At 37.5% G+C, this 72,089-nt stretch overlaps 5 protein-coding genes across 7 annotated transcripts in view; 1 reads left to right on the top strand and 4 right to left on the bottom strand.

Annotated features, from left to right (window-relative positions):
• LOC121370364 (replication stress response regulator SDE2-like) overlaps positions 1–3,391 on the bottom strand; it is a 20,848-nt gene extending 17,457 nt beyond the window's left edge. Inside the window, exon 1 of the mRNA XM_041495528.1 lies at positions 3,237–3,391. Within this exon, the coding sequence (XP_041351462.1) occupies positions 3,237–3,335 (99 nt within the window). The 5' untranslated portion in view covers positions 3,336–3,391. The remainder of the gene's footprint in view (positions 1–3,236) is intronic.
• A 36-nt stretch (positions 3,392–3,427) lies between these two features.
• Positions 3,428–6,024, top strand: LOC121370363 (disintegrin and metalloproteinase domain-containing protein 10-like). The gene has a single exon (XM_041495527.1). It carries the CDS (start codon positions 3,502–3,504, stop codon positions 5,977–5,979), a length of 2,478 nt encoding a protein of 825 aa, XP_041351461.1. The 5' UTR covers positions 3,428–3,501; the 3' UTR covers positions 5,980–6,024.
• A 10,975-nt stretch (positions 6,025–16,999) lies between these two features.
• On the bottom strand, positions 17,000–19,663 carry LOC121372012 (disintegrin and metalloproteinase domain-containing protein 10-like). The gene has a single exon (XM_041498251.1). The coding sequence runs from the start codon at positions 19,593–19,595 to the stop codon at positions 17,076–17,078; it is 2,520 nt and encodes an 839-aa protein (XP_041354185.1). The 5' UTR covers positions 19,596–19,663; the 3' UTR covers positions 17,000–17,075.
• Positions 19,664–27,692: 8,029 nt separating this feature from the next.
• LOC121372011 (disintegrin and metalloproteinase domain-containing protein 10-like) lies at positions 27,693–30,241 on the bottom strand. Its single transcript, XM_041498250.1, has one exon. It carries the CDS (start codon positions 30,182–30,184, stop codon positions 27,728–27,730), a length of 2,457 nt encoding a protein of 818 aa, XP_041354184.1. The 5' UTR covers positions 30,185–30,241; the 3' UTR covers positions 27,693–27,727.
• Positions 30,242–43,513: 13,272 nt separating this feature from the next.
• Positions 43,514–65,817, bottom strand: LOC121372323. Of its 3 annotated transcripts, none has more exons than XM_041498617.1 (13): positions 65,708–65,817; positions 63,892–63,974; positions 63,324–63,446; positions 61,953–62,060; positions 58,794–59,048; positions 58,176–58,364; positions 54,932–54,998; positions 53,970–54,097; positions 51,370–51,458; positions 50,800–50,874; positions 48,781–48,921; positions 44,901–45,288; positions 43,514–43,770 (listed from the first exon to the last, which is right to left on the bottom strand). In XM_041498617.1, the coding sequence occupies exons 2-13, from the start codon at positions 63,962–63,964 to the stop codon at positions 43,736–43,738; spliced, it is 1,671 nt and encodes a 556-aa protein (XP_041354551.1). In that variant the 5' UTR covers positions 63,965–63,974; positions 65,708–65,817; the 3' UTR covers positions 43,514–43,735. The 3 variants fall into 3 exon arrangements, with proteins under 3 accessions (XP_041354551.1, XP_041354552.1, XP_041354553.1); XM_041498618.1 differs by having other exon boundaries at positions 45,024–45,288; XM_041498619.1 differs by lacking the exons at positions 43,514–43,770; positions 44,901–45,288 and adding an exon at positions 46,996–47,032.
• Between the last annotated feature and the right edge of the window lie 6,272 nt (positions 65,818–72,089).

The following is a 72,089-nucleotide window of genomic DNA, read 5'->3' as shown; positions in this document are numbered from 1 at the left end:
GTACTGATAAGATCAGTCACATAACGTCCACCTGAATTTACATAGTCGATTGGCATCAATTAAGGGGGTAATGTATTAAACAATTAATGGTATGATCTCACTTCCCTGCTATTGTTCGCTTGTTTAAGTCTCCATTGCTTCATTGACATTTTGCCGGTATCCCACAAGAAGACTGACACATGCACCTCACTTCCATCTTATCAGTTAGTAGCATTAGGGAATGCATCCAAAACGACTGCTCTGATAAGTCCAATCAGATAATGTCCGCTTGTCGTTATGTAGTAGATTGGTAACAATTAAAGGATTACTGCAGTGAGCAATTAACCGTCTGTTCTCACTTCACTACTATTGCGTGCTTGTTTAAGTGCCGGTATCCAACAATACAACTGACACATGAAACTCATTAGACAGTCATTGCAATTAGCGTTAAATACCTGGATATTTTGTAACACAAATGTTATCAAATGTTGAACAGTATTCTTGTAAACCTGATGTAGCTACGCCTGCGTTTCATTTGATTGCCTACATCACTATAGCCCTGCAGCTTATGAGACCAACACTCACTAAGCAGACAAAAAAAGCAACTTTGTTTCAAAACGAGACTGACTGAATACTCACTTTATTCAACATGTCATGCTGTATTTATTTGCATATTTGCTTCTATTGGTGATAATAAATGAAATATTTTTAAAAATCCATCCCACTATTGTGTTTAATATGGTGTTTAAATTTTTTAAATCCAAAATGGCCGACTTCCTGAATGAAAAACGGCTCACTGCTGTGAATGTTTACAACGAACTACTGCTATAACAAACCAATGTTCCTGGTCCCTTGCAGTTCCTTGTAAGAGTATTTTACTGTATATCCAATTCTTTGTTACATTTTATCTTAAAAAATAGTTTTTCCAGGGCTTCTAGAAATTTTCTACAATTCACTAGCCCATAGCCCATGATCAGTGATCAGATTTTAAAAATTTACAAGCCACGATTAAAAATTCACTAGCCCTACTCTACTATAAGTTAATACAATTTTACTAAATAATAGTAATAATCAGATATGTCACCTAAAGGGTGGGGGCAGGATATTCATATTTACAAAGTAGATTTAACTGCAACATTTTAACCAAAAACAAAATCACTAGCCGTCAGGCATGGCAATAGTAGTTATTTACTAGCCAAACATTGAATATCACTAGCTATGGGAGTGGAGCTACCATCTAGAAGCCCTGTTTTCTACACATGAACCAAAATAGGTCAAAAACACATTAAACATATGCCAATTAAAACTATTGTAGTTTTTTTAATTTATGGCGATCATGCCCCAAATATATACAAGTGTCGTCTGTCAGCCAAACTAGCCAATTGCTAATTTTTTAGATAAAGTGGCTACAACATTTTGTCTTTGGCTAATAAAATATGCCTTAAATTAACCACATTTTAATAATTTTCAAGCAAATACTCTACATATCTGAAAATTTGCTAAACCAAAACGATTTCCAGTTTGAGCGCTAATTAGTGAGTGTCTTCAGTAAAAATGTGAGGTCACATGTCAATCGTTTTTCCATTCAAGCAAATAAGGGCGCTAAAATTTGAAAACGTTAACTAGGATGTAGATCAATTTTAAAATAAAAATATGGCTATTATTACAATATGTATAGTGAGTATTATATTAAATAATTTGAATAAATATTTTTATAATATTTCGATAAAAAATACAATTCAAAATAACCAAAGCTATTTAAAAAACAAAAAAGAAGTTTGTTTTACCTTATCTTGCAAGCAATATTTTAAACACCATGCAGCAATCTGCTGATTGCTAAATCAATAATTGTTAAAAATAAAAAGTTCCTTTTTTTATTTATTTCAAGACATAAATTCAATCAAGTTGCAGCTACATAATTTGTTCTTATGACGTTTTGTGCTTCTGTACTTGAAAATAGTAAATAACATGACTCAATAGCGTTACGTCGTTTCATTCAGTGAGCGGGGTTAGGCCGATTGTAAGCACATACATGGCATTTTTGGTTCAAGTAACAATTAAAAAGTTTTTTCAACTAATAATTATAATACAATTACAAAGCACTTTTAAAATATACTAATACACTTATTAAGTACCAGGGTCATACATGCTACATTTCCCTATGTTACGTATAAAAATATTTTTAATGTCTATACTTGTCTTTTTCTTATTTATGCACTTTGTTTTTCAGAAGGTTTACTTAATTCAACCAAAGTATGTTGATGTTAGAGTTCAACTGTATTCAAATTGCTTAAAAACAAGTCAAATATAAACAGACGAATCCGGGTTGTTTCACACAAAAACCATTTCGAACTCTGCATCGTTTTGCTCTTAGTCCTGGACCTATTCACCCAGGGTTGGTTCGCCCTAAATCTCATTCGTAACGAGTCATTTTGCCCCCTCCCCTCCCCCCCCCCCCCATTTTTTAACATTTATTATGCTTTTGAAGTATTCTTTTCTTCTGTTTATTCATTATTCATTACCAAATAGTAGGTAGTTTTCTATCTTTGGATATTAATGCCGTTATCAGCTGTTTACTTTCTGTCAACTGAAGCTAGGCGAAATCAACATACCATACAACAAACGCTGAGTTTGAACCTCAGCTGGGTATGTAGTATATTTAATAAGAAACCACAGCACATCAGTAGTATGCATTGTGACTGTTCATAAATTAATTATTAATGTGAATACATTGTCTGTACATTATCTAAGGCCTGTATTTCATGTATATGGCTTGAGTAAATGGAATTGGAAATAAACAAAATTATATTATTTTTATCTGTGAATATAACCAAGCAATATAGATCGCAATGTGTGACATCTAAAAATCAATGAATAAATGTACTTTATTAACAAAATAAAATAAGGCGAATCGAAACAACTTGGTTGGAGGTACAAATTGACCCTGCTCAAAACGACTCGGGTGAACTAGTAATAAGGGCGAAACGACCTGTTACCAAACAGACTGGTTAAAGGAGTAGCAGTAGGCCCAATTCACTGGGGTTTTTTTATTTTTTTATCATAAAGTATACTGGGGTCTCACGGTATCGGGGTACTTAATGATAGTGCAGAAATAAAATAATAATATACCTACATACATCAAGGTAAATATACTTTTGTTGGATTTTACGAAACAATTCAAATACCGCGATACTGTGTAACCCGCGATACCGTGAGAAATGAGATTAAAGAAATAAAGAATGATTGATTAACTTTACCACAGCATTCCAAAGGAGTTCACGAAGGTTAAAAGAATGCTCATCAAAACATAATATTTTTGACCTTGAATCAGAGTAAATTAGAACAAAACCACTCATATTTGATAAAAGAAAGTTCTAAACGATATGTCAATCTGATTCTACGAACATCTATAAACCGGAAATGAAAAGCGGAAACAGATGGCATTTCCGGATCCGTATCAACAAAAGTAAATAGAGACGTTATTTTTAAAACATTTAAATTGATTGGAAACATCAAAGAACAATGGCAAAAATTGTTATTATGATTATTAACTTTATCATGCTACATTCACTGCACCGTTGTAAACTTGTAGCAATTACCGATACCAACTGGTTCAGTAACAAGAAGTACAACAATGAACAACAGATGAACAAAGATAACTTGGTGCCGAGTGGAACCTATGAGACCGATATTCAGTTTCAAAACATTATAACAACATTCAATAATACAAGCTATGAAAAAAATATAAAGTTCAGGGCATTTGATTCTCATTTTAATATTTATCTAAAGAAACAGCCTCTATTCCATCATAAAATGACAATAACTCATCAAGTTGGAAGCAATACTAACGTAGATATTCCCATATTTTATATTGGATTCAATTACGATGTATCCTTGTCTGCTGTACGTGGCAGATTTCATAGTAATAACTTCAAAGGCAGACTAAGCTGGAATAATATTACAATTGAAATTGATTGTCCAAATGCAAAGGCTGTTGATAGAGACATTAATCTTAAATACGTATTATCATGTAAAATAAATTCCTTCAAATCCGATGACCCTATTGTAACAGACGATTACATTTTTCTGGAACAAAAACACAGGGATTGGGATCACGTTAAAAATAACACGTATAGACCGCATCACAGACATAGACGTTCACCTAAGCAACGTCGGTCATGCGGCGTTCACTTGGTTGCAGACCATTTATATTTTAAACACGTTGGTAGTTTGAGTCTTGGTAGCACAGTTGAAGCAATGGCAAGTAGTCTTGCTACAGCAGATGCCATTTTTCGCAGCACAGACTTCGATGGCGATGGATTTGGTGACAACGTTGGATTTGTTGTTGAAAATATTACAATTTACAATAACCCTTATGCACCTGGTTATAAATTAAAGGAAACACGTTCGTTATCGGTTGATTATCTTCGTCGTTTTGCAGAATACGATTTTAGTAACTACTGTCTAGGTGTGGCTTTCACTTACACAGATTTTGAACGTGGAATTATTGGTTTAGCCTGGGCGGCAACAGCAAACCGTTACAAAAAAAGCGGGGGAATATGTGAGTCAGCACAATCAGTCAGAAGGTCAATAGAACAAGTCACAAGTTACAATTCCTTGTTAATAAGTCAGCTTAATGATGGTAAATTCTGTTCCAGGGAGAAGGCTGCATTGGCTCTAACACATGAATTTGGTCATAGTTTTGGCGCGATCCATGACAAACTAGGTGGAAAAGGCTGTGCACCAAATAATGAATATGGGAACTACATTATGTATGAATATGTCGTTTCAGGAGACAAACCAAATAACAAACAATTTTCCAGCTGCAGTATTGAATATATACATCCTGTTATTGTAAGGAAGGGGTTTTGTTTAAAAACAGACACAGGACCTGTCTGTGGCAATGCTATTATCGAAGATGGTGAGGAATGTGATTGTGGAACATCTGGAACATGCCGTTACATTGATCCTTGTTGTGTGCCAAGTGATGTTAGTAACAGTGTAGACATACCTTGTACTTTTGGCCACAACAAAACTAAAACGTGTTCACCAAAACGTTCTGATTCGGCATGTTGTTCAGAAGACTGTGTACCAATAAGCTCAAGCAGAAAACAAACTTGTAAACACAGATCTGACTGCACACGTGCATCTTACTGTGATGGGGTCAGTTCATCGTGTCCTGCTCCTGTTAACCTTCCAGATGGAAAATCTTGTAATGGCGGAAGACAAATATGCGTATCAGGGAAATGTTCGAAGAGTATTTGTGAATGGTTAAAACTCAAAGACTGCCAGTGTACTAGTAAACCATTATATTGTCATGTTTGCTGCAAGGAGTACAATGCAAGTAAAGACGAATGTGCTCCGGTCGGGGGTTTTGCGGGTGCACCTAAATACTCGGTAAACCTAAGAACTGAAAAGGGTTACGGATGTAATGCTAACACAGGTTTTTGTGATGATAAACATGTATGCGTTATGGAAAGTTTGGACAATGTTCTGGACATAGTGGACACATTCTTAAGTAGTCGTTTCCAACGAGATATTGATGATTGGATAAAAAATCATTTGTTTTATGTATTTCTGGGAATTGTATTTATTGTGGCTATCATAATGGTATTTGTTATACGTTGGAAAATGCATCATGATACCCACGTAGAAGCTCTGAGAGTGGGAAGGTTAACTATTGCTCTCGAGGAAGCACTTGGTCAAACAGGTATCTATTTTAACAAGTTGAAAACTTTCGAAAAGAAAATGAACTGCAGAATTCGTCAAATAATGTTCGGAATAGAAATGGATTCTGTAGATGCTGTCGTACGTCTTTCTTTATTTTTCCCTACAGCATCCGTACCTTTACTTTTAGAAACTGCAAAGTGTAGTGCAAATGAAGAAGCAGCCGTGCGAATACTATTAATCAGAGGGTTTCCCATGCGGGGATTCTGTGTTTCAGTTGTTGATGATCCAAGTCACTGTTTGTTGCAAACGGATCCAACACGAACTCCATGATGATTTTTTTAAATAAAATATATTGTATATATAAAAAAAAACCTATTGGCAAGTGTTGTTTCTTTTTGTTTTGTTTTGCATGTTTGTTTGTTTGTCTGTTTTCTTCTTGCGGGGGTAGTTGTACCTTTTGCGAACAAAAAATCTGAAACCCATCTATATTTAATGGAACCAACCTATTAACATTCGATTACACGATCGGTTTATGTTTTTCGTTAAAAAAAAAAAAAAAAAATTTAAACACCTTATGCACAAATATGTTCTCGAATGAAATATACATGTTGATGGACCGCGAATTCAATTACGCGCTAAGTATTTAGCTGTGCAATTCTATTCATAGAGACAAACACAGGCCTACATCATACTTTAGTAAAGTTTGTTTTATTTAACGACGCCGCTAGAGCACATTGATTTTTTATCTTATCATCGGCTATTGGACGTCAAACATATGGTCATTCTGACACTGTTTTTTTTAGAGGAAACCCGCTGTCGCCACATAGGCTACTCTTTTTACGACAGGCAGCAAGGGATCTTTTATTTGCGCTTCCCACAGGCAGGATAGCACAAACCATGGCCTTTGTTGAACCAGTTATGGATCACTGGTCGGTGCAAGTGGTTTACACCTACCCATTGAGCCTTGCGGAGCACTCTCAGGGTTTGGAGTCGGTATCTGGATTAAAAATCCCATGCCTCGACTGGGATCCGAACCCAGTACCTACCAGCCTGTAGACCGATGGCCTGCCACGACGCCACCGAGGCCGGTTACAACTTTAGTATAATATACAGAACCCTGAATTATGTTGATTAAGACGGGCGCTTATATTTCTGCGCTTCCGTCGTACGAGAGGAGGGACGTAGCCAAGTGGTAATGCATCTGCTCGGTGCGCGGTCGGTCTGGGATCGATTCCTGTCATTGGGCCCATTGGGCTAGTTCCAGCTAGTGCACCACAACTGGTATATCAAAGGCCATGGTATGTGCTATCCTGTCTGGGATGGTGCATATAGAAGATCCTTTGCTACTAATGGGGAAAATGTAGCGGGTTTACTTTCTAAGACTCAAAATTATTAAATGTTTGACATCCATTATTAGCCTATGATTAATAAATCAATGTGCTCCAGTGGTGTCGTTAAACAAAACAAACTATACGTAGTACGACAAATGTCGGGTGTTGGCATAAGCGTATGAGACTGGGAAAGGGGAGAGGCAAATGCCTCCTACAGCGGGAGCAAATCTTCAAATTCGGGCAAAATGTGCTAACCTGAGACCTTTTTGCAATGTATTTCCATCATTCTACCCGCAAAATTAGTTATTATTCATGTAAAATGTGTCGTTGTTCGTTTGCAACCCTATATAGCTGTTTTATTAATGCTGATATGAAAACCCCCCCACCAGTATTTAGATTCGGGCTTCTTTTCTTTAAATTCGGGCAAAATTAATAATTTACAAAATATATTTCGATTAGTTTGCGGAGGGTGCCCCAGACGATCATTGTACCAAGTTTCAGAACAATTCAATCAAAACTGTAGGGGAAAATAGACTTCAAAGGAAAAGTTGACGGACGGACGCCGGATACATTGGTATCAGAAAAGCTCCGCTGACAAACGACATATCGGAGCTAAAGAGCAGCTATATTACTCACAGATGGGAAGGAAGGAAATGTTTTATTTAACGACACACTCAGCACATTTTATTTACGGTTATATGGCGTCGGGCATATGGTTAAGGACACAGATACTCACAGATGGGGTGCAAGGTAAAAACAAAGAATGGCATGGATTTTCAGAGCATTTTAAAATGGGTGGGGAGGTGCGTATTCCTGACATTCTTTTCCTGGATCCGCGGTTCATTATTATATGTCAAGCCTGTAGCCAGCATTTCGAGGGGTGGGGTGGGGGGTCGACTAGCTATTTGCTGGGGCTTTTCTGATATGAAGTTACATGAGGACGCTAAGCGCCCGAGTTCTGTATGAGGGTCCAGGGGCATGTTTCCAGGAATTTATGAAAGCTTAAAACGCGTTTTCCTGACATCTGTGACTTTTAAAACAATGATTTTCGACTGTTTTGTAGATTGTATTTTTGTTATTAAAGGGACATTCCTGAGTTTGCTGCATTGTAAGATGTTTCCGACTAATAAAATATTTCTACGATTAAACTCGCATATTAAATATATTTTCTTGTTTAGAATATCAGTGTCCGTACATTCAGTGTTTCTGGTCGTCTTAATATTTGTCAGGAGCCTAAACTGGATTCTGTTTTCAAATAATTTCGTACGTACGAAAAAATTATATTTTAGGAAATAAAATGAAATTTAACCTAGTAAAAATATTAGAACCATCAGAAGCACATTTAATATACAGCCACTAATGTTTTATACAGAAAAATATATTTGATATGTAATTACAATTGTAAAAAGGGCTCTGTTTTTTAGTCGATAACACCTTAAAAGTTGCAGCAAACTCAGAAATGTCTTTTTAAGTTGTTTTTTTTTAATTATATATATAAGTTATATTAAGATAATGAAATTCTAGCACACAACAGGAGTTAAGGGTATTGATCCGAGATATGTATTAAATGTTTTCGCCAATTGCTTATTACATAGTGTATGAAGGGAACTGTATAGTTTGTGGAAATTGCGACGACCAGTCGCTTGCGTAAATAAGACGTTTCACCGGTTAACTGTTATTATTATTTAAAATTATATTTATTTTATGGGCTAAAGCTATATACATGGTTTGTTATTGTAACGATATACAATTTAGGGCTTGAAAATAATAGTTTCACACTTGATTAAGTCAGTTTTGTATATAGATCAGTACGGAAAATGGAAAGACAATAAATTCACCCGCGATAAAATTATTATTACAGTCAATATTTCACTAAATATGTGCTAATAACGTTTATATTGATTAATATATATATAACTTATTATTGTTTGACGTCCAAATATAACGAATAACCAAGAATTAGATGTACATAAGATGTTTCATCTTCACTGTATACAGTCAATATTTCACTAAATATGTGCTAATAACGTTTATATTGATTAATATATATATAACTTATTATTGTTTGACGTCCAAATATAACGAATAACCAAGAATTAGATGTACATACGATTTTTCATCTTCACTGTATAGTTGATTGTAAGACGAGTGCATATAGTCATTTGTTATCTGTAAAAAAAATACCTGTCGCTTGGTAGATTTTGCTTATGCTTTGTTAAGTATATATAATATTTTAGCTTTTTAATTTAATTAAACAATTGATGTAAAACAATTTTTAATTTAGTTTTAAAATATTAAAATTTAGGAATGTAAATAAGAATTATTGTGCTATTATTGTAATATTCGATAACAGAATTTTACCGATACCATTGATCATAAGACGTTTTAATTCTGAACTAAAATTAATGTCTGTGTAGTAGGCTCGAAACTTGTCAAATGACGCTTTGTCAGGTTTTCTGCCAGAAAATCATTTGAGGGTACTTAATAAAAACAAAAACAAATCATAAGTGCACTCAACAGCGTCTTCTTGGTAATCATGGGTTTTAAATCTTTTGAAAATGGACACTGCATTTTATGTACTTTCAAAAATTATAAGCAGCACTTCTGTTACTATTATCTTTCTAAAACATTAACAATGTATCCATTAATTTTCAAGATTTTATGGCACGTATCCTCTGAAAGAAACCCTATTTGTGTTTATAAATATTATATTTACTGGGTTGATGTTTCTGCTGGTGGACTATTAGTCGCCGAGTGCGTCATTAGCCCCGTTACAAGTTATACAATTGCTGTAGCCTATATCAAAACAAAATTGTTACACTAGTTTCGAACCTAATATTTGACAGTACACTGTCCTAAATATATTAAATTAAAACTTGTTTTAATGCCTTTTATACAGGTACGATTTTGTTACAATTTAATAAATATAATTTGGCGAGAAGGGAACTATTTCCACAAAAGAATGTTCCTGGTTAATGCGTAAGGGGACATGGGGGTTGTGAGGTTAAAAAACACCTAAGGCGCATTAATCCCACTGGCACCATTCTGTGGAAAAGCCAAGCTACACGAGGTACGTTGTTATTTATCAAACCATTCTTATTTTTGACAGTGATGGTCATTTATGCATTGTTTTATAGCTATCGGTTAGTGTTTCTATGTTTGAAGAAGTCACACTGGCATAGTTGATAAGACGCTGGACTCAAATTTCATGCGAATCGGTGCACTTAGGTTTGAAAACTGCCAGTTAACACTTTGTATTTTTAAATTTTACCATACAATATGTTGATTAGTACAAACTCCATAGCTTAAGGTTTGGTCAGTTCTGTGTACCAAAAGCATGCAAATCAGCAAAAAACCGCGAAAAAACAGACCAACTGAGAGTAGCGGAAATATGTTACAACCCTGGCATGGTGGGGGCTGGTATTGTCCTGCAAAACCTCCCACCAAGGCCAATTTGGTGACGTGACGGAAGGACTAAAGGCTAAACAAATCCGTGGTATGTGCTATTCTGTCTTTGGGACGGTGCATATAAAAGATCCCTTGCTACTAATTGAACAATGTAGCGTGTTTCCTCTCTAAGACTATGTCGAAATTACCAATTGTTTGACATCCAATGATTAATAAATCAATGAGCTTTAGTGGTGTCGTTAAACAACAGACCTCTACACCAGTTTTGACATCCTGTTCAAAAGCTGGAAAAAGAGGGCCTAAATGCTTGCCAGACCAAATGTTGGCTCCAAGACAATTCCGGCTTGTTTGGTCAGAGACCTCTGTACCTGTTGCAACTTCAGTTGGTCCCTAAAACAGTAACAGTGCGTTGACGTATTGTCATGTGTACAAGATACCGGTCTTCACGACGTGAGGCTCACTTTTGGCATATCAGAGGGCGATGCTGGATGAAATTGGTCACTTGGAAGCGTTGCCACAGTTTGCCAATAACAATTTGAATACAGGCAATTCTCTGTGCCACGTTTCTCTGGGAAAAAACTTTTTTTTTTAAAGATGTCTTTAAAAAACCCCACCCCAGAATGTTACATCAGTCTCTTTGAAATACTATTCATATCGTTAAACAACTCATATGATATATGGTATCAACCGGCCATTCATATTTTATCTATGCATCCTATTGCCAAACATATGTAACAGATATCCATATTCAAAGCAAAAAATGTAAATAAATTGTAATTGTAATCATTTTTAAAAAGATTCTATTTGCCGAAAACATGTTAAAATGGATATAAACTCATATTTGTCCCTTTAAGGTAGACAGCGATACCTATATATACCACCTTCCAAGTTCGTTTAGATTACCAAAACCTAAGGCTTAATAACGTTGCAAAGTCATAACTTGGGCTGATGTTAGGAGACTCAAAACACTGCCACTGACGGAACGTTACTGGTTCTGATAAGATCATGTTGATAGCTGTACTGGATCTTCTCCCGTCTGTCGAAGGGATCCTGGTCCAGATCAGTTTGCAGCGGGTCACCAATAAACCGGAGTTTTTGTGTTGGTAGCAACTGAGACCTGTCTTGATTAATGACCGAACCAATAGACTGAAGAAACCGAAGAATGAAGTTGACACGAACAGTCAACTTCACTTTTTCCTGGCACTTCCTGAGACAAATCGTCGAGATAATGGTAAAAGCAAATACCCTTCTGATGCAGGAAATGAGAAAATAAAGTCGTTATCCTGATGAAAAGCCAAGGTGGTAATGATATGCCAAACAGCAGAACCATCCACTCGTAATGGACACTCGGGAAGATGGACCGCAAGCACTTGTGGTGATCTGGATGAATTGGAACATGGACATAAGCATTCTTGAGATCTAAAGACACAAGCCAATCTCCGGTTTGCACAACAGTTATTATTTGCTGAATTTTGGCCGAGGACGTAGATAATTCCGGTTGAAAAACGCAAGATTGTGTATCGTGCAAATTTCGACCGAATCCTTGGGAACCAGAAATATCTTCAAATAATAACAGTGAATCAGTGTAACGGAACCTGTCTGACAGCACCTTCTTGCACTAACATGTCCACGGCTTTTTACAAAAGTATGACCTATTCCAATGAATGTTGTACCTCTCTTGGACATAAAGACAATGGTAGGGAGACATATAACTGCAGGCTGAAACCGCATCTTAAGGTACGAGTGACCCACGGATCGGAGTAAAGTCGTGATACTCTTTACCACTGGGCTACGTCCCGCTCCACACGAAATAAAGCAAATAAAGCTACAATAAGCAAGAATAAATATGCTAGAAGCAGGCATTAGCCAGGGAGGGTATGGGGGCACCGCATCTCTAAAAAGAAATCCCCCCTCCCCCTCCTACAATCAGCTGGATTTTTTTTTTGGGGGGGTAGGGGGAGTGGTGGGGGGGGGGGGGTGTCTAACAGCAGTCACTCAACTATTCAACTATTTTTTAGGCTACCCTATGATTCATACCCAGACGTTTGCAACAGTATTATAACATTATAGCTCCATTGTCCGCCTAGTGTTTTAGTTCCATAACCTAATTGCATGTATCATAAAATTTTAAAATGAGTGTCGCTCCATATTGACGCCATTGGGTTGCACCAATATAATGGGAGTGGCCTAGGGGAATGACCGGGACTTGCTGACCCAAAGCACCACATTTGGCAGTTTGACGAGGTCAAATATAAAATTTAAACAATATTTAAACAATATTCAGAAAGCATTACACTGAGCACATATTTACCTTAAGGATGTAGAAAACTTTTAAGAGGAGAATCCCCAATTTGTACGTCAAGGTCAAAGGTCAAACTAAAATGGTATTCAATAAATGCAGAAAAACACAATTCACACAATTCAAGTAATAGTCTGCCAAACCTTCGGTTTTTGCATCTTTGTTAGGCTGTAACTTAGAATCAGATAGGTGCAAACATGTGTCAAATATTCAAAATGGCGTCCAAGATGGCTGCCAAAACACAGAACTTTCTATATCTAAGACACTTCATCAACTATAACAAACCGTTGATGGGTTTTAGGAGACGGGGAAATAATTTTGAGTTACCTCAGCTAATCAATATCATTAAATTCAAGATGGTCACCACAATACTGCAAGAACAAGAAATTGCAATTTATCGCATTTTATATCAAATAGGGGCGGGACAAGCACAGTAGTAAAGCGTTCGCTTGATGCGCGTTCGGTCTAGAATCGATCCCCGTCGGTGGACCCATTGGGCTATTTTTCGTTCCAGCCAGTGCTCCACAACTGGTGTAACAAAGGCCGTGGTATGTACTATCCTGTCTGTGGTATGGTGCATATAAAAGATCCCTTGATGCTAATCGAAAAGAGTAGCCCATGAAGTGGCGACAGCGGGTTTCCTCGCTCAATATTTGTGTGATCCGTAACCATATGTTTGACGCAATATAACCGTAAATACAATGTGTTGAGTGCGTCGTTAAATAAAACATTTCCTTTTATATCAAATAGAGCAAGGTTTTAATGTTAGTGATTACGTCAAGGAATCATTTATAAAAAACATTTTGTACCTAATATATTGCATTATCATTTCATAAGACTAAGCAGGCAGGCAAGCGATGTGTGAATCATGTTTTTGACTACAATTGACCCACAGCGAAGGAGAATGGCAATGGCCCGTCCGGCATATTTTGCATTATCAATTATTGTCACACGACATATAAAGGTGTTTAAAGCAACACGTATATCCCCCACCCTTCCACTTAAAAACCCCGCTCCGACGGGCCTGGAGAGGGAGGCAAGTTTTGTGTATACCCACCCGAGTTATAAAACAGTATGTGGAGGCGAATCCAAGGGTGTGGCAGAGGAAAACCCGTTCCCCTCATATTTATTTGTTTTTTGTTTTTTTCATCTTTACAATATTTGTGATGAGGTTTTTCAATTTTGTAAGGGTGGGTGCGCGTAAGAGAGAGAGAGAGAGAGAGAGAGAGAGAGAGAGAGAGAGAGACAGACAGACAGACAGACAGACAGAAATAAAGTTTGTTTTGTTTAACGACACCACTGGAGCACATCGGCTATTGGATGTCAAACATTTGGTAATTCTAACTCGTAGTCATCGGAGGAAACCCGCTACATATTTTCTAACGCATCAAGAGATCTTTTATATGCACTTTCCCACAGACAGGAAAACATACCACGGCCTTTGTCCAGTTGTGCACTGGTTGGAACGAGAAAAACCCCAATCAGCTGAATGGATCCACCGAGGTGGTTCGATCCTGCGATGCAAGCACACCAAGCGAGCACTTAACCGACTGAGCTAAATCCCGCCACTTAAAAGACAGATAGAGACAGAGATATAAACAGTTTTCTCGATCCGCCTTACCAGGACAGAACAAGACGACAGATAGTAGGCTACGGTTCCTTTTGCATGCCTTCCCCATGTGCTAACCGGCCTCGGTGGCGTCGTGGCAGGCCATCGGTCTACAGTCTGGTAGGTACTGGGTTCGGATCCCAGTCGAGGCATGGGATTTTTAATCCAGATACCGACTCCAAACCCTGAGTGAGTGCTCCGCAAGGCTCAGTGGGTAGGTGTAAACCACTTGCACCGACCAGTGATCCATAAATGGTTCAACAAAGGCCATGGTTTGTGCTATCCTGCCTGTGGGAAGCGCAAATAAAAGATCCCTTGCTGCCAATCGGAAGAGTAGCCCATGTAGTGGCGACAGCGGGTTTCCTCTCAAAATCTGTGTGGTCCTGAACCATATGTCTGACGCCATATAACCGTAAATAAAATGTGTTGAGTGCGTCGTTAAATAAAACACTTCTTTCTTTTTTCCCCATGTGCAATATATATATACTACTCAAAAGAATTTAAGGGTCAAAAATTTATAACCAAATAAGTTTCAGAGTGTATTAGATTGATGATGTAAACTACACCAAAAATTTAATTTATTGTTCCATATTAACAAAAAAACACAAATAAACGTCACTGTATACAAGAAAGTCACATGACATGCTGTCAAAGTTGAAAGTTGGCAAACATGGATTTTACACATTAGAACATTCGTTTAATAGTGTGTGAATCTACCCCTGGCGCGAATACACTCGACACATCGTTGCCTCATGCTGTTGATCAAACGTCTGAAGAACTCTTGGGGAATGGCCTGCCACTCTGCCATAAGAAGTTGACCCAGATCATGAAGGTTGGCCGGAGGGGCATGGTTATCCCGAACTCTCCTGCCTAATTCGTCCCAGGCGTGCTCTATTGGGGCCAAGTCAGGCAAATATGTTGGCCAATCCATCCTGGCGATACCTTGTTGTCTGAGAAAGTCCGTTACCACCCTGGCGCGGTGGGGTCTAGCATTGTCATCCTGCAGAACTGCCCCGCAGCCAATCTGCTGAAGGCCTGGGAGAACCAACGGCCGGATAATCTCATTCAGATAGCGGATTCCATTCAGATTGCCATCCACCACATAGAGGGGGGTCCTGTGGTGGATAGAGATGCTGCCCCACACCATGACGCTGCCACCACCGAACCTGTGACGTTGTCTAACGTTAACGTCAGCGAAGCGCTCCCCAGGAGGTCTGTAGACACGAACCCGACCGTCGTTGAACTGGAGACTAAACCTGGACTCATCAGTGAACATCACTCGACCCCACTGAACACGTTGCCACCGCAGATGAAGTGTGCACCAGTGACGTCTGGCCGTTCTGTGACGTGGTAGGAGTGGTGGTCGAACAGCCTGGCGACGGTAGCGTAGATTATTGGCTCTCAGACGATTGCGTATGGTTTGATCAGACACTCGAGTTCCAGTCGCAGTCCACAGATTGTCACGTAATCGGCGTGCAGTGGTTGTGCGTTGACGTAGAGCCATATTGGTGATGTAGCGGTCCTCTCTATTTGTAGTGCTTCGGGGTCTTCCCGAACGTGGACGATTTCGAACAGAATTCGTTGCTTGGTACCGTTGCCACAGTCGGCCAACGACACTGACTGACACCAAGTCTCAGAGCAACATTTCTTTGCGTATTGCCATCCTGAAGCCAAACAATAGCCCTTCCTCGATCTTCGATAGTCAGTTGACGTCGTACCATTGTCGAATTTGGAGTGTGCACCGTACACGAACGCAAGCTCCAATTATACGGAAATTCAGCATTGGGAACATGGAATACACATGCAAAGCGTGCAAATGAAGCGCTTTGTGAAAAAAAGCAAGTTATGGGCACTTAGCAGACCTTTCGCTTTCGCCCTAATTTACGTGCAAATGTAAGCATGTTTTCGCCATTAGAACTAGTCGACAGTGTCAATGACAGTGGATTTTAATTCATTTATGGGTTGCTTAGACCCACTTTCGTCAAAATGGAACAATACCATGCGTGACATTATGGTCTAGCTAATATAATTGACATTCAGAAAATAATGTTGAAAATATCGTCTGACCCTTAAATTCTTTTGAGTAGTATATATAGAGCACTCGCTAGAAGAGGATTGACGGCAGGGTCGATCCCCTTTTATGGACTCGTTTTCACACTCGTTCTAATTGGTGCTCCACGACTAATAACCTACATCAAATGGTTACAATGAACTGCCGTCTCTATGAGAAATCACACATAAAAATCCCTGGATGCTTTAATGGCACTGGCTACGGGTGACCATGGCCCCAATCACACCTCTTGTTTACGCCCACTACCGTTTATATTTTCCTGTCACTCATCACACGATTCATATAATGATGTTGCATCCTTCACCCCAATGTGAGTAGCCTCCCGAGTATAAAACCCTGGTTATAGACCAATCTTTATTAGAATTAGCATCTCTCTCTCTCTCTCTCTCTCTCTCTCTCTCTCTCTCTCCGTCTGTATATCTGTCTGCCCCCGTCTCTCTGTCTTCGTCAGTGTCTCCGTCTCTCTCTCTCTCTCTCTCTGTGTGTGTGGGGGGTGGGGGGGGGGGGTAGCTGTCTTTATATCCAAGAGATAAATATAAATGGTTTATTTAGTCTTTCTTGGTTTTTTCTTTTAATGTTTCACCTTTTGTATAATAATAATAATAATAATAAAAGGAGTCAAACGTGCAATGTTCAACGTTCGTGATTATTAGATTTTTTATTATTATTATTATTATATATTTTTTTTTAATTTACTAATGTTTAGTATTAAATCATATTGATGGCTTTGTTTACAAAACACACCCGACTAGAATTGTCAGGAACTGAAACTCTGAATCGCCGCATGGAATAACCCCTAATTAACAATATTCGCACTGCTAACTCTTCATTTGAACTACAGTTTGCGACTTTCAAAAGTAATGGTAAGGGTGCCGTTGGAAAAAGTAAGGAAAGACGCCCAACAGCTTCTGCGATGTCCATTCTTTTTCCAAACATTATTTCTTTGATTCTCTGTTCAAATTTCTTTTTAATTCTTTCAAGTTTTTTAGAATAAATTCGTTTCTGACGCATTGTGTTTGTCAGAGCTGTGTTTAATCTCCCTACTCTAATTGCTTCTACGTGGCTATCGCTTTGTCTTTTGTACGTGATGACAAACACCATTATGATGGCAAAAATAACCAAAACCCCTCCACATACACGAGACCAATAATTTCGGAACCAACTGATAATATCGTGCTGAAAACTACTACTTAGGAATGTGTCCAGTATGTTCAGGACAGTGTCCACATTTCCCATAATGCATACATGTTTATCATTACAGAAACCCTTGTTAGCATTACATCGATGTCGCTTTTCAGTTCTTAGGTTCCGAGAGTATATAGGTGCATCTGCAAAAGAACCGACAGGAGCACATTCGTCCTCACTTGCATTGTACTCCTTGCAGCAAACATGACAATATAATGGTTTACTAGTACACTGGCAGTCTTTGAGTTTTAACCATTCACAAATACTCGTCAAACACTTCCCTGATTCACATATTTGTCTTCCTCCATTACAAGGTTTTCCATCTGGAAGATTAACAGGAGCAGGACATGATGAACTGACCCCATCACAGTAAGATGAACGTGTGCAGTCAGATTTGCGTAAACAAGTTTGTTTTCTGCTTGACCTTATTGGTAGACAGTCTTCCGAACAACATGGTGATAATTTCGGTGAACACGTTTTGGTTTTGTTGTGGCCAAAAGTACAAGGTCTGTCTAAACTGTTGCTGACATCACTTGCTATACAACAAGGATCAACGTAACGGCATGTTCCAGTTGTTCCACAGTCACATTCCTCGCCATCTTCGCGAATACCATTGCCACAGATAGGCCCTTTGTCCGTTTTTAAACATAAGACCCCCTTCTTTACAATAACAGGATACATATTTTGAATACTGCAAGCGGAAAACTTTCTGTTATTTGGTTTTAAGCCCGAAATGACGTAGGGATACATGACATAGTTTCCATATTCATTATTTGGAACACAGGCTGTTTTATTTACGTTGTCATGGAGCGAGCCAAAACTATGACCAAGTTCGTGTGTTAATGCTAGCGCAGCCTTGTAACCGGGATAAAATTTACCAGCGTTAAGCTGACTTAATACCAAGGTATTAAAGCTGTAGGGTTTGTTGTTAGTGTCAGATACTCTTTCCTCGCAGACGCCCCCGGAATGTCCAAGTGGGTTCGAGTTTGCCACCCAAGCTAATCCAACAACCCCATTCTCAAAATCTCTGTAAGTGAAACCCACGCCTAGACAATGGCTACTGAAATCATATTCAGAAAAACGATTAAGATAGTGATGCACAGTCAAATCTTCGTCCTGTAGTTGATAACCAGGCTCATGTGGGTCACTGTAAATTGTAATATTTCCAACAACAAATCCAATATTATCACCATATCCATCACCATCGAAATCTGTGCTGCGAAAAATGGTATCTGCCTCAAAAACACTAGTCGTCATTGCTTCAACTGTGCTACCATAATTCATACTACCGACATGTTTAAAATATAAATGGTCTGCAATTAGGTGTATGTTGCACGAAGTTGATTTGCCAAGTGAACGTCTGTGTCTGCGATTCTGTATTTGTGTGTTCTTTTTAAGGTGATCCCAATTACGAGATAAAGATTTATGAAGCACATTTTGGTATTTTTCTTCTTGACAATTGTCAGGATCAGTTACGTTAGTGTCAATGATTTTAAATGTATAAATTTTACATGAAAAAATATATTTAACATGATTGTCTATATCAATCAGTTTGTCATTTGGACAACTAATTTCCACTGTAAAATTATTCCAGCTTAGTCTGCCTTTGAAGTTATTACTATGAAATCTTCCGTGTACAACAGTCAAGGAATTATCGTAATTGAATCCAACGTAAAATATTGGAATATCTATATAAGTAGCGGTCCCAGATTGATGATTTATTGTCATTTTGCTATGGAATAGTTGCTGTTTCTTTAAATAAATATTAAAATGTGAACAAAACGCCCAAAATTTTAAAGTTTTTTCATATCTTATATTATTGAATCTTCTTATGATATTTTGAAATTGAATATCGGTCTCAAAGATTCGATCCGGCTTCAAGTTGTTCGGTTGTTTATTCTGTAACCAAATTTCATTAATAAGCTTATTCTTGTCATTATTCTTGTCACTGAACCATTTCGTATTGATGCTTTCTACAGTTTCACAGTGGGACAATGAACGGAGAACAATAATGTTAATAAGTATACTGGCACTGTTTGTCATTGTATTTTGTTGTTATCGGCAACTTGAAACACTTAAAAATAACGTCATTGTTACACTTTGGTTGAGATCCGGAAGTAGGATACATTTCTGTTTACTTCCGTTATGAACAATGTTAGAATTATAACTAAGGGAGCTAACTCAGTAACTGTATACAAAAAGAAAAAACCTTCAACAGTTTTAACACCTTCCTTGACAGTCACTGTTATAAAAAAAAAGAAAAAAAAAAGAAGCGAAATGCATGTAAGATCCACGTGTGTGCACAATAAAAAGGCATCTGTGTTAATGACAAATTTCCACTCAAGAAAACGATCAATTATGAGATGTGTCGTGTTCATTTTCACAGTAAATGTTTTAACAAGACAAAACAAAAAAGTGCTAAAATAATCCTGGTCCAACAGTCACATGGGATAACCGCATGCGGGTAACTGTAGTTACTCGCATCCAAGATGGTGATGAACGCAAATGATGAGTATTAATCAATGTGAATTTCCATTCTTAACGTGCATTTTTAAGATATTCATATACAGAGACTTCATGAAATATATAAAATATGCATTTTTGAAGCATACGTTTTAAAAAAATAGTATTTGGAAATTAAATAACGGGCATCAAAAATCGCTTGTGATGTTGGTAACTGAAGGTGTCAACATCATAAGGATGTGGGTATCTGTTACGGTTGGATGAGAGTAACTGTTCGATGCAGATGAAAGGACAATTACCCCAAACGAAAATGTAATGTTAGATTATACCAAAGTTAAAGGGACATTCCCGAGTTTGCTGCATTATAAGATGTTTCCGACTAATAAAATATTTCTACGATTAAACATATATATTAAATATATTTTCTTGTTTAGAATATCAGTGTCTGTATATTCAATGTGTTTCTGGTCGTCTTAATATTTGTAAGAAGCCTAAACTTGATTTTGTCTTCAAATAATTTCGTACGTACGAAAAAATCTATTTTAGGAAATAAAATGAAATTTAAGCTAGTACAAATATTAGAACGATCAGAAACACGTTTAATATACAGCCGCTAATATTTAATGCAGAAAAATATATTTGGTATGTAATTACAGTCGTTAAAAAGTATCTGTTAGTCGATAACATCTTAAAAAATTGCAGCAACTCAGGATTGTCCCTTTAAAATTAAAATATACTCCCAATATTTACCGAATCACGCACGCACGCTTTCCATTCACTTTTGTATTTTGTTGTTGGACATCAAAATGCCCCGGCAAGGAAGAAAAAAAAAGGTATGATTATTTATTTGTTTTATTTGTTTTATTTAACGACGCCTCTAGAGCACACTGATCTTTAGGTATGAGTGCTTCAACTAAACTTAGTTTTGCCATTGCCATTTGTGTAGTTATTAGCTGTGGACTTGCAGAGCGCGTGTTGGTCGTGACCACGGGCTGCGACCAGAAGACATTCGAGCTACTGTCCATTCAGTACAAATGCATGACAACCACACACATATCAAGGCATCCGTATCCAATGGCGTGGGCAGGATTTTGTATTGGAGGGGGGGGCACCTGGCACCCAAGCCCTCTTGCCCCCCCCCCCCGGCTACGCCACTGATCACCCCTAATTTCCCGCCACTGTCCGTATCCAACGAACTGCATAGGCAAGAGTCCAAGATCATAACGTGAAATGAATTTTTTGTTTTCTGAGAAACTTGATAAAAAGTAAGTTGCCTTCGTGCCACTCTTTTGAAGAAAATGTTTGCCTTGGTACCCCTCGAACTTACGTTAGTGCCCTAATGTTTGTTACTAACTCAAAGGCAACACTCGCCGCCCCCCCACCCCCCCCCCATTATTCACCATGAGGCCGTTGGAATATTATGTAACGCTATTATATCAAAATTAGACACCCTCCCTCCACCCTTTATTACATGGCGGTGGAAGAGATACACATGTGATATTTATCGTCTCTTCACATATGAAAATACGTCTTTCGAGAGGTGCCACCGGCCTCGGTGGCGTCGTGGCAGGCCATCGGTCTACAGTCTGGTAGGTACTGGGTTCGGATCCTAGTCGAGGCATGGGATATGTAATCCACATACCGACTCCAAACCCTGAGTGAGTGCTCCGCAAGGCTCAATGGGTAGGTGTAAACCACTTGCACCGACCAGTGATCCATAACTGGTTCAACAAAGGCCATGGTTTGTGCTATCCTGCCTGTGGGAAGCGCAAATAAAAGATCCCTTGCTGCTAAACGGAAGAGTAGCCCATGTAGTGGCGACAGCGGGTTTCCTCTCAAAATCTGTGTGGTCCTTAACCATATGTCTGACGCCATATAACCGTAAATAAAATGTGTTGAGTGCGTCGTTAAATAAAACATTTCTTTCTTTCTTTCGAGAGGTGCCACACAGTACAACTTCGCATAGATGGTATGCGAAAAGTGTGCACATGGTTCTTTCGATTCATATTTTTAAATCGGAAACATACTTGCTGTATAATTAATGTTAGCAGCATAATTTAACAAAATATATATTTTAATAATTTAGTTTAGCCTTGAATATATTTATAATATTATTTGTATAAACTTCATTGATAGATGTGTTGCGTAGGAATGCAAAGTTTCATTGATAAATAGCTAAATGAAGTAGCCACGACATGACGTTATTTCCCCCCCCCCCCCCCCCTTGTAACGCCACATAAAGTTTGGCGCCACACCCATCAACACCCTCGAGCGTTACATAATATTTGAATGGCCCCAGTGTATATTTTGATGGGGGGGGGGGGGGTAGTATTGGCTTGGACGGAGGATCTATCGCACAAATAGCACATGTAATAATCTGAAAAACAAAATGGAGGGAAAAACATAAGAATAATGTTTTTTACTGTTTCTAGACGCATAAGGCGACCATTAGTTATGAAGAGATAACTACTGCAGATACTCTCATCCTACAGTTACGCTCATCATTGCAGTTACCCGCATCCTTTTTGTCAGATACCCACATCTCATCAGAAGCTGACTAGAGAGTTACCTGCATCACCACTTCGAAGTTACCTTCACCATGCCTAACATTGTGATTTCATTATCAGCCGAATGACACAACTTATCTTTAGTTCATTGATTCAAAATATATTCATACTAAAGCAACTGCCGATATGCTCTATTAAAATGTGAATGTAATGCTTAGAAATATGGAAATTCACATTGATTAATACTCTTCATGTGCGTCCTCCGCCATATTGGATGCGAGTAACTACAGTTACCCGCATGCGGTTATCCCCTGTGAACAGTGTAGCGTTGTTATTTTGGGTTTTTTAGGCCTATGCCTGGGCTACGAAGTGAAGTAATGGGCTGTCTATAAACAGCGGGGTCATTGGACCACATCTACTGCGTCGAATCACCGGTCATGGAAATCGGTTTTTAATACTGGGGGTGCTTACATTTATGCACAATTTTAATGTTTATTTACAACAGACATAAAACAATTTGTAGCTTATTTCAGATTATGCACTGCTAGACCGAACATGTCTGTCTCTCTCATTGCATGTTTTATATTTATGTTTTAATGATTTGTCTGTTTTATATTATGTTCAATGGCTTTTAGAGACGGAACATACTATTTTTAGTGCTTAAAGTCCGGAACCATACTGGGGGTTTTCACGATTTGTGTCAGGACAAAATTTGGGGTAAATCGTAGTTAACAATTTGGTTCGGACTTTAAGTCTATGTTAAAACTGGGAGATCCCGCGGATCGTATGGATGCGCTCGATAAATCAAATGACCAAACATCCCATATTCAACAACACATTTCAGTTTTCAGTCGAGACTTCCCTTTCAGCGTAACAAACTCACGTCAAACTCCACACATTATGGACCAATCAGAAAATAATTCCGAACGACTCGTACTTTTTTCCAAGCTAGTTCGCCCTCAGTTTGACCAATTCGCCCCCAACTATTTGTGGGTCTGCCCGTTCCCCAATATTAATTTATGTTAGGTAATAAAGATGATATTGGCGGAGGTTTTTTTTTTTTTTTAAATGTATGTGCGCACGTGTGCGTGTGTGTGTGTGTGTGTGTGTGTGTGTGCGTGCGAAACCACACGGCTTATATTAAAGCCGTGATATGTGCTATCCTGCCAGTGGGATGGTGCATATAAAAAATCCCTTGCTACTAATGGAAAAATGTAGGTATAGATAGCAGGACCGTATTTATTATTATTTGTGTGTTTTTTTGTGTGTTTTTGTTTGTTTGTTTTTTTATTATTGTTTTTTTGTGGGGGGGGTTTGTGGGGTTTTTTTTTGGGGGGGGGGGGGTTCGTCCGAACCCTCCCGCAAAAGCTGAGGTCCACTTTTTCTTTTCTTTTTTGTTAATCTTTCGCATATACTTGAATAAACTTTTGCAACTCCCCCATAAAACAATATTTGCTTGTCTTCGTCGTTTAGCACTCTCCTTGTCAACACTGCAGTGTACATTATTCAGAATGTCTAACTAATCGGGGGGGGGGGGGGGGGGGGGGGGGGGAAAAAAAAAAAAAACACGAACCTACATGTAGCAAAACAATTCAGTTGCACTTTCTGCTATATTGATGACAATCGTAGTATTCGATAATTACATGCCAATGAGAGCAGTTCACCTTCCATTGATTTATGAACCAAAGAAATACGAGGTTAACAACAGAAAGTAATCCTATTAGGTCAGGTCAGATTACAGGTTTTAACGTGCACATTTAGAACAAACTGTTGTAGCACACGCCTGTCATGGGCGCAGGTGTCGACTTTCGTCGGCTCCCCTGTCAAGAACAGGAAAAGGTTTGGGGTGGGTGGGACAGTTTGTCGCCCGCGCTGACATGTGCAAGGCAGGGGCGTAGCGTGAGCTGGACCTGGGAGAGGGGTTCGAATATGAACCAAGTGGACCTTTTCTATTTTATATTTGCACCACCAGAAACTCCATATGTATAAACCTGTATGTTTTAGTTCTGAAAGCGGACCATTTGCTTCAGCGGGGGGGGGGGGGGGGGGGGGGGGGGGGTCGTCCGAACACACACACACACACACACACACACACACCCAGCCTACGCCCCTGCAAGGAACCACAAGCAGCCGGATCAGGGCCGGTAGCGGGCGAGGGTTTGTTTTGGTGCTATTTAATTTGCAAATGTCCCGTAGGATTAAGCCAATTAGAAAATACTGCGTAATGTTTTAAGGTAATTTTGACGCATAATTTAGAATGGTTCATCAAAACTGAAAATGGAGCTAATTGGTTGATTTGACTTAGTTGATCGAACGGTAGCTTCTGACGAAAACTCCTTATCTTTATATAGAGATTCAAATCGACACTGACTTCCATATATATCAAGTAATATTCTTCTGTCATTTTGGCATAGAAGTTGCTTTATCATGCCGGTTATTTCCAAGTATTTCAAAATGTTTTCTGACCAACATGTAGATGCCACTTTGATAATATGACACAAATGAAATGGGATGCAAATTGCCGAAAACGTTTGAGGACTACACCTGTACTCTTAACAAGGGATGCATGTGTTGGCGGCGATTCGTGATGATACAATTTTTAAGAACGTAATGTATTTTGTTTTTTACAAATATGTTCATTATTAAAGGAACTAACCATAGTTCTGAGGTACACGTACCTTTTCTGTTACTAAGGTTATAATAAACAATTGTCGAACATATTTAAAACTCCTGTTGTGTGGGTGAATTTCATTATCTTGAGGGGGGGGGAAAAAAAGAGAAAAAAAAAAGCCTTAATAACAAAAATACAGTCTACATTAAAATATAATTTTTTAAGTTCTAGATGCCAGGAAAACGCGTTTTAGACTTTCAGATATTTCAAAATTTCCAGGAAAATGCCCCAGCAAATACCTAGTCGAACCCTCCCACTCGAAATGCTGGCTACGGGCCTGATCATAGATACATTGATAGATATTTATTTTATTTATTTATTTATTTATTTATTTAAGGATTGTCTATTATTTCTTTTACGTTCATCGGGGTATGAACAAACATAATCATCCGCAAACAAAATCTACGAAGCCGTTCTCACCGAAGTTTGCGGATGTTTTTTTGTTCGTTTGTTGTTGTTGTTGTTCATACCCAGATGGACGTAACAGAAATAACAGACAATACTTATAATTAAATTTGAAACATACTTACTAATATATAGCACTAAAAGTTTATTTATTTTGAATTATATTTTGGTTCTTAAAAGTATAATTAGCTCTTTGTGGGGTTTATCCTGGTGAACACAACAGGTATATGGACCTCACAATTCAAAGCAATCTTATGTTCATATTATTCTAATCGATTGTGTTATCGAAAGTTGATCAGTTGGCGCCAACTGATTATAACCGATGATCAATGATGACACTCCAACTCATTCCCCAACACTAACCTGCTCAAGTGAAAACGTGCGCAATTAATCTCCGCCGTGTGTCGTTCCTACGGAGTGGAAATGTTAAAACTATGCCCCTCAGCTGGCGTAGAAAGCAGCAGCAATGGTTTTTATTTATTTATACATGTATTTATGTGTGCCCCCCCCCCCCCCCCCCCCTTACACACACACACACACACCTTTGAACACCTTCCTACGCCCGTGCCCTCCCTTGACTGGGATAGGCTAAAAGACGAATTATATATACTCGCGGAAAAAAGTTCCTGTGCACCAAATAATTGCATATAGAATATAATTTACTTAAAATCTGGTCATACAAATTTCAGTAAACGAACATGTAACCACTCCCTTCGATACTCCAGCGGTGTCATGTCAGTTGTACGAGCTATTCATGCTTTGTGATTACAAGTTGCATTACTAGCATTCTTGGTCACGTGCTTCTGTTTGACGTTATTTTTCTTATTGGACTCTAAAACTAATGTATGAAATTCTCATCACTCAGAAAAGTACTTTTGTTGGTATCTGATGGTCGTTAATGTGACGCCAGGCCTCCAAGAAAATGAACTTCCTCGAACGATGGGTATGACTGAGGTTAGAATGGCACAAACGTTGTTGCTAGTTATTTTGGTATTCATCAGAACACTATGCAGTGTCTGCGGAGATGTTCTCGACAGTTTAGGGATACTAGGGATCTTCCATGTATAGTGGGTCGACACCTAACTAGGGGTGAGAATGACAAATTTCAAAATCAGATGAAATGTTTGTGAGACATGTACACGAGGGCGCAATTTCTACGCATTAGAATAACAAAACCGACATCTTTGCAGGGCCGTAGCTAGGATTTTGGGGTGTTGTTTTTTTGTTTTTGTTTTTTTGTTGTTTTTTTTGTTTTTTTTGGGGGGGGGGGACGGAGTAGTTAATAGTCTAAAACTCCTTTTCTTTAAGTGTCTATAATGCTTTCTGAATTTTCTTGCCCCCATGCTAGCTACGGCCCTGCTTTGTTTGATTATTTGGGACTCTTAGTTTTCTTTTTTACCACCCTTTTCAATAAATGTTATCCTTTCCCCTTTCTTAGTTGACACAAACTGAAATAAAAATAACATTTAGTCAGTTGATTTTACATGAAATCTGAAGATATTTAAATGGATTGTGTAGAGTTGGTACCTGTCTGTGGTACAGAAGGCAGGAGAGGATCACTGTCCTTTTAACAAATAAATAGTACATCTATGTAAAAGACAAATTTTAATTTTAAAAATGTCTCACTGAAATTTTAATGATGCACAGGACCTTTTTTCCGTGAGTATACATTTACATACGTCCAATATATATGAAAATGTCGATTAATTTATCAAATGGCGCCAAGATGATTTGATTTTCTGCTTCATAGGCGTTAGAAACTGGTGGGGTGGGGTGACAGACGGCACAATGCCCCTCCAACTCTGAAGCTGGACAGGCCACTAATCTCCAGTTGAAAATAAGGATCCGAAGGAATATCTCTTTTTTTTTCCACAAGAAGGCAGCTCATAATTCTCCATGTTTGTCGAAATAGTTTCAACATGACTAATTGATTCATTACAAACATTCTAAATTGTTTATAACTTAACAGATGGGTTTAGGATTTTTTTTTCGAAGAGGTACAATTTTAAAATATACCCCCATCCCCAAAGAAAACAAAACACAAAACAAAACAAACAAACAAAAGAAACAAAAAGAAACAACACTTGCAAACAGTTTTTTTTTTAAACAATTTGTTTTATTAAAAAACATCATGAATTACGTGTTGGTCTTATTTTTAAGAAACAGTGTCTCGGGTCATCAGGCGCTGAAACACAGAATCCCTGCATGGGAAACCCTCTGATTAATAGTATTCGAACGGCGGTTTCTTCATTTGCACTACACTTTGCAGTTTCTAAAAGTAAAGGTACGGATGCTGTAGGGAAAAAGAAAGAAAGACGTACGACAGCATCTACAGAATCCATTTCTATTCCGAACATTATTTCATGAATTCTGCTGTTAATTATTTTTGGGAAAGTTTTCAACTTTTTAAAATAAATATCTTTTTGACGTAATGATTCTTCAAGAGCAATAGTTAACCTCCCCATTATCAGAGCTTCTACGTGGCTATCAACGGTCCTTTTGCTTGTGATTACAAATACCGTTATGACAACCAAAGTAAATAAAATTCCCACAAATATATAAAAGAAATTATTTTTTATCCAATCATCAATATCTCGTTGAAATCTACTACTTAAAAATGCGTCCACTGTGTCCAGGACATTATCCAAACTTTTCAAAATGCATACATGCTTCTGATCACAAAAACCTGTGTTAGCATTACATCCGTGGCCCTGTTCAGTTGTTACGTTTACAGAGTATTTACGTGCAACCGCAAAAAACCCGACCGGAGCACATTCGTCTTTATTTGCATTGTATTCCTTGCAGCAAACATGACAATACAATGGTTTACTAGTACACTGGCAGTCTTTGAGTTTTAACCATTCACAAATACTCTTCGAACATTTCCCTGATACGCATATTTGTCTTCCACCATTACAAGGTTTTCCATCTGGAAGATTAACAGGAGCAGGACACGATGAACTGACCCCATCACAGTAAGATGCACGTGTGCAGTCAGATTTGTGTTTACAAGTTTGTTTTCTGCTTGCGCTTATTGGTACACAGTCTTCCGAACAACATGCCGAATCGAAACGTTTTGGTGAACACGTTTTAGTTTTGTTGTGGCCAAAAGTACAAGGTATGTCTAAACTGTTAGTAACATCACTTGGTATACAACAAGGGTCAACGTAACGACATGTTCCAGATGTTCCACAGTCGCATTCCTCGCCATCTTCGATAACAGCATTGCCACAGACCGGCCCTATGTCCGTTTTCAAACAACGGGGCCCTTTCTTTACAATGACAGGGTGTATATTTTTAATACTGCAGGGGGAAAATAGTTGGTTGTTTGATTTGTATCCTGAAACGAGATATTCATGCATAATATATTTCCCATATTTATTAGTTGGTGCACAGTTAAGTTCAGCTGATGCATCATGTTGCGCGCCAAAACAATGACCAAATTCATGTGTTAGCGTCATTGCGGCCTTCATGCTGGAAACCAATACACCATCATTAAGTTGAGTTACCAACAAGCAATTTAGACTTATGCCTGACATGCGTGCCTGACAAATACCGCCATATTTGTGATGGTTTGAAGATGCTATACTAGATAAACCAACAATTCCGTCTTCAAAATCTCTGTAAGTGAAAACCACACCTAGACAGTAGTTACTTAAATCGTATTCAGCAAAACGAAGAAGATAATCACGTGCATATAAACTTTCTACCTTTAATTTATAACCAGGTACATAAGGGTTATTGTAAATTGTAATATTTTCAACAACAAATCCAATGTTGTCACCAAATCCATCGCCATCGAAGTCTGTGCTGCGAAAAATGGCATCTGCTGTAGCAAGACTACTTGTCATTGCTTCAACTGTGCTACCAACACTCAAACTACCAACGTGTTTAAAATATAAATGATCTGCAACCAAGTAAACGCTGCACGACCGACGTTCCTTAGGTGAACGTCGGTGTCTGTGATGCTGTCTATACATGTTCTTTTTAACGTGATACCAATCCCTGTGTTTTTCTTCCATAAAAATGTAATCATCTCTTACAATAGTGTCATCGGATTTGAAGGAATTTATTTTACATAATAATACGTATTTAAGATTAATGTCTCTATCAACAGCCTTTGCATTTGGACAATCGATTTCAATTGTAACGTTATTCCAGCTTAGTCTGCCTTTGAAGTTATTACTATGAAATCTTCCGTGTACAACAGTCACGGATACATCGTAATTGAATCCAATATAAAATATGGGAATATCTATGTTAGTATTGCTCCCAGCTTGATGAGTTATTGTCATTTTGTTGTGGAATAGTGGCTGTTTCTTTAGATAAATATTAAAATGAGAATCAAATGCCCAGAACTTTAAATTTTTTTCATAGCTTGTATTATTGAATGTTTTTATGATGTTTTGGAACTGAACATCGGTTTCATAGGTTCCACTCGGCACCAAGATAGCCTTGTTCATCCATTGTTCATTTCTGTACTTCTTGTTACTGAACCAGTTGGTATTGGTAATTGCTACAGTTTTATAACGAGGCAGTGAATGTAGCATAATAAAGTTAATAATCATACTCATAATTTTTGACATTGTTCTTTGATGTTACCAATAAATTAAAACATTTGAAAAATAACGCCTTCATTTACTTTTTTTTATCCGGATCCGGAAATACAATCTATTTTCGATCTCATTTCCGTATAATATAGGTTCTAATAGACCAAATCAATTCCTATTGCCGATAATGTTAACGTTTACTAATAAAACTGTTATAAGCAGCGCATCAACGCACCCAGGAAATACAGCAATAAAAAGTGTGGCATCTCACATCTAATCTACCTGCAAAAAAATGGGGGGGGGGGGGGGGGGGGGCACATATCATTTAAGAGATTTAATTAATGTTTTTAATAGCAACCGTCACTTTTGTTGAAAATTGCAGTTCCATTTGTGGGGGTACCCCGCATTAGTTTCAACCTCTGTTATATACTGCATAACAACTGTATAATAAATAAAAGTATATTTATTTACTGTCATTGGATAATAGTATTTGCACAAATAATCAATGTCACATATTACTACCAATCACACCCACAGCTGTTTTTACTCCATAAATATTTGACGGTACACCTCGAACTTTTACACCTCGACCACCAGTTCAATTTAGTTCAATTTATTGCCCAATACCAAACAATCTGGTGTTAGCAAACAGAGATAAAGATGATGATGACGACGACGACGACGACGACGACGACGATTATTATTATTATTATTATTTTAAAAATAATATAGCATGGGTCCCTTGTGATTCGACGTACTTAATAATTGTATTAGTATATTTTAAAACTGCTTTGAATTTTATTATAATTATTAGTTCAAGAAACGTTTTAATTGTTCCTTGAACCAATAATGCAGAAAAATCTACATATTAGTAGTACCCAGGCCTGTCTGGGGTCATGACCTACTTTCCGTGACCGTGACCTTGATGACGTCACGGCCTTGTCACGTGACCTCGTCCTACTGACCCGGCCCTGACCTACTTAGACTGGCCTACTGTGCCGTGTGCAACATCTTACTGACCCGGCCCTGACCTACTTAGACCGGCCCCTGACCTACTTAGACCGGCCCCTGACCTACTTAGGTTGGTACTGACGTCCTTGGACTGGCCCTGACCGATTTGTTTAGCATTGACCGACTTAGAGGGCAGTGACTGGTATACCTGGGCAGGTGTGCGACCTTGGTGTAAGTCATAGCCTTGACATACTTGGTGTGGGACTCATCGCCCTGCCTTGAAAGGGATGGTGTAGGATCCCTTGCTACTAATGGGAAACTGTAGCGGTTTTCCTCTCTAAAACTGTCAGAAGTATGTTTCACATCCAATAGCCAATGATTCATAAATCAAGGTGCTCTAGTGGTGTCGTTAAACAAAATCACTTCTAAGGACTCTGCCCGACGCGAGGTAGTGTATTTATTTTTAGCGCGCTGAATGATGAATGGTTATCACTGTTTACATCCGGGAAGCGGTGGTATCCTATTTTATTGTCGGTGACAATACTCTTCGGAACTAGAAGTTACATTCTTAAAGACGTGAAATAAGAAATGATTTAAATAGGTGTAAAATAGAATTCTCGTTCTACGCTATCTGATAGCGCATTCACAAGATTATTATTAACTGACCTATTTCGTCACTTCATTCCGCGCTTCGCCGTTCGCACATATAATGGTTTAAATGATAGGTTTTGTTAACATGCGTGAAGTAGTCAGCTGCGAACGACTTCGCGTCCAGCGCTGAGTGTACGTCGTTCGTATCTTATGTGGGGAAATTATATTTTTTCTATTATTTTTAAAACAAAACAATAATTTATAGTTTGTTTTGATTTTAATTATTTACTTACTTATTTTTTTTTTAATTTATTTATTATGTTACGATTTTTTTTCAAGCAGCCTCTAATAACCCTGTGGGGACGGGACGTAACTCAGTGTTCCCTTGATGTGGGTCTGGGATATATCCAGCCAATGCACCACAACTGGACAACGGTATGTACTATCCTGTCTGTGGGATGGTGTAGGATCCCTTGCTGCTAATAAAAAAAAAAAGTAGCCCATGAAGTGGCGACAGCGGGTTTCCTCAATCAATATCTGTGTGGTCCTTAACCATATGTCCGTATAACCGTAAAATAAAATATATTGAGTAAATAAAACATTTCCTTCCTCGTAAAATAAAGATTAATTGAATACAAATATTTTGTTTTGTTTTAGTCATAGGGAAAGAAAGACATATTTGTCTTAAAGAAAGGAATGTTTGTTAAGAAGAAAGGCATATGTGTTAAGGAGAAGAAAGGGATGTTTGTTAAGGGAAGAAAGGAATGTGTGTGTGTGTGTGTGTGTGTGTGTGTGTGTGTGTGTGTATGTGTGTGTGTGTGTGAAACATCCCCAGCCCATTGCTTTGAAGAAAGAACGCGTGACTGCAACTCAACGCTCCGACCTATAATATGATCTTTTATCTGCATTTTAAACACAAGTATTTCCCTAGAGTACAAGCCTTTTTACAGGCTTTTTAATTACCAAATAGGTAAATACAGTGGTCGATCTAGGGTCGATCCCCGTCGGTGGGTCATTAAGCTATAGCCAACTAGTGTATTATGTCTGGTATATCAAAGATCGTGGTATGCTCTGTCTTGTACACACAGCTCTTGCTACTATAAAGTAGCGGTAGAAATATCCAATCACAAATCTAGTCATAGAGTAAAAAACACAAAAAACAAACGCAATGTTTTGGTTTTTCATTTATTTCTAAATTACAAATCACTGACACATATATAAAATGGACACACATTGGGTTACATCGAGAGGCCTTAAGGGCGACATGTGAATAATATGAGTGTTCATTTCTCTTCATCTTCGTCCTCCTCATCAGTATCATCATCGTCGGTATCGTCGTCGTCTTGTTCGTCCAAATATTCGCCGATCCATGAACGATACTGATTTAATTTAGAACGAATCTGTGGTCTGACATCTCGGTTAAAATTCACAGACTGTAGAAGTTTCCTCGTGTTGGGACCTTTGTCAAAGTAATGCATATAGGTCAGAAAGCGAGAGTACGTGTCTTTAAATAACTTCCATTGTAAAGTCTTCATGTTTCTTTCGATGGCATCTTGGGACATGTTTTTTTCTTCGTAGCGTTTTCTCTTGCTTTGGAGATAGTCATATTGATGTCGAATTCACGTTCCACCATGAGACGAATGCCTTCGTTTTCCAGGTCGGGCGACGGCTCTTCTTCTTTTTCATTTCCCTCTTCGCACGTTTTAAATCGCAGATGTCGCTGCAAGTTGCTACCGTCTTTAAAGGCCAGACCACACATATCGCAAGACTGCATTCTCTTCACTTTTTTCAGATAGGGTTCTACCTCATCTTCTTCTTCGTCGTCACTTTCGTAGGCGGGTATGCCTGGTAGTTTTCTCTTGAATGCGTTTCTTTGCATAATTTGCATGTAGAGCTCTGTCTTCGTCGGTGGTTGCAACTCTTCTGAGACATTCGCCATTACGTTCGTGCTTTTATACCATTCGGACGGCCCCGTCTCTAAACCATTAGGCCGAAGACGCCAATGTTCGGGCGTAGTCGGTTTCAAGTCCACCAAGAGATATCCGTAGGGCCTGTGGGTAGCTTCCTCAAACCGCTGCATGAAATGACGAGTATTTCCAGGATACATCTGCTGTGCCAAGGTTAGGACTTGCTGCTTGTCGATGGGGTTGTTAAACAGTGCCAGGTAATGGCAGTTTCTTCTTTGTGTCGGGTCCTTGCTGTGATACAGGTTCTGGTTGATGGCAATCACAGAGAGGTTTCTGTGGTGACTTCCTTCCGTGAACAGGTCGGTGATGCGAGGGTCTTTTCCAGCTGTAGACATCAGGTCATCCAACACGATGAGATTTCTGATTCTCGAATCCAAATAACGATCCCTTTCCAAATTCTCAGGTATGCCTTGAACAAATTTCACTCGAGCAACCATTTTGATCATATCATAGAGGGGTTGCCATCGTTTGTAGAGCCAGATGATACGCTGGGGAGGCGGCTGGATTTTACCATCTCTCAACAGTTTGTACAACAAAACTGTCTTTCCACACGACGTGGGTCCCGACACGATCATGGTGAACGGATGTAACAATCTTAGGGGCTGCTGCTGCTGTTGTGGTGGTGGTGGTGGTGGTGGCTGCTGCTGTGGTGGTGGTGGCTGCTGCTGTGGTGGTGGTGGTGGTGGCTGCTGCTGTGGTGGTGGTGGTGATGGCTGCTGCCGTGGTGGTGGCTGCTGTGGTGGTGGTGGTGGTGGTGGTGGTGGTGGTGGTAGACCTTTAGCATCTTTTTGTTGAAAATGTCTTAACATGGCGTCTCTCCTCGAGAATGTGAAACCACATTCTGAACATGTGCTCTGCATGACGACTCTAAATGAAATGACGATATCTGACCCACATAGTTCCTTTTATAGCTTATTTAGAAATGCTTCTGCAGTTTCGGGGCTTTCCAACCTGTACCACTTTGTTGTTGTTGTTATTTGTTGTTTCCGTTTCAGATCGGCTTTGGCTTGCTCTACCACTTGTGTTGGGGAGACCATGACGACTTTGGGTGTCGGGGACTTGTTCTGTTCCTCTTTTTCTTTTTTCCACGTGGGATCGTAGAGTTCTAGACATCGATCCACACTGTACATGATCTGACTTTCCCCACCACGTTGAATTTCGAAGTGAGGTTGAAGTTTACCTTGTGCCTGCAGTTTATAGAAACGGGTCCACTTATCCACGTCGGGTACATATAACTTGTACTGGTCTGACATGTTGCTCCTCTGAAAGTTCTACCTCAAATGACGAGTTTTCCAAAACTATTTTACTTATATACCTTATGACGCATAAAGATATGGTACAGGAATGTTTGAATGTGTGTGATACGTATGACCAGTGTCCCTCCTCCCAAGCACAAATCTCATCGTGCGAGCTCCCAAAAAACATCGTTACCAAAATATTACCCTTTACCAGTGTTACTACCATAGGGACACGTCCAGAGACACACTCATGGACCCAGGACATAAATAAGAAAGCAAAACCTGTTATTCACGGTTTTATTCACAACATACAACATGAAAACATAGCACACAAGTGTCTAAAACATTTAATGTCTGAACAGGTTGTTCACATAAGGACATATTGGAGAGAGTCTGTAATGTTCCATCACTGGGTCGTCTGTCTTCTTCCATCGGTAGACGCGAAGTCCGCAACAGTAACAGGTGATGGCATCGTGGTCTCCCGTGTAGTAGAAACCGGCCTTGGCAAGTTCTTTTGGTTTTTGACGTAATTGTATGGGCCACCGAGCATACGTCAGCATCCGGGCATAGAAATGTCTCATTTCGGGACGTAACGTCTCGAATAGCAATCTTCCTCACAGGCAGCATCTGTTTCACAGGCAGCATCTGTTTCACAGGCAGCATCCGTCTGATCTGTGGGTTCATCCACGAGTTCGCCATTTTCATCCATATTGTCACAGGCAGCATCCGTTTGATCCATGAAATGTTCTTCTGGTTTGGTAGCCACTCTTTTGATCGTATGTCTTTCTGAACATTTGCAGACCAAGATGTCGTCCTCGTCGCTACTACTGCTGCTACTAACACTGCTCGAATATCCCGATGCCACCTTCTTCGTTCCAGATAGAGTGCAACAAGACACAAGAATGTCAGAATCATAAAACACGTCTGTTCTCTAGCACAGTCACAAAGCAAATGAAGTGTAAACCATAAATCCATTCTTTTATACCTTCGAGTTCATCCAAAACAAAACTCGTTCACCACTGGTGACACTCGTTAGGGTTGCAGAAGTTACACTGAAGAAATCCCATCTGGTTTTGATGGTCGTCTTGCATGGCGCAGGGCACAATCGATTTCAGCTCTGGTACAAAGTCACACATGACTGTGAAACAGCCTTACAGTTTCTCCCATTGTTGTAGAGAAAGGAATATTCCCTTCTTCGAAGGTTTCACGGTTTTAGTTTCATCACACCACCACCACTGACGCAGGTCCACCCCAGCAAAGTTCTTGTCGACGCTGACTTGGACGTTGGCACCAAGGTGTCTGAAAATGTTTTCGTCTTTCCCCTGGTTTAATGCTGAAATTGTTTCGTCAATTTGGCTTTTACATCCACACAGTTCGATCCACTGTTTAAGACTAAGGACAATACCTCGCTTGGTGGGGAAAGTTTTCCCCTTGTCACTGTCAAATTTCCTTATGTGAATAGCAGTGTCCCCTTTCCATAACTTGGCCACCACGTAGACGTTAGTTCCAAGTTCTAGACGACATTTCGCTTCATCACTTGTGGAACAGGCCATCTCTGGATTGAACGTAGATCTGATCGTTTTCGGCGAGGGAATGACAATAAAACCGTATCTAGCCTTTTTATACTCTTTCGTGCCAGTCTAAGTAGGTCAGGGGCCGGTCTAAGTAGGTCGAGGTCGGGTCAGTAGGACGTTGCACACGGCACAGTAGGCCAGTCTAAGTAGGTCAAGGTCAGTCTAAGTAGGACGAGGTCACGTGACAAGGCCGTGACGTCAAGGTCAAGGTCACGGAAAGTAGGTCATGACCCCAGACAGGCCTGGGTACTACTCATATTTTATGCAATCAAAAGTACACACGTGCTTACAATCAGCCTACCCCCGCTGACTGAACGAAAAAAAACCCGTAACTATTGAGTCGTGTTATTTACTATTTACAGTAAAGAAGCATAAAAGGTCATAAAAACAAAGTCTATAACTGTAATTTGCATGGCTGATTTTATGTTTTGAAGCAATCAATAAAAAAAGAACTGTTTTAATTATTATTATTATTTAGCGGTCAGCAGATTCTGGTTCTTGTGTAGTAAAATAGTTCTTACGGTAAAATGTAACAAATAATTGGACATACTTAAAATTCCTTAGCTATGTGACTGTCTACACATCTTACTGCGAAACTTGGAACGTGAACAAACGGTTGGTGACGTATTAGTTTAAAAGGGGGGAAATTCCCATATAGGACGACTTAATAGAGACAAAGACTCAACAGGGTGAGACAACGACTCAACAGGGTGAGAAAATAACATCAATAAACAAGAACAATAATTAATAATAGGGTTGGTTACCACGATGAAAACAATACCACGGTATACCGCGTTTTTGGGGTTTTTTTTTTTTTTTGTTTTTAAATGCCGCGGTATGTACCAAGGTCAGTGGTGGATCCAGAAAATCCATTTAGGGGGACCCCATCGACATGAGGTGGAATGCCAAGGGGACTTTGGGGTAGGTTTGGAGGGGGGGGGGGGGGTCGTAAAAAAATTAATATATTATAAAATTATAACTATCGCAAAATTTATTAACTAGTGGAGCTAATTTTAATTCGATAGGTTGCATCCTGTCAAGAAAACCTCTAGAGTGACAGCCATTAGATGTGGAAGATGAAGTGTTCTGCTGAAATACCGATCTTGCATGAGAAGTAGAATCCGTCTAAAAGAGAAAATATCAGACTACGGTATAATCCAGTGTCATGTTTGGTGGTATGAACGGGCCCGACGACGGAGGATACGAGATGGTATCAATATAAAACAACAAAATAGTCTTAGGGGAAGACCCCGCTTCCTAGAGTGGGGCAGTCAATCTTCCAGTGCTGCTAGGACAGGCTCGGACATGTACAACGTGAACGTGAACTGTTTTCTCGTGCCCTTAGCCCACTAGTGTTTCAGGCATGTCTGTCACGGTTCCGATCACTGGATAGCCAGGGGTCTGACCCGGGACAGAGGACATGTAGAGACTAAACGCGAACAACCGTGGCGTTCTGCAGAATGGCCGTCATACGAGTCACGAAAAAAATTGTTGACAAAAGTCAGCCGGAAAAATAACGTGGAGGCAAAGAATCTTGCTAAAACAGAATCCAATCTGGCGATGCAGGCTATCGAAAAGAAAAGCGTTTCAGCGTTCAGTCAGTTCCAATGGCCGGATACAACATAGTAGAAAACTGCGGTTTTGGCGACTTGTAGTTTTATTTTATATAGATATTTTTATTTTTCTGGAATTTCGTTCTTCGCCAGTGACCAAGTCCGGGCCAGGATAGGGGTGTAAGTCTGAAGTGGGCGCAATTTGCAATACGAATTTAGTAGTTAGGTCAAAGACCTAAGGCTAATGAGCGGATTCATCTTACTTATGTCTGGACAAAAATAAAATTTGAGTGCTTGACCGAAAAGATTTTAAGGTGATTTGAGCAATTTGGACGGGCTGCCAAAGTAAAGTGCGTCGGACTGCTTACAAAAAAAAAATAAACACAAAATTTTGAACCACAGCCAAAATATTTAAAATCTGACTAAGCCCCAAAAACGAGGTTACCTGGAGGCAAGAATCCAGGGAGGTTGTCCCGGGACTCATGGCGTAGTGATGGACTGCTCGACTACTTCGGCAGTAAGTTACGCAAGTCGAGGTAGCACGTTGCGACGACTGCACTGTAGTCTTGCTGAAGGGCCAGCTTGAGAATCCGATGTAAAGTTGAATTCTCCATCTCTGGCTTCAGTGCAGCCTGCCGATATAGCCCGTCCCGGGTGCAGGTCACGAAGAGGTTGTTGCCTATGTTACTGCCCATAACCTGGTGCTGGATAGTAATGGCCTCCAAGAAGTATCCTTGATGGGTAGGCCTATCCCTAGTCGTGAAGTCCTCCTGGACTGCGTTCCGGTACTGCCTTGGATGTTTAGGACACACGATCGCCCAAGGAGAGACTAATGATGGTTTCAGCGACGCCTTTTCTGTAACCTTTCTCTTCTTGGGATCACAGTGCGCATCAGCTACCGGCTCCGAAACAACAGGTGGAGAAGCTGGTGGACGATCAACATTCAGGTCCATCTTCTACGCTGGTGCCGCTGCAGAATTTTCAATTTAATTTTTAGTAAACTTTTAGTGTCAGATACTTTTTTGCTTGCATTTTGCATTTGTATTATATTTTTGTACTCCACTATGTAACAATTGTTTTATATGGCGGCCCGAGGGTGTGGGTTGTTTTGTTTTGGTTTTTTTGTGTGGTTTTTTTAAATATTGGTACCCACAAGTATTTTAGGTTTTTGTTTAGTGAAATAAATAAAACGCCCAACCCACCACAACAGTCCGGAATATTTGTTTTAATTATTTCTTGCAGGTTTTTTTTTTCTGGGGACTTACAGACATCGTCTTCTGTTCTGGATCCGCCCATGCATTACAACCTTACAGAATCATCAACCACACGAGTTGAGTGATATAAATTAAGATCGATTATGGGCAATACATATGATATTAAACTCGCTACCATTTCATATTATGTTTATGTTCTTCGTGAAATAATTTTCATTGTCACTCACTAAACACACACACACACACACACACACACATTTGTGTGCATGTATGTATTTATGTGGGGCTCGCATAATACAATTTTTTTCTCCAAATATATGATTTTGATGATGCCAAAAAACATAAAATAACATAAAAATAAACTAGTGCTTAGCATTTTTTGTTTTCTGAACGGTGAACAGCTTTCAGTGTAAAGTTGCTATTCACATGATTTTTGAATGATTACTATTAATGCATACGTCACTGTAATATATTTGTTTAAAAGTCAATAAACATAATGCTGTGACCTCAATTAATTTACATCTAATTTGCAAAGTTCTCAAATTCTGAAAGTATGTGACCTGAAAAATATCATATACTTTGATTACACTGGATATTATAGCTAATATATGATAAACATATATATTGAGATGTATTAAAATTGTTTTTCATCTAAAAGGAAAAAGTTTTTTGTTTAACAACACTAGAGCACAATGATATATTTATCATCGGCTATTTGATGGCAATTCTGACATATTTTATAGACATGAAACCCACTACATTTTTCCATTAGTTGCTAGGGATTTTTTATTTGCACCATCCCACTGACATAATAGCACATACGATAGCCTTTGATATACCAGTTGTGGTCCACTGGATGGAACAAGAAATAGCCCAATGGGCCAATGACTTGGATTGATCCTAGACCGACCGTGCATCGACCAAATCCTTTACCACTGGGTTATGTCCCATCCCCTGAAAGGAAAAAAAAAAAAGAGTCATAGGTTAAGTCCCTTGAATAATGACAATCCATGTGATTTTTCTCCTCCAATATAGCTGCATTGTGTACTAAAAATGTTTTCGAATAAAGTTGCAAGACACTTTGCGACACTTACATGAAAGCAAAAATCGAAATAACACATTTTATTCATTACTGGGAATACAAAGTATACAGTAAAATAGATTTAAACCATATACATAGCTCATAGTCAACACTTTTATTATTTGAAGTTAACCTTTAATGAACTGTGAACAACAGGTCACTTGGATACAAAAAGAATTGACTCATGTCAGACCCACTAATAAATATCTAATTCAAGCAGATAGTCAAATATTTCTGACATTGTTACAAATATAGTAGTCTGCTAAAATCCTATGATCTGTTAGGAGAATGATATTTTTGTGGATGGCTTTATCCAATTCTCACCTAACACCGTTTAATAAGTATGTACAAAAAGGAGTAATTTAGCAATACATGAATGCTTTGAAATGTACAAATACATAACACTGTTAATAAACAAAAATATTCAAGTACATGTACAAATTAATAACAGCAAAAAATTAATATCACATATTTGCATATTATCACAATGCATGTATCATAGTCATAACAATTTTATGAAAAATAATACTGTAACATTATTAATATGAATATATAGACAATCATAAATAAATAAAATACATTTACATTAACATTATATTTAATTGAAACTTTAATGACATCCATGGTCTGTTGCCATTATAACATGCTTTCGACAAAATTAGCATTTTCAGCAACTAAAATTACACATTAAAGATATTTTCTTGTTTAGAACATCAATGTCTGTATGTCTAATTGTTTCTGGTTGTCCGAATCTTTGTGGTAGTCCAAACAGGATTTCGCCACACAATAATTTTGTGCATAGGAAAAAATTAATTATATCAGGAAGTAAATGAAGTTTGATCTACAACAAACATTAGGTGGACAAGAAGCACGTGTGTATCTTACAATAGCAGCAAACCTTTAAGCTACGTTTACAACATTGCATGGTATTTCTGGCTAGAAAACTTTACATCTTGCTTGCAATAATAATTTCTTCACACCTAGTCTCTGGGTTTAAAATCACCTCAAAATAGGTTTAGTATTTCCCAAACCAAAAGTTTCAAATCTTATTTGTTGACAAGTATATGCTTATCTTCATTATCACTTCAAGTGTTCTGAATTGTCAAACATTCCAACAATGAAATAAGATGTACTTATTTTTAAACCATACAAGATGGAAAGTAGAGCATACTGCTTAATGAATCATCAACTATATATAGTGTCACTAATATTGGATGCCGGACATTTAGTAATTGTGACACAATCTTCAGAGGGAACCTGCAAGGGATCTTTTATACACACTTTCCCACAGACAGGACATCACATCCCACAACTTTTGGTATACCAGTCATAGGGCACTAGCTGGGACTGGAGAAAACCCAATGGGTCGGCTGAGGAGGTTTGATCCTATGACACACTTACCTCAAGACATTAGGACAATCAAGAATACACCAAATGTATAAACAGGCCCATAGGAAGGGGGGAGGGGGAGGGCTGTATGGTGTTTTTACCTACTTTATATAAATAAAGAAAAAATATGGCTTGTGCCTCCCCCCCCCCACCCACTCGACTGTGTCCCCTTCACTTGAGATTGTACACCCCACCCCTTCAGATATTGTTCCTGTGGACCTGATAAAAATTAATATTCTAAGGAAGAATCTGTAAGTTTTCAGTAGAAGTACTGTATAATGTTGTAAGAAGACCATGTGCTTTTAAAGTTAACCCCTTATGTAGTTGATATCTGTGAAACATATTCCAACATTTTCTTGGATAAATAGGGTCTTTTTATAAATTGGTGTAATGTTTATTTATCTATACTCTTCAAAAAAAGAAACGCAAAAGGGTACAAATGGGTTATAACTCCGATTTTATGTTTCCTACCGGTTCATGCTTTGTGAATATAAGGTCATTGCATGTCCCAAACACATTCCCACGGTTACATTCGATAAAACGCAGCTACTGTACAATAAAGTTCCAAAATGTGAATATTCGCAAAAACGCAGCCACGTGCAAACCATGTCACCACTGCACGTGCGTTGTCTGCACGTGCAACATGAACACCGACAGTATAAAAGTGCAGGGTGTTCGCTTGCCTGGCCTCTGTATCTGGCCGACAGTTGACAATCCAGGACATGCCACGTCTCAGTGAACCGCAGAGAAACAATGCCATCGGCCGACTAGACGCAGACGAATCCAGAACGGCCGTTGCCAGGGCATTCCATGTGTCCCCAAGTACCATCTCCAGACTGTGGGACCGTTACCAGCAACATGGATCAACACGTGACCTCCCTAGATCCGGTCGACCACGGGTCACTACCCCCGGGCAGGACCGCTACATCCGGGTACGCCACCTTCGGGAACGATTGACTACTGCCACCTCCACAGCCGCAGCAATACCAGGTTTGCGCAGGATATCCAACCAGACCGTACGGAACCGCCTACGTGAGGTAGGAATTCGTGCCAGACGTCCAGTTCGAGGTGTCATCTTAACACCACAACACCGTCGACTCCGACTGCAGTGGTGCCAGATTCATCGACAATGGCCTCAACTGCGATGGAGACAGGTGTGGTTCAGTGACGAGTCCCGATTTCTGCTCCGACGTCATGATGGAAGATGTCGCGTGTATAGGCGTCGTGGTGAACGTTATGCGGCAAACTGCGTGCAGGAAGTGGACAGATTCGGCGGGGGTAGTGTCATGGTGTGGGCAGCCATCTCACACACTGGCAGAACTGACCTGGTCCACGTGCAGGGCAACCTGAATGCACAGGGCTACATTGACCAGATCCTCCGGCCACACATCGTTCCAGTTATGGCCAACGCCAACGCAGTGTTCCAACATATCAACGCCAGGCCTCACACAGCACGTCTCACAACGGCTTTCCTACAGAACAACAACATTAATGTCCTTCCTTGGCCATCGACATCACCGGATTTGAACCCAATTGAGCATCTATGGGACGAGTTGGACCGACGCCTCTGACAGCGACAACCACAGCCCCAGACCCTGCCCGAGCTGGCAGCAGCCTTGCAGGACGAGTGGGCCACCATCCCCCGGGACGTCATCCGTACTCTGGTTGCTTCAATGGGCAGGCGGTGCCAGGCAGTTGTCAACACACGCGGAGGCCACACCCGGTATTGACTCCAGATGAACTTGACCTTGGTGGTGTGTCCTATCACTTACTCACAATGGACTAGAGTGAATTGTGAACAATCCTGCAACATTTGGTAATTATCGGACTCACCATTCAATAATTAAATCAATTCTCCAAATGTTACGACAATGTGGTTTTGCGTTTCTTCTTTTGAAGAGTATATTACAAATTATGTCAATCTGTGTTGAAATAATACGATACAATGTCAGATTCATATCTTGTTCAATATCTTGTTTAAGCACTCTAGATTGGTTCTGTAAGACTGTTGACTTTCAAGTCTGTTCTGCTAAGCTTTCTGATGCATTAAGGTTGTCAGTGGATCTGGAAAACATAATAATAACATCTTTCATCATGCTAAAGAAGATAAACAGACATTTTTGTTTGTATAGCTCTCATTAATGAAATACAATTACAGAATCAGTAATCAGTATTTTTTTTTAGTATTTTTTATATTAATTATATTAATTTTATATTAATATGGTACAAACAAAGAAGTCAAGTGTTCAATACAGAAAGAATACCACTCGGGTGGCCATTAGAGTTGAGTTGTTTCAAAACACACACCTAACAAGCGATTGGAATTACATAATTAATAGTAACATTAGTTTGAGATCATTGCAACTTCAGAATTAACATGGGGTTTTTTTCTCCACAATACCATTTCACTGAACACTGAAAACTTTGTGGGGAAAAAATAGAAAAGAATAAAATAAAGCATATTACAACTTGATTATGTAATGTCATTAATGATAATTTTTGAAGCTTAACAAGCAGTCCAGTATTATGAGATTAAGAATTTTGCAGAATTAAATGACTTGGGTACCATAAACTGATATAATAATAAAATAAAATGAAAAATAATTTTAAAAATAAACATGTACTAAATAAAAATTTAATGTTTTAAAATTAATTTTGTTTATTTATTTAGCATGCAACTACATGTATAAACCAACTGTTATTGATCTAGGACTAAGAGTTTGTAAAACTTGGGAGTCAAAAGTGTTGAAACTAAATGCAAAAGTCGACACCATTTTCATCAGAAACGTAATCCAGTGAAAGCTCTCTAATCCGACCAGTTTTAATGAGGAGGTGCTCAAAAGAGGTTCTGTTTTGTACTGACATTTAAAAATGGACTGTGAAAATTGTCTGGGTATTAAATTATTAAATTATCTTTCAACTGGGAGAGGCCGATGCTTAATTTTTAGAGTTGGAGGTGGGGGGTGGCAAGTGCCCATATGGCCCCATGATTCCAACACCTTTATATAACTGAATAAACAGCAGATGCAATTGCATTGGAATAGTTCAGGTCAATCTATTCATTATATTTTGCAAAAGGATCAGATGTGCATACAACATGGTGACATCGTTTATTTTTATTTTTTAAAAGCATATCTATTATATTCTAGCACAATATTTTTGAAAAACAATGAAATAATAATTCTTTGACTCACCAATGCCACATGTTTTAAACATATCCCAGAATTCTTTGTTTGCAGGTCGAATGTAAACTATCTCTGTGGGTTTTCTAATGGGTCCAATTGGTACAAGAGAAAGTGGACAAATACTAATGTTACCTCTTCTGTCCATCAGGCCTGATTCATAATCACTTTTTGAAACTATCTTTGGCTGCCTCTTCTCTCTTCCAGTAGACATTCTTCTGTGCTTTGATACAAACTTGATATCCTTATTCTTTCTGTTTCCTTTGCTTCTTTTCCCAATAATGGCAATTTTGTGAGCATTTTTGCCCAAAAGATTTTTATTAGTTTTCATTTGAACAGGAGTATCAAGGTGTTGGTCATTCACAACTGGTTTTTCAGACTGTGACTCTATGTGTATATCCTAAAAGTACATGAGGAACAGCCATAAAGGACAGGCTGGTATATGTAACCTGTGAAGCATTAAAAAGTCAAATACTAAAGTCGATGACAGTCACTCTTCGCACCCTTGTTGTGGCTGCATACACAATAAATATAGCATATCACCATAGTTTTGTAAATAGTAGTTTTTTTAATTTCAAGATTTTTTTCAAACACATTCACGTGCATTAATAATGTTTAAAAAAAAAAAAAAAAAGCAATTTTGCATGTCATGTACCAAGTTTATTGTTATTGTAAGGAAATGCAAAGTGACGTCACTGGAATACTGGTGTCATTCAAATTCAAAATTAGCTATATTATTACAATGCTTCGCTACATTAAAATAAAAACTAGTCTACTAACCATGACCCCTGTCAAAATTCTATAATGAGCAGACAATGCTCTAAAGTTACAGGTCAATGTTTTTATTTTTCATAATTTTGGACAAAATATTAAGTTTAAGTTTAAAAAAATAAAAGAAATGAAAAGTACTCTTTGTCAAATATATCATATTAAAAAATTACATTTGGATATGTTATATTTATTGTGTACAAAGCCAAAACAAGGGTGGAAAAAGTGACTGTCGTCAACCTTAGTCTAGAGAATATCTTTAATCAAGAGAATTGGGGGAAAAAGGATCAAAAACATCAGTATTATCTAATATGCTCAACTTTTTCTGATCTTTTATACTTAAATAATATATAATTGATTCATTTAATGTGATTCACAGGGTTTGAACATAATGACGGCACCAACACCAATTGCAATTGTTGAGATATAAATTGCAATAGGTTAAGGGCATCACCAATTGCACTTTTGTGCTGCTGTCTAAAGCTTCTCAATGATGGCACAGTGTATATACAATGTTGTACATTTGAAAGAGAGTTCATACAGCAAAATAATTTTTCAGTTATGTTTATTTGCTGCAAAAGTCACTTTAAAAAAAACAAGTTCCGTAGGGAGGCTCAAAACTGGTGCCGGTGGGCCGGTGACATATTCTTAAGTTCAAGTCCTGAATTCACCAAGTTAAAGTGAGTTAAGGGGACAAAATTGAATGATGCCGATAAAAAATAAAATGTTTTAAAAGTCTAAATTATTTAGTTTTTCCTTGAACCCCCTCCTTTTATTTACCATAAAACTCACATGTATACAAGCACACAAAATTTGTTCTGTTTAATGACACCACTAGAGCACACTGATTTATTAATCATGATCTACTGGATGTAATACTATTAATAATTCTGACATATACAGTCTTAGAAGAAACCCATTACATTTTTCCATATGATTAGCCATCTTTTATAGCCACTTTCCCACAGACAGGATGGCATAAACAACAGCCTTTAATATACTAGTCCCGAGGCACTGGTTGGAATTGAGAAAAAACTCAATAAGAGAATGGGTCCAGCAAAATACCATGGGAGAGTGGAGCAAATGGTCTACCAACTGAGCTCGATCCGACACCACATATGTATTAATAGAATCAATCACCATTGTGAGGTACAGATAAAACAATTCCAACCCGAGGGACAAAATGTTTTTTGTGATGGCCAAGGTTTACTGAGGCCCTTACAAAAACATTTTGTCCCGAGGGTTGGACTTGCCGTATCTATATCTCACAACGGTGATTGATTCTTTTTCTTGCCCATTTAATTACAGTAACAAAACATTAATTTTGTAAGCTACGTACGGTTTGTTTATTGTTGAACGATTCATAAACATTTTACCTACAAACAATGAAACTCTCATTTAATCATATGCTGAAAAATATAGTCCAACTTATGCAACGAAATAAAAATGCAACAACTTAACAATAAATATAAAGTTGAAAATATTAATTTGTTTAAATATTTTTAAAACAATGATACAACATGAAATGGTAAACAGAATTTTGAAAACCATGAGTTATGACGTCAATCATCGTAAAACATGAGTTATGACGTCACGCGTATGTAGAAAATGTCTAGCCCTAGGGTCAGACAGATTTTTCTAGCACCGTGCAAAAGCTGGATAACCCTGTCCAGTGGGTAAGAAATACTACTGGATCGTTTAAAAAACACATGTCTGCTTACAAGATCACAGAATTTAGTACTGGCATTATATCAATGATAAAACCCTCTCAATCCCATGACAAAATAATTTCTCTTACACATAAAGAAGTAAAAATAACATTAATATTATTGCTGGTCCATTAAATTGGAATTCACACTATGGATATATTTATCTTCTTCATAACTAGTGCATATTTAGAAAATAAATAACAAGAGCTATGAGGAATTAAGGATTGCCTGTCCCGAGTGAATGATTGTTGTAAACCCAAGCCTTTGGTAATTTTTATATTAAATCTTAGAGAGGAAACCCACTAGATATTTCCATTAGTAGGAAGGGGTGTCACATCAAAGCCTCAGTTGTGCCATGACTATATATGTTCAAAGCACATTTAGTAGCTGGTGTGTTAACGGTTAAATCTTGGAAAACTACTTCCAGTTCAAAATGCTTTGATGTGCATTAGGGAAACCCTAGTTGGTATGTCAAAAGGTCTACAACAGGGGTGGGGAAAAGCCCTTTTCTCCCTGTCTGAGACCGATTCTCGATCTCTGAGACCGAAATTATTTTTTAAAACACGTGTTTGCCGGTCCCACTTTTGCCATTCTTGTCGGTCCGAACCACCTGTCCATTTCTATTATTGGAACAAATTCTTATCCGTCAAGTGGATCGGCCTGCCCAGACATCGGTATCTCATGCATGATTTAAAATAATAAATAAATAGTGGTCAGTATAGCTTGTGTTTCAGACGTCTGTGATTTTTAAGTCTGCCTAAGTATATATCGTCAGTCACTGAAGTCGGACCTACAGTAGTGTCAATCCACAGCCACTAGGCTAGACATTAATTTTGTCAAAGTTGCTGAGCCAGTCAAGAGATAAAACAGACGTTAACAATAACACCATTCTTGGTGAGAGAGCCATCAAGGTATTACACTCCAATTAAAACAAAGGACCCAGATTTTGCAACTGGTTACAATCAACACGAACACCTGTCAACACCTATGTACGGAGCTTTGTCGGGTCGAGTGTCCCAGTCCGAAGCAAGAGACTTTTGTGCAATACAAACTGCTTGAAATAGCATAAAATATACTGAAATAATCAATAAATGTATTTATTGTTGACTGTTCAATGTAGTCTATCCAATAATTATAAAGGATTTTAAAATTAACAAAAGGTTTCCACTTTTTTGTTAACAAGTGGGAGTAAGCAGAACAGCTACATGTACTGGTTATCTCAAGAGCCAGTAGAGGTCAAATTTCGTCCAATCAGTGATGACATTATTAATCTCTTTGTCTAAACATGTGCTAGCTCAGGCGGTCAAACGCTTCAACGATGACATCAAGCGGGACCGATTGACAATTTATTTTTTCCCCACCCCTGGTCTACAATATCTACTCTGCTATATATTTAAAGCAGGTGAAAATCAAACCTTCACATCAGGAATTTCCACTTCACTGTCAGTGAAACTCTTGGCAACTATTTCCTCTGAATTGATCTCATCGTCGGATTTCCTCAGGAGGATGATGTCCTCGGAACACGAACTGGCTGAACCCAGGGACGACAAGTCAATCTACAAATGGTCAAAGTTTAATTAACCTCAACACAACCAGGGCTTTTAATGTCGCTAGTTTGGGCACAACATGTTTTTGTCCATTCTGAACACAGCTGGGTCTTTTTGGTGAAGTAATGTTATTAACAGCTACTGAAGAGTTGGGATTATTTGGAAATGCATTGCAAGTTATTTAATCCAATTAAAGTTTAACATTTTAATTGATTTGATGTGAAATGTTTTGAGGTCAGCATATTTGTACTTAATTTAGGCGTGGTTATTTTGGGGCATACATATTTTGGGCAAAACATTTATCACCTAGGCTACAATGTAAAGCCTTAATGGATTTACAGGACACACTTTACTAAATATTGATCAAACACAAACTAATTGAAATTGTTTTGACAGGATGAACTGTGTCAATAAAAATTATATTAGGTACATACCAGATAGCTGAATGTTTACCATGTGAATTTGACCTTTGAACTTACAAATCAAAAAGTTCCCTGAGAACTAATATGAAGATTACTGGTAAAGAATTAAACACCATCAGACAACTGTAACACATGACAAGTGTTTTGCCCAAATGTAATATATCCTAGATCTATAATAATGATTAGACAAATTAATGGATGAATGAAAAGCAGGTTTTTGTCTAAAAATTATTATTTGGATGATTTGGATATGAAATATATATTAAATGATTTGCTGTCATCTGATGTATTATACCATGCCAGGACTGGATTGACAAACAATTTAAACTATAATTAATTAAATCGATTATGATTTGTGTTTTTTTAAAGTTTTGTTTGCTTTAATGCTTTAAAATGCATGTGTATGAAACAAAATCTGATGACAAAATTATAACATACTGCTGTAGTAGACGTCCTTATGTATTTAGGAATACAACAATGCTATAAAAACACTGCAATATCAGTGTTAGTAAGGATGTAGATCTGTACCGGTAACTCTCTACCATCTACCTCAAATTTATATGCCAATACTAATTATGTTTTCATTGTTTACACACTACCATAAACTGATGACATATTTCATGAGTGTACATATGTGGAGCACCGAAATTTAGGGAATTAATTTGTTTAAAGTATATGACAGGATAAAAAGAATAAATTATTAAAATGTACAAAATTAAAAGAGAAAACTCACAGATGTGGTATAGTTGTGATAAAAGTTGAAGCTCTCTTAAATAAATAAATGTGTTATTTCTACTTCTTTTTTTTCACATAACTGCTGCAAAGCTTCTTTCCTATGCTAAATGTTCCACATTTTTATTAAAAAACAGAGATGACATCACTATTCATAGGTTGACAAAGGTCAAGATCAAATGTTTTAACATGTATGTTCATGCTGTTGTAGTGCACGGCTCTCTTGGGCACTGCCAGCTCCTTCATCAAAGACAGGAAAAGGTTGGGCAACAGAAAAGGCAGGTTCAAATACACTGGGTCAGAAGTGTGTGAGGTTGGTTATGTCGACATCATCTTTGATCACTTTTAGTATAGTAGCCTATCTTTGATTTCTTTTAGTAGCCTATGTACACTACACGCCAGTAGACAGGAAAAACTGCATGAATTATTTCACTTTTTAAGTATGAGCCAAAAAGCGATTTCAATGCAGGATTTTCAGTTTCGTATGAGGTGAGCAATCCAAGTATGAACAGACTTTAAGGCATCCTTGTTTTGGGATAAAATTTGGAACGTTTAGCGTAAGTATTTTGTAAGATGCTCTGCAGTGCTTGAATGAACACAAAAGTAAGAATAACACTTGTTACTCATTGGGAACACAAAGTATACAGTTAATAAGAGTTGAACAGTACAGTTCAAACACCATAATTTTATTATAAAGTTAACTGTTAAATAAAAAAATAACTTGTTTTATTACATGCAGTGCTGCAGGATGATTCTTTGTGGTTTCCAAGACAGGAGTACTGGTTAACACACACCTGGCAGCTTTCACCTGCATAATAAATATTAACTACTAATTAACATATATAAAAATTAGAAGTATAAAAGGTCACTGAAACTAATACATCCTAGTAATATATGTTATATACTGAATTCCACTGAAAACGCACTACATGTTATTGCATGTATAATGTATATGGTTACTATAAAGCACACAATAACTCTAACCCTTGTTACAATTTTTGGGTTATTCATTGCATATCAAAAACAATTATTATGAGAGGACACACCTGAAAGAAACAAGAACAAGATTCTTACAATCCATATACACCTTCTAACATATACAACCAGCTGCACATATCATGTCCTGGTTGAGATAGGAAAAATCCCACACACTTCACCCAGCCAAATGATTCTTACAATCCATATGGACATTCTAACATACACAACTATTTGCACATACCATGACATTTGACATAACAGATTATTGGTTGGAACAAAATCAAACAATAGTTTCACCAAGCCATTGTGTGCCTCAAGGAAGTACCTCCAAATGATTGCTGACTGCATTATTATCAACTAAACTGTCTGGTACAACATTATCTTGATTCGGTTTCAACGATTTGCCAGTACAACCTGTAACAAACATCAGAATCATGTCAGCATTATACAACATTCAAAGAATGGTTGGGGTTTTTTTTCATGCTATATATACGTGTACATCAATAACTTTTTTTTCAGAGTGTATATTTATTCATTAAAAAAAATCTTTTTTGTTTTGTTTGAAAAACTGGGTTGGTTTTGGGTTAATATTTTTGGGGGCGGTTTTTTATTGGGGGGAGGGGGGTAATTGTGTCTTATCTCACATGAATTTGCAAGATTTAATTTTGTTTTAACCAATTCACTAGGCAGCATTATAATTATTACATTCTTAACCATTTAACAAATTAATTTCCATTACTACAAGGTATGCACATTAATTTCAAATTTTTTTTAATTAGTAGTTTATTGCTATAGTTAATGTTTTGGAAATCAAAGGGCAATAGTGCCATTTGGCAATTTAAAAAAAAAAAATTGCCTCCTCTAGTTTTCAATATTTGCTAATTATTTATTTTGTGGAGTGCCAATTAGCAGAAGTTGTCCGACCACTGCATCACACAATGTCACTACATATCTATCTGCTTAATTATCCAGCTTATTTTTGAACATCCAGATAACAAAAATGTGGACTGTTAATCAAATTAAATATTTAGAAAAATGCTACATTCACCTACCTGGAATACTGGACAAACCTCTAAAAATTAAAAAGTCTGTGTCACCCATAAACTGTGTTACTCAAAAATGGTTCAATTAACCCATTTCATGTATACTACTCAAAAGAATTTAAGGGTCAAAAATTTATAACCAAATAAGTTTCAGAGTGTATTAGATTGATGATGTAAACTACACCAAATTTTTTATTTATTGTTCCATATTTACAAAAAAACACAAATAAACGTCACTGTATACAAGAAAGTCACATGACATGCTGTCAAAGTTGAAGGTTGTCAAACATGGATTTTACACATTAGAACATTCATTTAATAGTGTGTGAATCCAGCCCTGGTGCGAAAACACTCGACACATTGTTGCCTCATGCTGTTGATCAGACGTCTGAAGAACTCTTGGGGAATGGCCTGCCACTCTGCCATAAGAAGTTGACCCAGATCATGAAGGTTGGCCGCAGGGGCATGGTTATCCCGAACTCTCCTGCCTAATTCGTCCCAGGCGTGCTCTATTGGGGCCAAGTCAGGCGAATATGCTGGCCAATCCATCCTGGCGATACCTTGTTGTCTGAGAAAGTCCGTTACCACCCTACCCTGGCGCAGTGGGGTCTGGCATTGTCATCCTGCAGAACTGCCCCGCCGCCAATCTGCTGAAGGCCTGGGAGAACCAACGGCCAGATAATCTCATTCAGATAGCGGATTCCATTCAGATTGCCATCCACCACATAGAGGGGGGTCCTGTGGTGGATAGAGATGCCGCCCTACACCATGACGCTGCCACCACCGAACCGGTGACGTTGTCTAACGTTAACGTCAGCGAAGCGCTCCCCAGGAGGTCTGTAGACACGAACCCGACCGTCGTTGAACTGGAGACTAAACCTGGACTCATCAGTGAACATCACTCGACCCCACTGAACACGTTGCCACCGCAGATGAAGCGTGCACCAGTGACGTCTGGCCGTTCTGTGACGTGGTAGGAGTGGTGGTCGAACAGCCTGACGACGGCAGCGTAGATTATTGGCTCTCAGACAATTGCGTATGGTTTGATCAGACACTCGAGTTCCAGTCGCAGTCCGCAGATTGTCACGTAATCGGCGTGCAGTGGTTGTGCGTTGACGTAGAGCCATATTGGTGATGTAGCGGTCCTCTCTATTTGTAGTGCTTCGGGGTCTTCCCGAACGTGGACGATTTCGAACAGAATTCGTTGCTTGGTACTGTTGCCACAGTCGGCCAACGACACTCTGACTGACACCAAGTCTCAGAGCAACATTTCTTTACGTATTGCCATCCTGAAGCCAAGCAATAGCCCTTCCTCGATCTTCGATAGTCAGTTGAAGTCGTACCATTATCGAATTTGGAGTGTGCACCGTACACAAACGCAAGCTCCAATTATACGGAAATTCAGCATTGGGAACATGGAATACACGTGCAAAGCATGCAAATGAAGCGCTTTGTGAAAAAGCAAGTTATGGGCACTTAGCTGACCTTTCGCCCTAATTTATGTGCAAATGTAAGCATGTTTTCGCCATTAGAACTAATCGACAGTGTCAATGACAGTGGATTTTAATTCATTTATGGGTTGCTTAGACCCACTTTCGTCAAAATGGAACAATACCATGCGTGACATTATGGTCTAGCTAATATAATTGACATTCAGAAAATAATGTCGAAAATATCGTCTGACCCTTAAATTCTTTTGAGTAGTATACATAACCCATTAAAACCTTGTAAATGACCTTCTAAATTTACAATACAATTGACAAATGTTTTATGCAAAGAGAGACATGTACAAGTGATGGGCAAAGAAAACAATGATTTGTGTAATTTTGAGAGGCTTGCTGACACCCACTCTCATGTCATATTATCAAATACATGTGCGTACCATCACTGTAGATGGACGAAATACCCTGAAACTTCTCCTCAATGTTGATCCCTGATAAATATACTGCTGTGGAGCTCAGTGGTTTCTTTGCTTTCTTTTGCAATTTCTTCTGGTTCTGACAACTAGGTCTGTAAGATGAAACTAGAAACATTCAAGTCTGGTTTCATAATAACGTAATACAATTTTGGATCTCTACTAAAATCGTAGATGGTAAAATCTGTGATTTATGGAACGAAGATTTCCAAGTCAAAATATGTTGCATGTTAAGTTCTGCATGTTTTGCAGTAATAGACATAAATTTCTTTATCAACAAAATGCTAAGTGAAAGTTTGTTTTGTTTAACACCACCATTAGAACACATTGATTTATTAATCACTGGCTACTGGATGTCAAACATTTGGTAATTTTTTACATATAGTCTTAGAGAGGAAACCCCACTACATTTTTCCATTAGTAACAAGGGATCTTATATATGCACCATCCCACAGACATGATAGTAAATACCACAGCCTTTGGTATACCAGTCGTAGTGCACTGGCTAGAGCAAAAGTGCCAAGTTAGACGTTGCTAAAACTTATGGTGATTTTGAGGTAAGCTTTCAGTCATCTTTATGCTACTTCAGCAAGTCTATATTGACAATATATAAAAATATAATATTTATATGTTGTATATACGAGTCATTCTTCCTACTAATGAAACACATCATGAAAAGGTTTCAGGCCAGCTTATTTTGCCCGAATGTCTCCATCGTTTTTGCCCGAATATGAAGATTTAATCTAGCACTTGGGGAGCCAGTTGCCCTACTGACCCCTGACCCCCACCCCACCCACCCATCTTGTCTGCTTGTTTCTAGCCCATGGAAAGATTACAGCACCCAGTGCAATAAAACAGTTTGAGAACACTGGGTTGGTTGGGCCTGGAGTCCATTGGTTTATCAAATCTATAGTGTACTATGTACCAACCCGTGAACAGGACTTTCTCTTGATTTATATGGTGTTGATTCTTCCAACTGTTGTTGCCGTAATGCATCTGTAAACAGGAGATGCAGACTAGTCAGTCTTATATTTATTAACATGAAAATTAGTAAATAATTTTATAAACAAGACACTTTAATGTCTTAAAATGTAGTACAATCCAGCAAAACAAGTGGAAATCCAGTAAGCAGCTGGAATTCTGCATATATTGATAAATGTCCACCATTTACTTAATTTATTGTTTAATTTATTGTTTTATTTAACGACGCACTCAACACATTTTATTTACGGTTATATGGCGTCAGACATATGGTTAAGGACAACACAGATTTTGAGAGGAAACCCGCTGTCGCCACTACATGGGCTACTCTTCCGATTGGCAGCAAGGGATCTTTTATTTGCGCTTCCCACAGGCAGGATAGCACAAACCATGGCCTTTGTTGAACCAGTTATGGATCACTGGTCGGTGCAAGTGGTTTACACCTACCCATTGAGCCTTGCGGAGCACTCACTCAGGGTTTGGAGTCGGTATCTGGATTAAAAATCCCATGCCTCGACTGGGATCCGAACCCAGTACCTACCCCACCATTTACTGAATCTCCATCCATTTGCTGGACTGCACTCTACTGCCTTAAGCATTATTTGTATCTGACACCTAATATGATAAACCTGCATCCATCAAGCAAGTAACAGAACAGCATCATTTATATTAAAGTGTATTCTTTATCAAATTATTTCCTGGAAATGTGGTCAATGAATCTGTCGTTTGCCAAATCACCAAATGCAAAGTAAAGTTAAATTTGGTGAATATATTTTATTATTAAACCACCAAAAATAAAAAATAATAAAATCAATTAAATTTTTAATGAGCCTTTCTTCTTCTTTTTTTCCCGTAACTCTATTTGGCTACGGATTTGCTGATCAAATTCACCAAACTGCTGTTAATAATGTTGGGGGCCCAGCTTTCATCCTGCACATTAATATCTGATGCAGCAACATGAAAGGGCATCATTTAATTATATCTTTTCTTTCCTCTTTATGAGGTAATTACAATAGTAACAGAAATGTACCTGTTAAATGATGACATAAATATGTTTGGGGACCTATAAAGAAATAACTTTTGCACTAATGCTATTTGAAATGATCAATTCCAATCTAAACTGACGATCAAAAGAAAGTATACCAATTATTTTTATTATAAATAAACACAATACATGTTCATGGAAGGTTAGATAGGTTCCAGTATTGTTCGTTATAATGCAATCAATGACGAATAGTCGCACATTGCTGCATTTGGGCCTATCGACCATTCAGAGGGATGACATTGACGAGGCAACATCGACTTCGACATTTACGTTGGGCATGTCAGTTTCAACGTTGGCAACATTGGAACTGGTAACGTGTACTCTTTTTTAATGAGAGCAGATTCCAGTTATTCAGAGCTGATGGCAGGACTCGGATATACTGACGTGCAGGAGAAAGAACAGCTCCATGCTGTGTTCAGGAGACTGCACCGTTTGGTGGTGGATCTGTGATGGTTTGGGGTGGTATCTGTGGCCAACAGCGGACAGACCATATTGTCATTGACGGAAATCTTAACGCACACTGTTACATCAACCAGATTTTACGTCCCATCCTGTTACTGTTCTTGCAACACCATCCTAGACTCTTGTTTCAACAGGACAATGCCAGACCTCACACAGCTCGTGTGGTGCAACAGTTCTTCGCCGCAAACAACGTCAATGTTTTGCCATGGCCAGCCTGTTCACCTGACCTGTCACCGATAGAACATTTGTGGGATCATCTTGGCCAGCGAATTCGACGTTGTCCTAACCCTCCACTGAACAGGGATCAGTTGGTACAGGCACTGAGGCAGGAGTGGAGGGCAATACCTGATGTCGTCATTAGGCGCTCAACGAACTCTGTCCGACATCTGGTCCATGCTTGCATACTTGCACATGGTAGACATACACGCTATTGAAACATGTTCTTTGTGGTCAAATTTATTCACCTTCGTTATGAGTGGTCCTTATGAAATCGCACATTTTACCCCTAGTGCTGTTGTGCACTGTGATATTATCATTTTATGGGTTTTATTGAGTATACTCACGTTTATTTATCGCCAAATTATTATACTTTCAAAATATAACATTTGCATCAACTTGTGTTTTGTGTTGTTTTTAATACTTTGAAAAAATAATTGGTATACTTTCTTTTGATCGTCAGTTTATATATGATTGAAATAATAAATAACAAAAACCACTTAAGATTAAATTAGTCCAGTAATTAATATTTGTTTTTATCTTCTTCTATTAAGCAGGGGTTGGAACTGGTGAACTGTAAAAAAGAGGAAAATCCAGAGGGGTCCCGGAAATTTGTGAAATCCTAGGTTAAAATATGTGCCATCTGACACATTCTGGAGGAAAGGACGATTAAAATGTGAGGAAACGCAATATTCCACGAGAGGAAAACAGCTGATCCGAGGAGAATTCGCACCCCTGATTGAGACACTTCTTGGCTGAATTTGTGCAATACAACTGAGTTTACACTAATAATAGCCAACATAAAGATCAAAATGGCTTTGTTACAAAAAGAAAGCAATTTTTCTAGTCTAGTGTGAAACAATTATCTATTTATTGCCTATTAGTGATTTTTGGACAGTTTTTACAACCATCAAAAACTTTTTTAAAACAAAAACTTGTATCTCTTGTTTTGAGTCAAATACAGACAATATGCATTTTTTCCTTCTTTTTTTTAATTACCTATAATTTTAAAGCCGATTTGGAGGGTGAAACTAGGGGGTCGGCTAATGCATGGAGTCGGCTAATACACAGCGATATACGGTAGTTAAAATTCATAAAAATAAAACACATTCTAAAACTGTTAGCTATATTAGTGTGTGTGTGTGTGTGTGTGTGTGTGTGTGTGTGTGTGTGTGTGTGTGTGTGTGTGTGTGTGTGTGTGTGTGTGTATATTTCATACTTGTTTCCCCTTACCTATAATGGTGCAATTGAAAGAATAACAGCTCTTGTGTGTCTTCTATGAAATAATCCTATTATTCTACAATTACATAGACACAACTTTAATTATCAAAACTATTGTACAAAATAGTATTTGAATGAAACCCAGTTCAGCTTTATGCAGAAAACACATTTGCCATTGATTCCTACATTTTGTAAACAATTTCAAAGATAAAACATTTGAAAATATGAAACATGCAACATACACATACCATATTGAATATTACAGTTTTCTATTGGAGATAAATTCCTAGAAAAGTTTATAGATTCTAGATTTTTAGCATCATTCTTTGCTGTGGAATTCAACACTTTTTTCTTCAACGTCTTAAAATGAATACTTGGGGTAGAATCTTGTACTTGATGATTCTTCAGATGTGATTCTTGTTTACTTGATATATTATCTAAAAATATATATGAAAAAAAAAACAATTAACATTCCAAGTTTTGACTTAAATTATTTTACTCAATACAAATTAATATTACAATATTCAGCATTAAAAGAACTTTAATTGGTAACTCTGCACTATTGTGTTGCAATATGGTATTCCAGTGGATAAAATATTTATAGAAAACTATTCTAAATTATCATTTTATGCAGTGAATATCAAATTTAATTTCTCAATACTAAATGACATTCAAGTCTCTCATACTATTTACTATTAGCAAGACACTTTAACAAAATATCCAACGTAATATAACTGCAATAATACAACTCTTTTTTTCTTTTTTTTTACAAACCGTAACAAAATGTTTATCTCTGCATACACACACAAAGTTGAATAGTAATAATGTCTATAAATATAAATTAATTAATCTTAATATAAACTCACCTGTAGACGAGTTTGTTGACGCAGTGACCCAGGTGTATGTATAAGAGCTATCAGTGTCCTCAGTTTTATGAAAATCAAGGTCCGTTACCCCATTCTGGCTGGTGTCTGTGGCAGATTCTGTCCTCTCTGTGGTTGTTATGTCTGTTGTCCCTGTGTGGACTGTGTTGGTGAAAGATCTAGTTATTTGTCTGCTTGTTAAGGCTGGAAACTTCAGTACTGGAGCTGGAAATACTGGTCTCTTTTTTGTTATTTTATCTAAAAATTAAATGTACAACAATATAAATTTATATAAAACAACTACTTTAACTGGTTTGTAAACACAAAACAAAAAGTAAAATTATGAAAATCTTTAGCAATTAAATTCCTTTTTTAAACAGACATGATCATTCTTTTTTTCAAGCTGTTAAAGACAATTAAGTCAACTACTAAGTCAACTTTAAGCAAGTTAAATTACCAGGGCCCCGTTCGACAAAGTGATCTTAGTGCTACGATCACCTTAAGTACATAAGGTAGCTATGCATGTAAGGTGATCTTAGGGCTAAGATCGCTTCGTGGAACGGGGCCCAGAATGATAAGTTTAAACAAAGGATAAAAAACACAAGTTTCAAAGTTTGTTTTCTTTAACACCACTGGATCACTTTTGATTAATTAACCATTATCTATTGGATATCAAACATTTGGTCTTTTCTGATACCTAGTCATAGAATAAACCCACTACATTTTTCCATTAACAGCAAATGATCTTTCATATATGCACTTTCCCACAGACAGGACAGCACATATTTCGGCCTTTGATATACCAGTCGTAGGGCACTGGTTTGGATGGGAAAACCCAATGAAAGAATGGGTGCACACTGAGGTGATTCAATCCTATGACTCGAGCACCTGAGGCGAGCACTCTACCGACTGAGCTAGATCCCAAGAAAATATGATGATACATGGAATTTTAAACATACTTTAATATTACTTTTTTCATTTTATTGACTCACGTGTGAATGAAAAATTAAATTGGTCTGTTTTCAACATTCTGGCAATTTGTGAGTGGTAATGTTCATTTAACATAATTACAATATGCCATATATATCCATATCAGAATGTGGGAGCTTTAGACCAAATAAATAACCTAAACTGTGACAAATAAAAACAATGCACACAATACACACGAACAATGTGTGTCGTTGCAGGGATAGAAACCACAGCTCGTCTCTTGACCTCAAATGAGTAGACATTTTGTGGACAAATACAGTTTAAATGATCTAGTCCCCCAGGCCAGTAAGATCTACACTGATGGAAAGAAATATGGCAACACATAAAGAGAATTAGTAAATAATGACTGCAACCAAAACCCTCATAGCTGTGTTACTGCAAGTTAATTCAACAGTACTGGTACTCAATCCCACAATATATTTTTAAAGTGTTTACCAGGAAAGGTGAGTGATCATACCCACTCCCCTCCATACTAGTCTGGAAAATGTTTAGGAAAATGGGAAATTGATCACCTAGCATAAAGCTCAGTGTTCTCGCTGCTCCATTTAAGCGGGGCGCCCCGCCCCGCTATTCCATTTTGCCGCCCTCCTTTCACGTTCCCCGCCCTCCTTTATTTTTGAGCGCCCCTCTTTATTTTCCAGCACCTATCTCTGCTACTTCCAAATGCACTTTTTTCCACACAAAAAACAACGATCAGTCTGCACACTGGACATCAAAGGAAACAAGCTGCGTTGTGTACGAAAAAGCAATTGACAAAACATTTACCGTAACGTAATTTAACAGTATTTTTAACAACCTCTATTTTGTCCAATATCTGTATCCATTTGTATGTTTGATAGACACAATAAAAGTTATATTTTATGTAAGCAATGAAAACATTTAATTTTTTACGGATTCAGCAATCTCCGATTGAAAAAAACCCACCTCTTATTTGGCGCCAAATTTGTCACGTGATCAGAACAGTCATTCTTTCTTTTGTTTCCACTAACTATCGTTTGATATTTTGTCCTCAGTTGCAGATATAATTGGTTGAAACTGATGATTTTTACTTTCTGTTATTCTGTTTATTCAGCAGTTCTTTATAAAATATTGTAAACTGTTCATTTTGAGGGGATATGAACGCTTATAAAAACAACGGAAGTGGCAGTGTTTATCATTAAAATCATTTATCTTGAGTGCCAAATAATATATACACCGTCTTTACAAAAGCGAAACTACTTTTTAGCAGCTGGCGATAATATTTTATCACAGCGATCGATTCATTCGATGAAGATGGAAATAACAAAAATGTATCCGACATTAGGAGATCACTTTACAAACATCTTTATTGTTTTTCGTACATCTTGAAATCGTTATTAAAAATAATAATATTAAAACTTTGATCGATCCAGCAAAACCGGAACTGCCCGTGAATGTCAGACCGATATCATCTTCGGTTCAATTAAAAGACGAAGTCTTTTTATAAACCCCTTTGCACTTTTGTTGTAGGCAAAATAAGGAGTATGTCTTTTCTCAAAGTCTACTAACACACAACAATATGGTAGCCAAACTACTCCCCTCCCCCTTTTTTTATTCTTTTTTTATTTGCTTTTCGTTTATTGGTGGTGGGGGTTTTTTTGTGTTTTTTTGAAGGGTGTGGTGCCGAGCGGCCGCCCTCCTTTAATTTTCACCCAGCTAGAACACTGAAGCTTTTAATAAATTTTAGGGAAAACTTCACATGACTGCTCATCTAGCACCATTTCAGGAGAGTGATTTTCAGCTTGTCTTCATTTTGCCAAACGCAAACACTGTCTCTCTATTTTATACATGCAAAACTACTATAGTAGTGACTTAAATTTTGTCTCAGATACCATGGGTTCCCTTATTTTTTTCCATCAATATATTTCAATGTGAATATTACTTGTACAAAAGTGTTTTTAAATGCTGCACAGCTTTCGGTCTCCCAATTCCAACCAAAAAGGACGGATGGGGTTAATGAATTTCCACAGGGACTAGAACCTTTCTAGGACACTAATCTCCAGGGGCAATGAAAACTCTACTTAATTTCTACTGCTGAGTGCCTACTATTTCTCTTTAGAATGAAGGAAGAGACATTTAAAAGTAAACCTAGTTAATATGATACTCTGAATTATTTACAACAGGATTACGACATAATTACAAATGTTAACTTACAAGTATTGAGTGGCTTAGTTTTTTCTACATTGAATTTCTTTTTACGGTCTCGAGAATATGGGTCAATGAGGTCAATGACAGAGCTACTTGAAGGTCGTCTCTCTAGATCTGTGCAAATAAAATCAAATATATCAGGCATTTAAAAGTAAACATCAAGAAAAAAATGTGACTCTTAATTCATTTATGATTTCTTTTTAGTACAGATTTATTGGCCTACTTTGTTTACCACAAACACTTTATTTTGTTACCTACTTAATGCAAACTAGGTGTTAAAAATTGTTCTAAATTTTCACTTGACAAAGGAAAAATGCCAATCACAGTTTGAGCCAGATATTTTCCCACTTGCCCCACCTTAAAGTTATTTTTTAAAGTAAGCAATTTGGTTATTCTTTGCTGCTGTTTGATGAAAACCCAAATAAACAGTGCTTTACTTACAAACTCACTAAAACAAATTTCAGTGGATGTCTATGACATCATAAACAATAGCACTTGCTCCTACTTGTGTTTAAGTAAGTTACTAGTCCAACATAAAAACTCCACTTGCCACTGTCATCAGGAAATGGGAATTTTGAATCCCTGTAGAGGTCTTGAGCTGATCTTCAATACAAGTTATCTGCCCTTTCTTTAAAATATTATCTGTATTTCTATAAGAATAATCTATGTAGCAGAAGTTTACGACAGTACTTTCTAAATTTCATTTGTAGTACTGATCATGTGTGAATTTGTTTGTGATGAATTGATCAAAAGAGTCATAAAAAAGAACAAGGTGTTTTAAAGAAAGGCATATCTGTGACACCTCAGCAAATTTAACTACAGCTAGTTGGTGTATAACATGATTATTTTCACCCTTGGTCAACAGATAGAGCAGAAACTCACTGCTGTCAAATAGACTACTCCTATCAAAAAGCTGCAAGGAATCTTTTATATAGACAGGACAAAGACAGGACAGTACATACCATGGCCTTTGATGTACCCATCATGAGGCACTGGTTGAGACTGGAAAAAACACTGAGTCCATTTAAAGTGATCGGTCCTACAACCCATCACACCAAAGGCATGCACTCTACCACTGAGCTATATCCTAACCCTAATTCTAAAAGATATGTATGTTGATTCCATACTATATATCATGACATTCTCAACACAAGCTGTTAGATGATGGCACATTGCCATTCTTAATATTAACATTTCCTCATGTGAAAAAAATACCCTCTAATGGCAAAAAAACATCTTATAAACATCAGCTACTGAGTACTAATGAACCTCTAAACACCAAAACAGATGGTCATCAGGATTCCCTGGGTAATCACGTTTTAAAATATGTTGATAAATACTGTTTATTATGGAACATAAATATTATTAAGAACTTACTTGATGGCTTCCGAACTTCTTGTCTGAGGATTTCAATGCTTGATTCACTATCAACAGGTAGTCTCGGGGCATCAGGAAGCTGTCTCAACCAGGATTCCACAAGCTGATGCTTTTCTGTAGGAGCTATATAAACAATGTGTCAAACTACAATGTTTATAATAAAAGTTTTATAAGACTGAGTAGCAGTGAATCGATGATGTTAACACTGACACTGTTATAATCATAATCGAGGTTTTCAATCTCCATTATCTTTAAAGAATTTACATCAAGATTTGTTGTGTTTAATAAATAATCACAGCTTATATATATGTACATATAGAATACATATATCACAATAAAATTTAAATATAAAGGCACTTCTGAAATGACATTTTACTACCATCATACTATCGGAATACACTTTCTAGGCAGACTGAATAAAAATAGATTATAGAACATAAGTGAACCACTGAATATTTATAACAGAAGATTTTATAGTGCTGTGGGCAAAAATCAACAATTACTTTAGTAATAAATGTTACAAATTGTACACTATTAAAAAAGAAATACACATGTATAACTAAACAACCTGCAATTTTATCAAAAGCATCATCATATTTCTTTTTCCAAGCTTGTGGTTTTCTGGTTGAATATGTTTGCATAGCTTAGTTCCTGGAAGCAAGATAAAAAAAACATCAGAGGCAGCACAATGAAATCTGACCTTAAACATGCAAAATTATCCAATTCCCCCAACCCACAGTTTATGAGGATAAAAGTAATAAAAGTATGTTAAATATTTCTTATCTTGGCTCATAATGTTTATGTATTACTGTATATCAACAAAAATGGGGGTTTGTTCTTGTTGTTTTGCTTTTTGGGTTTGGGTTTTGTTTTTTGTTTTGTTTTTTGTTTGGGTTTTTTTTGGATAATATTAATAATGCATGGTGAATTGCAACTTTTAATTATAATATCTACATACATGTGCGAACTCCATGAAAGTGAACGTATCTATCAGGTAATTAGTTGTTGAGGATTGCCTCACAACTCTGTGACAGTCACTTGAATTGGTATGTTATTAACAATTGTGTATACCATATTGAGTGCAGAACCAGAGTGTCCCGCCAACAAAGTAAAGTGAACTGTGATTAACTCGAAGTAAGCACCCAATCTCCAAACATGTGACCAATACTACACGCGATTTTATTATGTGCACTATCAATAAGCTGAAGGAATGTTGCCATCCCATTAGGACAGTGTAGCTCAAACCCTTTAATGAGGAATTATTTCTGTTTGACTTATGGAAAATACTCAACAAGGCACACATCAAATTTGGTATATCTTGTTCAACTCTTTGGCCTCTTCGTGGCGAGCAAGGGGCAACAGTAATGTTTAACTACTGGCAAACAAGAGAGAAATATGTTTGATTCTCCCCCACCCGAGAAAAAAATAGGTAAGTAACAGTTTAAAATTTAGTACTTATGTTTTAGTTACTTGTAGAGAAATTAATTAACTTTTATTTTAAAGTATTATTCTGTTGTTAAATGAAACGCTGAAGGAAGAAGCAAGACACAGCTGTAACATTTGAATTACTGGCAAATGAGAAAAATGTGTTAGTTTTATTACATTTATATATATTCATTATTATTTATTAAAAAAACTAATTATTATTGACATTTACAAAAAATATCTTTGTAATTAAATTATTATTTTTTTTTCATTTCTATTACTTAATTAATAAATGTTTTTTTGTTTTGTTTTTTTTACGTTATTTTATTTTATCCTTTTCAACATACAAGACTATTCCGAGTTTTATTTCCCTCCAAACAAGGGCAGGTAACAATAACCGGACATTTAAAAAAAAAAACCCACAGAGTTAGACTTTTTTTCCTTTAATTCAAAGTGAAGATCGTTTCAAAGTATGTATTTCTTGGTCTTCATGAGCTCAAAAAAATATATCACAATACACGATTAGGGTGGGAAAACGTGATGGTAGTCGTTATTTTGACCTAAATTTCGTTCTGAGCAAAATCGCTCAGAATGGTCATATGACTGCTAATGGTGTAATATGCCCATCAGATTAGCCTTGACTTGTGCATGCACTTCGACTTGTAGTCAATGTTAATCTTGATGAACTACACAAAATCCATATCCATGGTGTCAATGAATAAATTGTTATATTAACAGCTACATCAGTGCAGGTGTACCACCACAACACAATAACACAAAAGTCTTTTTCTACATCTTCTTTTTGTTGTTGTAACAATTGAAAATTGAAATGTGTTTGTTTTTTGTTTTGGTGTTTTGTTTTGGTGTTTTGTTTTCTCTTCTGCTAAAAAAAAATTATAAATTAAAAATTTGAAGAATATTACACAACAGAAAAATGTAAAAAAGAAAAACATGTCTACCTTGATCCAGTAGGTTAATTTAGCTAATGGTGTGAAGTTTCTTTTCTCTTTCCTGTTTTTTGTTTGTTTCGTTTTCTAATTAACTTCTGTAAAGATGAGACAACGCTTCCTTTACCACAGAGTGATCTTCCTTTGTTATTTATATCGGCAGATGTTATTGGTTATTTGAACGAAAGGAGTGGTCTAAAAATCCGTATCAGGACACATGATTGGTTAAAACGCAGACGGCATTTCTTTTAGCGCTGGTTTAACTTTGTTATTTTGACCCATTTGGAATGTCACAAAAAGAACAGGTTATAGAGAGTCTCTGTTTTGTTTGGTGGTTGTTGTTGTTGGGGGTTTTGTGGGTTGATTTTTTTAAAACCTATAATCAAGAAGTGCAGATACTAGATAACAGAACCTACTTTTACATTGATATATCATCGTGGATATTTTGGTACTGTTCGCCAACCAGTTTACGTCATAAACCAAATATTGTCATTCATCTTTCATTACAACCGTGTCCGGTGTATCGACGCGTCCGGTGATTCAGTGCTACTGATATTTTGCTGAAGTATGCTTAGGAAGTTGTCATGTTGTCAGTGTTTTTAACGAATTAAAGTTCAATTTCTTTTTCAATGGTTAATCAAGTATCAACATATTTATTGTTAAAGCCGCACACCCTAGTTCCATCCAGCGAAAATAAATTATAATTTCGTTAATCTACAAACCTGTAACACACTTAGATCACGTTTTTATCAAATGGAGTGAAAAAGCAGGTTTTATATCGATAAATACCATGGGAATCCCCGAAATAATTTTGAAAGTTAGTATCCTGATGTCACCGGTAGATGTCGCTCGAAGCACAACAATGCCTACGTCACGACAAATTTCACAGACTTGGGGTGCGTTCTTTTCACCTCTCCTGGACATGTTCCAACTGTTCTGTCATGGTTGTATCCCCTCTCCAGATATCGTAGGAGTTAGCAAACTTATTGGTTTTAAAGCCGCACACCCTAGTTCCATCCAGCGAAAATAAATTCTAATTTGGTTAATCTACAAACCTGTAACACTTAGATCACGTTTTTATCAAATGAAGTAAAAAAGCAGGTTTTATATCGATAAATACCATGGGAATCCCCATGTCCCAATTGCTTGAAATAATTTTGAAAGTTAGTATTCTGATGTCACCGGTAGATGTCGCTCGAAGCACAACAATGCCTATGTCACAACAAATTTCACAGAGTGCGCACAGACGGGGTGCGTTCTTTTCACCTCTCCTGGACATGTTCCAACTGTTCTGTCCTGGTTGTATCCCCTCTCCAGATATCGTAAGACTTAGCAAAATTATTGGTTTTAAGGGTTTGTAACGTTTTGTATTGAGACACTTACTTGTCTGAACTTTATTGTTACTGAAAATGTTCACGAACTGTGAAGAAAAATCGCACAAATGAACAACAACAAATCGGATGTTGATTGCACGAACCGTGCACGAGAAAACAAACTGAACCAAAATGATAACGGTCACGTGGTATACCAACATCTGTGACGTTTACACAGGAAGATTCCCTCTAAAAATAGATTGGACCTCGCTTGCTTAACGTTTTTTTCTCGATAGCACGTCTTGTGAAAAAATGCATTTCGTGGTTTTACAAACATCAGGATTACCAAAAAGCACTTCAGGTGAATGGAAATGTGTATTCTAAGTAATAAAATGTAAGTAAATTGCAATTTTATTTGTGAAAAATGGGGTTTAATAGCGAAAAACAACGCCATAATGGTTAACAAATAACTGTAACTAGGGTGTGTACCTTTAAGGGTTTGTAACGTTTTGTATTGAGATACTTACTTGTCTGAACTTTATTGTTACTGAAAATGTTCACGAACTGTGAAGAAAAATCTCACAAATGAACAACAACAAATCGGATGTTGATTGCGCGAACCATGCACGAGAAAACAAACCGAACCAAAATAATAACGGTCACGTGGTATACCAACGTCTGTGACATTGAAATGGAAATATCCCGTCTAAAAATAGATTTAACCTTGTCTGCTCAACAGTTTTTTCTCAAACATGCGTCCGTTTTTCGGAAATACGAAAAATGCATTTTGTGGTATTACAAACACCAGGATTGCCAGGATTACCAAAAAACACTTCAGGTGAATGGAAATGTATATTCTAAATAATAAACGGTAAGTAAAATGCAATTTTATTTGTGAAAAAATGGGTTTAATAGCGAAAAACAACGCCGTAATGGTTAACAACTAGCCGTAACTAGGGTGTGTCCCTTTAAGGGTGCAATTAATTTTTTTTTTAGAATTATCAATAATTATATCATAATTTCAAAATAAATCATTCACCTGTTTTCGTCTATATAAACGCGAAGTAGGTCAGCCTTATTGATATTAAGAATGTTAAAACCAGTCTGAAAACACCTTTCCCGCATTTTTAAAATTATAGCAAACAGTATAAATGTAATTATTTTTGTTCGGTTATTTTTATTTAAACTGAAAAGGAAAACACAGACAAATGCAAACAAAATGAACATTTTACACCTTAATTGACAGTCATTCCAGTTCATAATTGTCACATTGTTGTAAAAAATAAAAGCGAAATAAGATCCACGTGTGTGCACAATCTACCCGAGAAAAATAAAATCCATGTAGGCATCTTAGCCATGCATGACAATGAACATGTATGCATCTGCAGTACTGTGCCACTCAAGAAAACGTTTCCGAAACTGATCATGAGATGGGTCATGTGTGATCGTTCATTTTCATAGTAATATTTTTAACAAGACAAAATAAAAAAGTACTAAAATAATTTTTGGATAATAGTGTAGCGTTTATGGGCTAAAAATGAGGTCATGGGCGGTCTATAAATAGCGGGGTCAACGATCCACATCTACTGCGCCGAATCACCGGACATGCAAACCGTTTTGGATACAAGGGGGTGCCTATATTTATGCACCATTTTAAATGTTTATTTACTACAGACATAAAACAATTCGTAGTGTATTTCAGATTATGCACTGCTTCATTGGTGAGAGACACATTTTATTATGTATTTCACAGTGTTCACACAGAAAATGGTCCTTGAATGCTTAGGTGTGCCGATACACTGGACAGCACTGTAACAGATGTCGTATATACATGTACAAATCAATGTTGGTGTGGGTGCGAGTGAGTCATTTTTATTATTATTATTATTATTTGTATATTTTCTGGAGTATTTGTCATATTTAAATATTTTGTTATAAATGTCATAGGTTCATCAGCAAGGTTTGATTAAGTTGAGGTATGGCATTTTCTTGCACAGACTCACCTTACCAACATGTACCTTCCACTCCAAGCTGTTTTCACAAATATGACTGGACATCTCCTGAAGCAGAAGTTCCACAAATTCAACAACTGGAAGCAGAAAATGAAGGTTTAATTTGTATATTATTGAGTATTGTAATATTTATCTTGAGTAACCTCCAGCCCTCCCCTTCCACACTCCTTTCAATGGTTAGGGTTAGTTTTAAGGTTAGGGTTTGTCTTGGAGCTTTTGATATAGAGGAGGTACGGATTGAACTCTTTCCCTCCCCTTATTGATAGTGTTAAGTCGGGGAAGGCTAGGTGAAACTCTATGTAATGCTTTGGCTATCATCGACAACCAAATGGTCACAAGCTACTGTGTCTAAAATACAACTTTTCCCCTAAATCTGATGCCATAAAGCTTTAGTTTCATTATTCTCGAGTCTATTCATGACATTAATCTTACATGTTGTTAACCAGTACCAATGCCACATGAAGAAACACATTTTGCTATACATCACCACAAGAAAGTACAGTGCAGAGGTAGTAGGTTTCTACATGTAGTATTGGTACTGGTTAACAATATGTAAGTTTAATATCATGACTGGACTTTAATCATGAACGACAAACAACATGAAGAAGAATTTTTTTTTTTTAATCACTTCAGCAAAAAAACCCTTGACATTATGGAATAAATAAAAAAAGGAATAAAATTATGAATTTTAATTCATATACTGGTATGTATATAAGTATGATGCTTCAGTACTGTGTCCAGAAAATTAAAATTATATGACTGCTTAATTTTAAGGTATTTGGTTGCTTGCCCAGAGGGCAAGTATGGGTTCACTTTGAGGTTGGTCCTCCAAAAATTTGGTTGTCCAGATTTCATCCGTGTTTTAAAAATAGAGTTAATTAATATGTTGTCACTGTAAAATGTAATATGTACTGTCTGACAATAAAATACATCCCTAAATTTTGCCATTCAATTTCCTCTATGGCACTGGTGAACTCTTTGTATTTTACATCAGTGCAGTATGTTTGTCCCACATCCAGACCCTTTTTTTCATCAACTGTGCACATCCAAATATAGTCGGTGAACGGCAGAAAATGACAAGTTCTAAATAATATACTCAGTTTATCGAAGACCATTTTGTTAAGTAGACTAACTGCCTTCTCGGCTGGTGTGGTCTCGGGTGCTGTTTGGCAGGTATTCGCCGCCTCCACCGCCAGGTGATTGGAACGATTTTGGTCATGCATTTTCAAACGTTTCTGGCTCACATAGGCACATCCCTTAACAAAATTATTTTCGGATTGTGCGTGTTTTGCATTTTCACACACCTTACAAAACATGAACTTTGTGGCATCCTCATACCTTAGCCACAGGGAATTTGATGCCCATGCCACTTGAAGAGTTTGTACTCTCTGGTCTTTTCCATATGTTTTTCTTTTCTTGTCAGATAATTTTAGTTTTTGTCTTTTCGGGCTCTTTGACATAAAAATAATCGCCACATTTTCTTCTTTTGCTTTTTGTAGTGTGTTCCACTCATTTTAGAAGAGCTAGAATTATTTTAATTACATCAAAATTGTATAATTACCCAGATTCATTATAAAGTTTGTTTCTAGGACTACTACAATAGTTATACTTATATATTATCGGTTTTGTTTTATTCCACGTTTTTGGGGGTTTTTTTAATGTTTGTAGTTTTACACATGTACAGATAAAGCCTAATTGCTTAAGATTTTTGTGATTTGGTGACACATCAGCTATTTTCCAATCGAATGCACGCTATGTTCCAATTGAATGCACTGTAATGTTTGCTATTCAGAATACTTCAGCCGATTACAATTTTTCACAATGTCTCACTGAATCTGCCGAGGAGTTCCAAGTGGCAAACAAATCCATGTGATTTTGACTGATTGACTGACGCTTTAGATAACAACAGTTTAAAAGCGATTGTGGGCAAGGAAACTGCCCGACTGAATATTAGGTTGTCACAGACGACTGTAAAAATTGAGCACTGGATAACACTGTTGTAGCGTTTGACAACTTGGCCTAGCACCTGTTTGGACTAACCAATTAATAACGTTGTCGCTGATTGGAGGAATTTGACCTCTTCTGGCTCTAGAAATAACAGGTGTAGCTATTCTGATCACCACCACAACAAAAAAGGTTAAAACCATTTTTTAATTTTCAAGTCTTTTATATTTATTGGATACACTACATTAGGATAGTAAAAAAATAAATACATAAATTTATTGATTATTTCAGTACATTTATGCTATTTCAAAGCATTGTTTATTTCACAAATGCCTCTGGTCAACACCCATCAGACTCAGCCACTCCACCCAACTGGGCTCGATGCACAGGTGTTTGATTCCAAAGACACTTTCATTGAGACAGGACAATGATTGTAACCAGTTGCAAACTCTGGGTCCTTTGTTTTAATTGTAGTGTTATTGTTAACAATTAATCTCGTGGCCGGCTCAGCTTCTTTGACAAATGTCTAGCCTAGTGGCAGTGGATTGATACTACTGTAGGTCCGACATACATGAGGTCTGCAAATGGCTAATTTTAAAAATTAAAGTTTGAGAATTTTATGTAGACAAATAAACATATGCAGAATTACTGCTACTAAGCGAATAGGAATTTGTTTCAATAATAGAAACGAAAAGGTGCTTCGGACCGACAAGAATGACATGGGACAGGCAAATACATATTTTAAAATAATAATTTCGGTCTCGGAGATCGAGAAATGGGGCTTTTCCCCACCCCTGATTGTGTCATGATGTAATATTTGTTTTTAATTTTTACTTTGTTGATATTTTTTTATTTTATCTGCTGCATAATCATAATTGTTTTAGTTTAATAGCTCTAGTTAAACATCTGCTAATGTTATTTATATCAAATAATTTGGCTGTTAACTTAAATATTCTTGTGAATTAGAATTGTTTAATCTTCTTCTTCTGCGTTCAAACACTGTTGGTTATGGCTCTTAATTTAGATCAGGATTTGTATGTTCCTGATGAACTGTGGTGTTAATCAGTTCACATTTGGTTCCCCATAGCTTGTCTCTAAAGTACATCGGTATTGGCCAAGAGCTTG

The sequence above is a fragment of the Gigantopelta aegis genome, chromosome 4 (assembly GCF_016097555.1).
Source record: "Gigantopelta aegis isolate Gae_Host chromosome 4, Gae_host_genome, whole genome shotgun sequence".
NCBI classification, from domain to species: domain Eukaryota; kingdom Metazoa; phylum Mollusca; class Gastropoda; order Neomphalida; family Peltospiridae; genus Gigantopelta; species Gigantopelta aegis.
The sequence above is the reverse complement of the archived record's forward strand: the minus strand, read 5'-3'. Positions and strand labels throughout refer to the sequence as shown.

What these genes read in the sequence shown, in the direction of transcription:
- LOC121370363 (XM_041495527.1), top strand. Translation starts at nt 3,502, where the DNA reads ATGGCAAAAATTGTTATTATGATTATTAACTTTATCATGCTACATTCA.
- LOC121372012 (XM_041498251.1), bottom strand. Translation starts at nt 19,595, where the DNA reads ATGACAAACAGTGCCAGTATACTTATTAACATTATTGTTCTCCGTTCA.
- LOC121372011 (XM_041498250.1), bottom strand. Translation starts at nt 30,184, where the DNA reads ATGTCAAAAATTATGAGTATGATTATTAACTTTATTATGCTACATTCA.
- LOC121372323 (XM_041498617.1), bottom strand. Translation starts at nt 63,964, where the DNA reads ATGCAAACATATTCAACCAGAAAACCACAAGCTTGGAAAAAGAAATAT. An exon ending in AACTAAGCCACTCAATACTT is followed by an intron (nt 59,049 to 61,952) that starts GTAAGTTAACAT and finishes TTTAATTTTTAG; the next exon opens with ATAAAATAACAAAAAAGAGA. An exon ending in TGGAAATTCCTGATGTGAAG is followed by an intron (nt 45,289 to 48,780) that starts GTTTGATTTTCA and finishes ATGTACTTTTAG; the next exon opens with GATATACACATAGAGTCACA.